The 72089-nt window shown below is 42.8% G+C and overlaps 1 long non-coding RNA gene and 1 pseudogene across 2 annotated transcripts; both read left to right on the top strand.

The window, feature by feature from the left end:
• The first annotated feature begins 15037 nt into the window (after positions 1-15037).
• On the top strand, positions 15038-17497 carry LOC147635686 (F-box/kelch-repeat protein At5g60570 pseudogene; annotated as a pseudogene). Its single transcript, XR_015266695.1, has one exon. The product of XR_015266695.1 is annotated as an F-box/kelch-repeat protein At5g60570 pseudogene (transcript).
• LOC147635685 (uncharacterized) lies at positions 17170-51745 on the top strand. Its single transcript, XR_015266696.1, has 7 exons — positions 17170-17305; positions 48857-48893; positions 49011-49047; positions 49835-49871; positions 50248-51198; positions 51290-51419; positions 51527-51745. It is a non-coding gene; the product is annotated as an uncharacterized LOC147635685 (long non-coding RNA).
• The last annotated feature ends 20344 nt before the right edge of the window (positions 51746-72089 follow it).

The following is a 72089-nucleotide window of genomic DNA, read 5'->3' as shown; positions in this document are numbered from 1 at the left end:
TTGACTGGTGCACAGCCGTCGGGTTTTGGTGTGCGCCGATGGTCACCCGCCCATAGTTTCATTTAATTAAATTACTACAATTTGCATGTAAATAGCCAATCTTGGAGACCAAGTTACTTTTTGATATTAATAGCCCAAAGTGGAATGTATCAAGCTATTCTTGAGCACTTGGTTTTTGCTAATATATAAATATATGCATGAAGAAGCTCACTCATGCATGGGGGGAGATTGAACCCATTCTTTTGTCTCATGCATATTTTGTATTTTATGCTCTTATTGTTTATTTGCCAAGTTTATGCTATGGTGATGGAGGTTAATTCATAGCATTGATCATGAGTCAACCATGAGAACAACAACTTCTCTTTTGACCAAGAGGGTAATTCTCAACATTAAGGTATTTATGATAATCCAGGTATCTCTTGAAAATCAAAGTATATTACACTTGAAATAAAGATGATTGATATTGATGAAGAATAAGACTATCACAATGACTACTCCGATCTTAGAGCTTGGCATCAAGGAATTATCACCTTGGCTATCTTCTTCCATAAATCTGCAACTCTTTTAACGACCTCCACAACAAGTTATTACTTGGATTTATTTCTGTGTTAAGGAGTTATTTTCTACATCGGATACATTTATTAAGCAATATTCTCGAGCTTTTGGAGATTTTCGGATCTATAATTATTAGTTGACTTTTCACATCAATAAACATTATTCTTTCCACTTACTCTTCAACATACGAGCTTTTGACTTTTTACGAATTGTAAGTGAAAGCTAAGTAGTAACTACACTTTCTAAATTTTATAAATTGATATTATATTATAAATTGAAACTAACTTGTAGATTAGTATATGCAAAATCTCTGATGATTTACAAGTTAAGTATTCACCTTGTGTAATTTGATTACTTGCATAAAATAAAATTGTTACTTGTCGATTCGTTTTCTTCTAACTGATATTTTGCAGTCCAACCCAAGTAAGTTTCTCCAGTTTTCATAGTTTTAATCATCAAAGCAATTTAAAACGTCACATATGCTTGTGATATTTGTATCCTTTTAATGATGTATTTTGTAGCAAATCTATGTGACACTTACAAATAATTTGCCACCCTCTGTAACTTAGTAAATAATTCCTCCACCAATATTTCTATGTAAGTTTTATCTTTCAAATAGTGATTCGAGCACCTTCCAAAACATCAATGCACCAATCGAATATATGTAAGCTTTTCAACTCAAGGTTAGTATTTCCTATCTTTATATCCATAATCAATTTATCTTTTATTCTTATGATGTTAATTTTCTCATGAATTATGTTTAACAACTTTATATTCCCAATCCATGGGAATCCTAGCAATTCAAATCTCTTTGGAGTGTTAAAATTATTTTTGATAGATAATTTCAATAACACCACAACGATGGAGGTATATATATATTCACTTCCTTTTGTAAAACTTTTCATAACCATTTCTATAATACTTTTTCAACCTAAAAACCTAATTAGCAAACCATAGATTCAACATTAAGATTAGTTCAAATTCAGTAACTTAAATAATTTTTTAAGACAAAGAAAATTTGTTACAGGACCATGGTACATGGAGATTAGATTATTCCACAAATTAAATAATAAAAGGAATAAACCATAACATCATAGCATAAATCAAGAGCATGAAAATCAAAGAACACAAAATTGGGTGCAATCTCCCCCCCAACGTTTGTGGCTCCACTCCCACATGCCGTATTTAAATCATATTAATAAATCTAGCCCTTGGAGCCATAAATAGCATAGCTTTTCCAAAAATGGGCTTTTTACAAAATTAAACCTTAGTCCAATGCTTTTAAAGCATCTCATCAAAAATAAACCTTGCCCAACATATGTACAATGGGCCAAACCATACAAAATTAAAGATTTAGTACATATGTGCTTGGCTAGATAATCTCGTCCAATGTCCACCTTGGTTATCCCAAACTCATGATCTATACTCAACATAGTCCACAATGTTAGATCACAATTTCTTTGGAATCACTCACAAAAATTAATTCTAACAAATGGAAATCATTCACTACCATGCTTTACACATGAACCTGCATCACACATAATTAATTGGATTCATTCCCATGAAAAAATATTCTGAAAAATCTTCTCTCGTGATAGCCCTCCCATTTGAGGAGACAACCGTCCTTGGTTGTAACTATTAGCACACATGAGTGATCAAACACATTAATTGTTCCCACATTGGTGGATTCACTCACAATGTCATTATGTATTTAAGTGGATTCACTCCCACATATTCTAACACGCATCACACGTGTCTTAGAGTTGATCGAATTCACTCACAATCAGATTCATGTGATGAAAAACAGGTAGAGGGAGAGGAGACACACACACAGGAGCAAACCCTAATGTATATTGCAAACCCTAACCATAGAGAGAAGCCATCTCCCTTCTCACACAATGCATAAAGCTATAATCCATAATACACAACTCACACTATGTGTTGTGTCCACACTCTACTAACCCTAGCTAATGTCCACACACTATGACCAGCTGGACGCGGTCATTTATGTCTCACACATATTCCTCCCTAACATGCCAGCACATAGTGCAGCTGGCACACACTGACACCGAGCTTGAATCTCAACAGCCCCTCTCAAGCTCATGATGTACTGCCATAGATGAAGATGTAGATGAGCTTGGGCTATCAAAGCTCTCAACACTCCCCCTCAAGCTCATCCCACGTACTCCCAGCATAGTACGGAAGCATAGCACGGAAGTACTCAAACTTCTCCCTGCTAAGTGGCTTTAGATATCAGCCACCTGCTCTTCAGTCTTCATATATTGTAGATCCACTGTACCTTCCAACACTTTCTCTCTGACAAAGTGATAATGGACCTCTATGTGTTTGGTCCGCGCATGAAAAACTGGATTCTTGGCCAACTGTATGCTGCTCATGTTCTCACAATGAGTGACAACCTTGCCATCAATAGGCTCACCCAAATCAACCAAGAGATTCTTTAACCATATTCCTTCACATGTAGCAATGGCTACACCCCTGTATTCAGCCTCTGTACTAGATAAAGCAACAGTAGGTTGCTTCTTGCTACTCCAACTCGCCACGGCACTTCCAAGTGTAAAGGCATAACCACTAGTAGACCTCCTGTCATATGAGCTACCTACCCAATCTGCGTGTGTAGCCATGTATATCCAAGCCTTTACTATGATCATAAAGAAGACCATAATGTGCAGTGGTCTTTACATATCGCATAATGCGTCTCACTGCATCCAAATGAGGTTTTCTGGGGCTCTGCATAAATTGGCTTACTAGCCCCACAGCATAACTCAAATCCAGGCGTGTGATAGTCATGTAAATGAGACTTCCATCTTTCTATACATAGATGGATCATCCAACTCTTCACCAAAATCAGCCCGTAGCTTTACATTCTGCACCAAAGGTGTACTCATTGGCTTACACCCTGTCATCCCATATTTTGCCAACATATCCAATGCATATTGGCATTGCACTAACCATGTACCTGCATGATCTTTGATCACTTCAATTGTAAGAAAGTATCTCAATTCACCCAAGTCTTTCATGTCAAACTGCCCACTCAATGCCTTCTTGACATGCATAACCATCTATAGCATGATCACCTGTGACAATCAAGTCATCCACATAGATGACAAGTTAGACAATCCCATGATCTGTTTTCTTCACATAGAGTGAAGAATCTGCTGTAGAAACCTGAAATCCAAGAGAGATAAGATATCGGCTCATCTTATCACTCCAAGCACGAGGTGCTTGCTTCAAACCATATAATGCTTTCTTTAATCTGCATACATGAGTGGGATATCTTGGGTGTACATATCCTTCTGGCTGTGCCATATACACTTCTTCTTGTAGATCACCATTTAGAAATGCATTTTTCACATCCATTTGATGCATTTCCCAACCATTTGCTGTAGCCATAGCCCAATGACTGCTCTCACTGTTCTCATCTTTGCAACTGGACTAAATGTTTCATCATAGTCCAAGCCTTGGGTTTGTGCATAACCCTTAGCTACCAATCTCGCTTTATGTCGCTCAATGGAACCATCTGACTTGCATTTCACTTTGTAAACCCATTTGCAACCAATAACATTTTTGTCCTGTGGTAATGCAACCAAATCCCATGTTTGATTATGAACCAATGCGTCCATCTCAACATCCATTGCCTTCTCCCATACATGCTTTCCAATAGCTTCTGTATAGCATGTAGGTTCCACATGCTTCACCAAAGAAGTCATATATGCGTAATGCATAGCAAAATCATGATATGTCAACCTGTCAACTGGATACCTGACCCTTTGGGATCTCCGTAATGCATGCGGATCACTCTGAATACCTATCACTCTAGCATGTGGTGGCACATATCTATCCTGCCTAGCACCACCAGGGTGTGCGTAAAACGGGTATGCCAAGTTCCTCATCCAAACTCTATGAACTTGACGACTCATAACCTGTAATTCCAATTCCTTCGACTTTCTTTTTCCCTTTATCCACAGCACTACTCCCTGTGCTCACACTCTCATGCCTCAAGCATCCTGACCATGGACATACAGTGCTACTCTCTGACTCTGCTGGCCCAGACATAGAAATAGAACTTGCTTGTGGGGCAAGTTCACATGCACATCAGCAAGAGAATCAATGACACCCTCCTCATCCTTTGCTTTGTACCAACTAGCAAGTTCATCAAACACCACATCTCGTGAGATAACCACTTGCCTAGTTTGTGGATTGTAACATTTGTATGCCTTACGATCCTATGCATAACCAACAAATACACACTTTTCTGCCTTAGGATCCAACTTCCTCCTTCTCTCATCAGGCACATGTACATAAGCTATGCAACCAAACACTTTGAGGTATCCAATGTCTGGCCTAAAACCTGTAAGCCGCATCTCTGGTGTACTTCCATGTATGGCTGCTGTGGGTGTCTTATTAAGTATATACACTGCGCTAGCACACACTTCTACCCAATAATAATCTGGCATGCTCTTTTCATTGAGCATCGCCCTGGCCACTTCACAAATGACTCTATTCTTCCTCTCAGCAACACCATTTTGCTGAGGGGTATACCTGCAAGTTAATTGCCTTCTTATGCCATGTTTTCTCAAGAAATGCTCAAAAGCATGTGAGGTGTATTCACCACCTCCATCTGTCCTCAAACATTTTATCCAAGAGCCATATTGCTTCTCTGCAAAAGCTTTAAAGTCCATGAACTTTCCCAACGCTTCACTTTTCTCTCTGAGAAAGTAAATCCAAGTCATTCTGCTGAAATCATCAAAATGAATGTCACATAATATAAGCTGTCTTTAATGGATGGGTTTTGTGCAGGACCCCATACATCACTATGAACTATCTCAAGTGGCTTACTACTCATGTTGCCTTCTCTAGGAAGCTGTAACCTCGCTTGCTTTCCAAACTGACAGGCATCACAAACATGCATATTCCCATCATACTTGAATCTAAGCAGCCCACTAACAATGCCTCTTGCCTGCATGTTCTTTAACCTTTGTATATTCACATGAAGCCATAATCCATAATACACAACTCACACACTGTGTTGTGTCCACACTCTACTAACCCTAGCTAATGTCCACACACTATGACCAGCTGGACGCGGTCATTTATGTCTCACACATGTTCCTACCTAACATGCCAGCACGTAGTGCAGCTGGCACACACTGACATCGAGCTTGAATCTCAACAATTCACAGAACCTTTACACGCGTCACACGTGTCTTAGAGTTAATCGGACTCACTCAGAATCAAACTCCTACATTGGATTCGCTCGTAATGTTTTTATATGCATCACACGTATTCACAAAGTATACCACACGTTTCACATGCATCACAGCTCGTTGGATTCACTCACAACCAACTAGGGTCACCCTCATCAAGAATTAATTCAGAAGAGTTGATTGGATTCACTCACAATCAAACTCACACATTTCTTACATGCGTCACACATGTCACAATTGGTTAGATTCACTCACAACCAATTCAACCACACTTGGGTCACCCAAGATATTCTTTTCACTTATTGGATCACCCAATAATAAATTAATTATCGTAACATTCCCTCTTGTTTGGGTTGCAACTAACCTTATTTGCAGATTTAATTAGCAAGTAAAGAGAGTCATAATATAATATCCGTCCCAAATAGAGTCCCTCTCAACACTAGATTGTGATAAGTTATCCGTCACAAATAAATATCACTTAGATGATCCGTTATGGACATCAAAATAGTATCTTTCACATACACCAATAAGAGTATCTTTCACAGACACTAGCAGAATATCTCTCACACACCTAGATAACTTTATTTGAAATAGAAAAAAAGAATAATTTGAAGAAAGTGTATTAAATGAGGTGTTAAAGTTTAAAGGTTGAATGTGAAATAACAATAAGTTACATACATTCTTTGGTGATCAATCGAAAAACGTATATGCATCATTGTTAGTTCATTGAAGTCTTGATAGTGAATAGTCTAATATGTATTTTCTTCTACGTATAGAAAGTACATATTAATCATTGCACTATCTTGACCATTATATTTTAATTTACCTATAGTTTTTTAATTAATAATAATAATAATAATAAAATTAAACAATGCATAAGTGTGAGTTTTAGGCTTACCTATCTAGTGGTAGAAATCATGGTTGGGAGTACTCTCTTGTTTAGGTTGATCGCCTTTGTGTTCATCTTCAATCACGTTCACGATCGCAAATCGATTCTTTTTCTTTTCTGGACACTCATATGCATAATGCCCTTCTTTGTCCCACCTATAGCATGTAATCATACGAGATTTTTGATCTCCATTATTGGTCCTCTTTGCAATTTCAGTTTTCTTCCCATTCTCTTGTGGACCATTGTGTTTCTCTGCTTTATCTTTGTGCTGAAGCTTCTCAAACTATGTAGATCGAGAAGACTGAGGAATATGAGAATCTATCACTGTAGTATCCCTCGGAAATCCATTTTTCTTCTCGCAGTATGTTGCTAGAGAGATGTCATTGCTAAGAGAACGAGGAGGATGAAATATGTTGACTTCTACTCTAGTAACTGGCTTGAGACCTGCTATGAACTTTCTCCTTTGCTCTTTTTCATGCACTTTCTCTATAGCTTAAAGTTCCAATAAAGTTTGCCAAAATCTGTCAATATAGGCTGATATGTTCTCCTTTTCGAGCTGTCTAAAAATATCCCATCGCTGTCTGGCTTTACTCTTATATGACAGAGGTAAGAAATCCTTCTTGATCAGCTTCTAGAAGTCTTTCCATCACTTTGGTTTGCGTTTGCTCTATCTAATAACATTCCACCAAAGAGCTGCACTGCCAACCAAATAATTAGTAGCACATTTAACCTTATCCTTTTTAGAAAATTTTTCTCTAGAAAAATAATCATCAAGTTGGCTCAACCATGTAAGTATGACGTGTGCATCCTTTTTGCCATCATAATCCTGAAAAGTAAAAGCCTTTCTGCTGATCTTGTGTCCCTTTCGAGACTCTTGAGCTTTGAGAGTAGCTTGCATGGTCCTTTGAATAGGGTCCTCCTAAGAATCCAAATAATCATATTTCCCTTTGCCTCTTCTCACTCAACAACTGAGCTTGCAGTGCATTTACTTGATCTTGGATAGCGGGTGATTGTGGATAGATTGCCATTGCAAAAGAAACAAATAAAATATTATGAAAATGTAGAAATAAAATAGAAAAGGTGGCAAATTTATCTCACTCCCATGTATTTCGAAAGGAGGGTTGTCGAAGTACTCGATGTCGATGGTGTCCCACGAAGAATAAAAATAATAATCCAATAACGCATTGATGTCGGCAATCAACCCAAATAATAAGTCGTTGAAGAAGTCTTTCAATGATTATAAAATTTGTTGAAGAAGAGATCCCCTTGTCCACTTGCTTTTGCTTTTGAAAACTTACCTTTCTTTCTTTCATTCGTCAAGGTAAAAGGGCTTTAGGATTGTATGAGTATAAGCTTCTTCTTTTTTTGAATAAATAAATAAAAAGAAAATCTTATGAAAAGTAAAACATAGCCAATAATAATAATAATAATAATAATAATAATAAACTTGTGGAAGTTTTGAACTTTAAAGCTTACAAAAGATAAGCTTCTATATACATACATACATATATATATATATATATATATATATATATATATATATAAATCTTATATTATATTAAGCTTGTCCAAAAAGGCTTATGAAAGCTTTATATAATAAGAAAGCTTCTCTAAACACTAGCTACCCCTTACAGGTTGAACGCGCACCGCACATCTGCAGAAACCAAACAAGACCAAAAAAAACCAAAGAATTTGGCTCCTGTGCGTAGCGCAATTCATTTTTTTTAAAGATTAAAAAAAAGTGGGAAGCTAGCTATTGATGTCACCCAGGGGAATGGAGAGGATATATATATATATATATATATATATATTATATTATATGTATATATATATAATGGAGATTTGAAAAGAAGAATCCAAATTTTAAAAAAAAATCTTACTCTCCCTCTCTTGAAACGTGCGCAGAGCACTTTCTTCTCACATGAGGATAATTGGAATATTTGATTTGTAGTATTAATAGGAGCCCTCTATTATAGAAATTCTATGTGAGATGAGCTTAGCAATTCTAAGAATAGGACCTTGATCTCATTAATATGCTGATTTCATCTGTATGATTGGATTAGGGAGAGGTTGAGCATCCATGAAAACCACTTTTTGATGAAGAGGGTAGTTTCTGCAATTCTACTTGTGGTTTTCCACCTTCTTTCCTTGCCCTTGATCTTTAATCACATCCAAGGGTGCACAAAATTCACATAAACATGCCTTCTTTTGCCCAAAGGTTTTCCACACCTTCTCTTCTTTATCTCTTGGATTTTTGAATTAATTTTGTCTTTGTCCAAAGTCCTTGTACCCTTACTGCACATTCTTCTCTTCCCTTGCAAGTATTTTGAATTTGTTGAAAATCCTTAAAATTTTCTCCAAGCTAATAACCTTTGAGTAAAAATCAATTTCTTGATTTTTTTCTTCAACTCTCCATGACCCAAATTCAATACTTGAATTTGTCGTGCTCTGATACCACTGTTACAGGACCATGGTACATGGAGATTAGATTATTCTACAAATTAAATAATAAAAGGAATAAACCATAACATCATAGCATAAATCAAGAGCATGAAAATCAAAGAACACAAAAGACGTTTGTGGCTCCACTCCCACATGCGGTATTTAAATCATATTAATAAATTTAGCCCTTGGAGCCATAAATAGCATAGCTTTTCCAAAATTGGGCTTTTTACAAAATTGAACCTTAGTCCAATGCTTTTAAAGCATCTCATCAAAAATAAACCTTGCCCAACATATGTACAATGGGCCAAACCATACAAAATTAAAGATTTAGCACACATGTGCTTGTTTAGATAATCTCGTCCAATGTCCACCTTGGTTATCCCGAACTCATGATCTTTACTCAACATAGTCCACAATGTTAGATCACAATTTCTTTGGAATCACTCACAAAAATAAACTCTAACAAATGGAAATCATTCACTACCATGATTCACACATGAACCATGCATCACATATAATTAATTGGATTCATTCGCATGATAAAATATTCTGAAAAATCTCACTCTCGTGATAAAATTATGCCCCTACCTATTCCCAAAGGTCCATGGTGGTGGGAAGACATTTCAATGGACTTTATTACTAGTTTGCCGACTACGTCCTCTCATAATGACATGATATGGATCATAGTTGATAGATTTAGCAAGCAAGCATACTTTGTACCTTGCAAGAAGACCATGTCTGCCCCTCAAGATACTAAGCTATTCATTAAGACTATCTTTCCTCATCATGGCTTTCCCAAAGTCATTCTCTCTCATTGAGATGACCGCTTTTGCAATCATTTTTGGGTTGTTCTATTCAAGAACTTAGGTTCTAAAATGGACTTTACATCCACTTTCCATCCAAAAAGCAATGGTCGGACTGAAGCTACCAACATCACTATTAAGGATCTTCTTAGATTCTACACTATTGACCAATCCTCTAATTGGGATCAATATTTGCCTCTACTTCAATTTGCTTACAACAATACCCCCATTTGGCTACTAGTTGAGCTCCCTTTGAAATTGTCTATGGCAAGAAACTTCCCATTCCTATCTCTACTATAACTAGTGATGTTCCAGCTACTACTGACACTTTAGCTCATGACCATGCTACTATTCTAGCTGAAGTCACTGAATCTATTAAGCGAGCACAATTGAAATACACCGCTCAAGCCAACAAGGAATGACAACCAATGAAATTGAAAGAAAATGATCTAGTTTGGCTTCGCATAGAGAAAGACGCTTAAAGAATATTGACATGCATCCTAAGATCAAGTTGGCTCCTAGATTTTATGGACCGTTCACAATTATCCAACAAATTAATGAAAATGCATTCCGCTTGGGCATTCCCACTCATTGGAAGATACATAACTTATTCCACATTAGTTTATTGAGACCCTTTAAAGGCACCACTCCTGTTAACCCTATTATTAATGACCCTCCTCTCCTCAGGATGACTCTGAAGTTCTAGTATCTAAAAGTATTATTGACCACCATGACCAAACAATCATCCGTATTGGCACTGTGTATCATCGTTACTTGGTGAAGTATAAGAATCATTCTATTGAGGAATCACAGTGGATTCCTGAAACATCACTTACCCCACACTACCGACACTTGATTCTAGCATATCACTCACATTCACATTGATTCTTTTATGGACACTGATTCGCCGATTGAGGTAGTGTCATAGTTCTTTCATATGTTTTGGTGCCGATTCGCTGACTAAGTCAGCACATTCATTTAGTGTCGATTCGCCAATTGAGGCAGCACATTAGTTTAGTGCCGATTCGCCGACTAAGATAGCACGTTGATTTAGTGCCGATTCGCAGACTATGGTAGCACATTGATTTAATGCCGATTAGCTGACTGAGGCATCATTATAGCATGAGGTTAGCCACCCTTGCTTTTGTTTATTTCACACAACTGAGGACAGTTGCTTTTTAACACCGTGGTATGTTATGGAAATGTGAATTGTGAAATTATTTGATATTTTATATGGTATTTATGGTAAGCTCATTTACCACACAGTCGTGATTGGCTACGCGTGTAAGAGCATGGAGCAGTGGTCGCATCGTGATGGGCGAATAAGCGATATTTAATGTGTCGTGTTTTTGGTGAGCAAATCAGTGCACGAAGTAGCGTGGGTGCGATGGATTTTTGTTCGGTGCGCGGTCGTCGGGTTTTGGTGTGTGCCAACCCGCCATAGTTTCATTTAATTAAATTGCTACAATTTGAATGTTAATAACCAAGCTTGGAGACCAAAGTTACTTTTTGATATTAATAGCCCAAAGTGGAACGTATCAAGCTATTCTTGAGCACTTGCTTTTTGCTAATATATAAATACATGCATGAAGAAGTGTGCTCACTCATGCATGGGGGGATATTGAACCCATTCTTTTGTTGTGAATATTTTGCTTTTATGCTCTCCTTGTTTATTTGCCAAGTTAATGCTATGGTGATGGAGGTTAATTCACAGCATGTGGATGAAGAACCTTTATTGATGGATGATACAAAAAGTAACAAGAAGTACAAGCTTGTGAGTCTTGGTATTCTGGTCTCTATTGACCATGAGAGAAACACTAGCTTGAATATGCAAAGGATGACTTTGTGCTCACATGGCTATGAATTTAGTGATTCCCATGGATCGGTGGAGATAATCCACTCTCACAATTTTATGAAGAGATACAAGGTGGGTCGTTTGGAAAAAGATGTGGTCTATGTGTTTAATCAACCGGGGATTCAAAAAGCTTAAAGATAGTGGTTCTTAAAAATAAGAAACTAGAGAGGCATAAGCTAATGCATTTGGAAGCGAAAAATGAATGTGTGAATAACAGCCATGGGTGCTTCCATTGATGTACATTTTCAACCTATGATATGATGCCATGAATTCATGAGGACATGATCATTGTGAGGAGGTGAGGTCATTGGATGATAACTCATTTGTGGGTGACACATGTGATGATGCATCGGATGATCATGCATTGGGTGGCACTTGGAAAATTTGTGAGAATGAATTGTATGACCCATTCTTGAGTTCGGATTGGAAGATCGATTGCAATCCATTGTTTGAGCAATCTTTGATAAAGGATTGACTATGATCTTTATTGAGGATTGCGATCTTTATTAGGCTATTTCATTTGATGTATTGACTACTCATATGAGGTTCTTTCATATGAGGATTGTGATCTTTATGAAACTGTTTCATATGATATATTGTGATCTTTATGATGCTATTTCATATGATGTATTGTGACAACTCATATGGTATATATAACGCTATTTCATATGATGATTGTGATCTTTATGAGTCTGTTTCATATGATGTATTAATAACTCATATCGTATATATGCTTGTGCATGATGTTGATGATTGTGAGCAACCTACATGGGATGTGATACATGACACTATTGTTCGTGATGGTAGCTACCTACATGTGGATCACCTTGAGGATGTTGTTTTGGAGCACCATTTGGACAAATTTGTGGATCATGGACATAGGGATGATGTCTATGCCAATCATGAGGATATAGTCCCTAGCCATGATGATGTTGGTATGGATAGCTTTCATGTTCGTTGATGATGCCTTATACACACATGTTAGAGATGTTCTATGCATTAGTGATGTGTATGGTGATTCATCGAGCACTTGGGATGTTGATATATGTTATGTTCATTCCATACAAGATGAAAGTTCAAGTTAGAGACATCTAGGGAGAGTATCATGAGGAGAAGGATGTCTATGATGATGCGAATGATGGTAGCCTTAATGATGAGGATATTCACTATGAGGATGCATGCTCTATGTTTTGTGGTGGGGATTCTCATGTGTACATTACACATGCTGCTCAGGATGAGGATGTGAATTACATTGGCAACAGTGAGAGCATGTGGATTTTGAGGATGCATATGGATGCCGACATGTTTCTATGGTATATGGGGCCAGGGCATTCACTTTCAGATGTGTGACATGTCACTTGAGATGCTTGGTACACGACTATGTAGCATGCCATGGCAACATATTTACACCATAGTGTGGTATGGGCATTATTTAGGTTTCATATGTTATAGGAGCCTTTGGTATTTTAACCTTGAATGATGGACTTTTTTTGTCACATGTGATGTTAGATTTATGTTTTGGTTGGAAGGATGGGCTGATATGTTTTCCCTTCAACCCTTGTATATGTGGCATCCATATTGCATGAGATGTAAGTCAATGTGGTAATTCCTTTTGATCCAAGAGGGCATAGTTCTTGATGTTTTGTTCCCCTGGCCCACATGGGTTGTATTACTTGTATTATGAGGTTTGTTCCCTAGGCTTTCCATTTGATCCAGGAGGCCATAGTTCTTGATGTTTTATTCCCTCGCCCACATGGGTTGTATTACTTGTATTACTTTGTTTTGAGGATGAAACCATTTGGGTGGGGATGGTTTGTAATGTAGGGGCCATGGACATGTGTAAATAATGGGCCAAGGGCTTAATGGACGTGGGCCTAAGTGTGGGCATGGGCATGGGCACTAATAGGTGCGTGTGAAAAAGGGATGAGGTATATGAGTGAATTGTAAAGCCCTAAATAGAATGAATCCAATACTAATCAAGAATTATAGTTTTCATGCTTATTGCTCATGAAGGTTTGGCTATGGTGGTACTCCCATTAAGTGCAAACATGTGGTATTCCATGCAATGAGTACAATCCTTTATCTCTCCTTTATCTTTTGTTGCACATTACCTTGTGTTTTGGTAGAAATGGTTACAACACTGAAGTAGTTAGACATGAATGGTGGTACTCCCATTGAGTGTAAACATGAATGGTGGTACTCCCATTGAGTGTAAACATGTATTACTCCATACCATGAGTACAATCCTTTTTCTCTCCTTTATCGTCTCTTGCACATTACCTTGTCTTTTGGTAGAAATGGTTACAAGACTGAAGTAGTTAGACATGAACGGTGAACTATCAACAACCAATCAATGGTTACAAGACTGAAGTAGCTAGACATGAATGGTGAACTATTAACCAACCAATGATCATGGCCATTCGTTAATGATGGCCGTTTGTTAAAGACAACAGTCCATGTCACCTTGTTGGTGCTAATATTGCTCCTTAAAGATAATTACAGCTTGTCCCTCTCTCTTATCAAAGAATCCTAGAGGGGAGCAAACCAACCAATCCACCAAAGGTAACATATATGTGTAATGGGCTTCAAAATGGTGCTTCTTACATGTACAAGTGCTTACAAGTTTGGGAGAAGTTTTGTGATGGGCAAGCAATGGGCCACCACCGGCTAGATTGTTTGTCTAAGTAAGAGAGCAAATGGTGAACATGGGAATTCAATTTCATAATTTTATTGACTCGACTAAGGTCGTCCACTTTCTAAAAATTTCATCACCTAAGGTCGTCCACTCTCGCCATTAATTAATTGATGGAAAACAAAATTTGGCGCCCATATTAGACAAATCTTAATAAACATTTTTCAAGATTTGTAATAAATAGCTAGAACAAACACACACACACATATACATACATACATATGCACATTCATATACACACATGCATACATATGTAAGCTCATATACACATATATATACACACATATGCATACATATGTACACATACATAAGTAAGTTCATATACACATATATATACATATACATACATAGAATATGTACACCTTTAAAAATATCCTTGTTTTAGGTGGGCATTGAAAAATAAGTACAATTTTTAAATTAAATTTGTCTCGTTTTAATTAACTTATGGCCCATGGATTCTCACGCCTACTCCCATTGTCTTGGAGTTACGTTCTCCAAGATTTTTTTATTCAAGATGGAAATAGAAATTGAATCAATTTTTCAAATAATGGAAATCTAGTGACTTTAGATAGTGCTCTTTTTTCTGATGTAGGCATGAGAGCAGGTATGCTACACTTCCGTGCCTGTTTTACTCTCTCCTTCTCAACAGCCATCTCTGAAGTTCGAGTTGTGTCGCATCTCAACAACCGTCCTGTTGCTTCTCAGCAGCTTACAGATCCCAACCTTTTCAGGGAATGCATCTGAGATGCCCAGAATCCTGTTTTTATGTGCAATTCTAGAAATTAAAGTTTCTGCACAGAGAGCTGAAACTCAGAAACCCTAACTCCGCGGACAAGTCCATCTCTGAATCCCTAGCCAGCTGCAACTGAGAAGCGCTAAAATTAATGCCGATAGATGTAGAAAGTTTACCTTATGATCTGAAGCTAGCTTCAGCTTTGTTGATAGGTGCAAAAACCCTAGCTTTGACAGGAAGATCATTTCAGAAACCCTGACTTTTGCAGAGTCTTCGGAGATACGTGCAAGAATCCTAGCTTTGATAGGAGAATCTGCTCAGAATAAGTTTTGCCGAATCGGGTGTATGTTGCTGTCCTTCTCTACAGTGACTAGAGTTTCCTGTAAGAGATTTTGGAGCATGCGGGACGGCCAGGGTTGCCTGCTTCCTGTGCTGCGGTCCCACGGTCTTCTGGAAGAAGACCAATCTTTAATGGTCCAATGGTTGCTGCTCCAGATCTGCAGGGCAGAGGTTGCTCATGGTGTAAAATCAAGCAACCGTGCCAAAGAGAGGAGGAAAAAGCTGCGGCGAAAGCCTAAGGCCAGGAAGCTTGTCACCAAAGCATTGAATGTCAGCGTGGTCCTACAGGAGGGTGCAGGCGTTATCGCTTCCCTTCAGGAGGATGAAGGCACGGCAGGTGAGATTGTGGCGATACAGGAGGGTGGAGTCACAGCGGGTGGAACGGTGGCCGTTCGGCGCAGCGCAGTTGAAATCTCTGCCCTACCTGAGCGCAGCTCTATTCAAGATCAGGAAAGCGCTGGAAAAACTGATGAAGTCCCCAGTGATGAAGAGGCTGCAGACACATCTTACCTGCCAGGCCTTGATGATTCGGTGGCCCTCAGATGTCTCGCTTTCTTACCTCGGACTCAGCACTGGAAACTGGCCATGCTTTCTCGCAGGCATCGAGACCTTGTCCGTGACGCCTTGTTTCTGAAGCTTTGTCATCAGGATCGCATTGTTGAGCAGCGGATCTGCATCTACACAAGTGGCAATAATGGGTGGACTGCCTTTGATCCCAAGCAGAACACATGGAGAAATTTGCCCCATGCAAACGTAGACCCTAATTTTGATCTCTCAGACAAAGAATCTCTGTCTGCGGGCACTCACTTACTGTGGCTTGGCCGGGAAGTTTTTGATTTTGCTTGCTACAAGTATGATTTGGTGTCAAACAGCTGGGAAAGAGGCCCTCCCATGGTAAATTCTCGTTGCCTCTTTGCCTCTGCTAGTTGTGGCGAGTTTGCCTTTGTTGCTGGGGGCTTCAGTGTAGGTGGGATGCAGTTCAATGTTCTGAACTCTGCAGAGAGATATAATTCATTGAAGGGCATATGGGAAGCCTTACCTCACATGTCCACCCCTAGGCACAAGTGCTCTGGATTTTTCATGGACGGGAAGTTCTATGTCATTGGAGGGAAAACCAGGAACCATGAGCCACTCACTAGTGGAGAGGAGTATGATCCTGAGAAGAATGTTTGGAGAACCATAGAGAATATGTATTCTGCTCCAGCTTCGACACCCTCATTTGAGCCTTCCCCCCCTCTGGTGGCAGTTGCAGGCAATCAGCTCTATGCCATTGAGAGCTCCAGCAATCTTCTCAAAGTTTATGAGAAGCACAGGAACACATGGACGGTTCTAGGCCCTGTGCCAGTTAGGGCTGATTTCTGCAATGGGTGGGGTTTGGCATTCAAAGCTTTGGGTGATCAGCTCTTTGTGATCGGTGGACACAGGACATTAACTCAGGAGCACGAAGGTGTTGCTGTATTTTCTTGGCGGCCTCAGCCTGGTGCTTCGGCTCCAGAATGGCAGCTTGTCAACTCAAGAGTTACTGGAACTGGGAACTTTCTGTTCAACTGTGCTGTTATGGCTTGCTGATATGCAACCTTGACCCTTTGCATATGTTGTCAAAGGGCTTAGACAGAGTTTGCCTCTCCGTCCATGTTGTTTGTCTACGATGGATACTGTCACACTTTTCATTGGGGTTCCCGAAGATGTGAAGGTGGCTCCTTTATCTGAGGGCATCCTCCTTTGACATGGATGGGAGCCCTATTTGTTGTTGCCCAAAGGCCATACAGGTCTGTGTTTGGAACATCCCCTGTTGTCACATAAAATGTTTAGTTGAATATCTTGCGAACTCCACCAAATGCTCCAGTTCATTTTCCTGAAGGTAGTGACTTATCTAGATAGGTTTTTATGCAAGATAATTTCTAGCATCGTGTGGTCTTTTCTTGGCTAGATTTTTACCATAAATTATTGTCATTTTGACCGTTCTGGGTAATTCTGTCATTATTTTTCAAGGTGATTATTTGAATAGGCTTGGATTAAATTAAAGGTGTACAGTCACGCCATTTGGTTTTTAAGTTTTTGTCTAGAACACAAGTTCAATGAATGGTAGGTGATTATTTGTAAGGAAGTAGCTGAAGCCGGACTTCTTGTGAGAGCGTGTACCTTGACTTCCGGCAGTGAATGTGCTAGAAGGAAAGTGACTCTTAAAGAGCTTGTATGGGATAGTATGTTTTGTTTATAGTGATGAAGTGCTTCATTTGGCTTGGTAAGTCTGGTGCTCTAACTATGGTTTGAACAGATTCTCCATAAGAGAGATTTCTTAAAGAAAATTTTGATTCACGTTCCCTTGATTATTGTAATAGTTTTTGCCTATCTGATGGATAAGGATGTGACATCTGGTTTTTTGTATGTATGGTCTTGTCTTGAACTGACACTTGCTAAAGTAGTGCCAGAAAGTGTCATGGAAGAAATGTAATTGTCAAACTTAATATAAAATCGGACAATTAGACCACACGATAATTGATTACATGCACACATGACAAGTCGAAGTCCCCCCTCGCAGCCCCTACCCCACCCATGCAGAAAACCCCGTATCAGAGTGTATGCTTTATTTGATATGAGAATGATGGTACAAACTGCAAATATATGATTCCCTTACTGTGATCTTGTGTGTTCTTCGGTTGGTTTCAGTCAAAAGTGGTCGCCTGAGTTCGGTCTGGTGAAGGAGGCTGCATTTTGCTTTACTGTTCCAGGCTGCATTTTGCTTTTTATAGGCCTCTGTACCCCATTGTTTCTGGTCTGCTACCTTCTGTTTGATCTCGTGTCCTCGGCAGTGCCTGCTGCTGGTCTTCACCTCATTTTGGCACCCTGCTGGCTTTGCACAACTCCTCATTGGCGTGCAATTAGTCTATACTGTGCAAACCTTGACAAAATATCAAGGTCACTCAATGATCCTGTCCCATTGACGGTCTTTCTACCCTGTTCTGCATGTGGCTACCCTGTACGTGTCCTCATGAAGCCATGAGGTGAACACATCTGAGGATTGATGCATGTTAAAAAATAAATAAAAAATTTTAAGACAAGGAAGGGTACTGCAATGACATGCCAACACTTTCCACTATGGGAGTGGGTAGTTTCGAACCATGAACTTCCTTTCAGGAGGCAAGGGCGCTACCACTGTGATAAACCTGAATACTGTTTTTTCATGTGTGATGTGGGGCCATGAATCAAGAATCATCCTCTAATGCTTCGTTCCCCTGCTTCTACTAAAACCTTATAATTTTCACCTCCTACGTCTTTTGGAGGCTGTTTCACAGTTAGGGAAAAAACAGGGGAAACACCATGACAAAAAGAAAGATGTAAAATAAGAGAGGGGGCTGTACCATGGGGCTCATGCGTTTGTCAAGGTTATATGATGGTTTTATACCATGGGACCCAAGGTTGGTTTTATGAGTCATATGATGGTTGTGTACCATGGGACTCATATTACAGTTTCACACTTGGGACTCAGCCTTGGGTTATTTTTGCCTATATGGTTAGTGTAACTAGGGCCCAAGGCTAAGTACCAGCAATGAGAATGGGAGATTGTCTGGTGCGATGTGTACGTGTGCATATGCATGGTTTGATGTGTGTGTGTGTGCACTGAGTTTAATGTAAGCTGATTTGACAATGCTTGCTTGGCATGTACATATGTGCCTGAGGAACCAGGAATGCCCGGAACTAATCAACCATAGGGATGTGGTGTGAAACTGTTTGCATACATGCTTTTGGCTTGGTTGGAGGCAAAACTCCTTTGTAAATTAATGGTGTTTTTAAATGGTCAAAGAGTCTACATTTATAAGGTTTATTTGCACATTTATTAATATCCAAGGGGGCACCTTATTCTAAAAGGCCGCCCAAAACATTAATGAATGCATGTGGGGTCTGGACCTTAGTACATTAAGTTTTAACGTCTTTATAAGCCAATTTTAGAAGACTCATGTCCTTTTGGGGCTAATACTTGCTCATATCTCTTATTCACGTTTTTCTATGCATGAGAATATGTTGCCCTAATTATTTGGAAGAAGGCAACATGTTTAGCTTGTTTTGGGCTCGCTTAGCCTTTTTTCGCATCTGCAGTAGTCAACCGCATCTCTGCACTTCGCCGTACCTGCTATACCTCTAATTGTACAATCCGTACCGCACTGCCCATTAGCCCACACTTGTCCGTACCAATCTGCAACATGCCCGTACAGCTCTGCCGTACCATAATGTGCCCGTTGTGTACCTGCTAGACAACACCTTTGCTCTACTTTGAAGACATCTGAAGCTGTGAAACTTCTTGGACAACTGAAGATATGCAGACACAACAGAATCTGCTTGACTTGAGGACTCACGGCCACAGTTTGGTAAAGGTTAGTAAGTGTATGCATAGCTCTTTTTTGGAACTCTTGGGTAGAAACCGTTTGTAGAGTCCTTGGTTAGGAGCTTAAGGATCTTGAAAGGACCAGATGTACGAGAGATCAGAGCAAAACCACAACATGAAATATGTGAGTGAATATATATATATATAATAGTGAGTGCAAATATGTACAAGAGCCCTCTGATATGAGGTGACTCAGAGAAGAAAGACCAGTGTAGAAGCAGAGATGATGTTGGAGCTGAAGCACGATCGGTGAAGCTAAGTAGAGAGTGGGCTGCCGTCCCGATGTTATGATGTAGCAGAGAGTGGGCTGCTGTCCCGATGGTGAGATCTGAGGCAAAAACGCTGATATGCACTATGTATAGCAGAGGGGGCTGCTGTCCCATGGACTGTAAAAGGTAGATGATATGCTGATGTAAGCACTGATGTGAGCGCTAATGTAAGGCTGAAGATAAACGTTGATGTAAGCGCTGATGACAAGCTGATGTAAACGCTGATGTCAGCCCAGATGTAAGCACTGATATAAGCCTGATGTCACCATTTGGTCCATCTCCATTTCTGGAGCCACTTCTATGGGACTAACACTCCATAGAGCGGCCAGATTTGTGCCATGTTCACATGGGTCCAGGCCAGTGTCCCATGTGAAAGGGCCAGTCTTTTGGTGTCACATGGACGGGAGCCAGATTAGTGCCACCCGTGTGTGACCAGTGCTGTGTCACATGGATAGGAACCAGTTTCGTGCCACCCGTGTGTCACTTGCTTCGTGCTGTATGAACGAGATCCTGTTGGTGCCACTCGTGTATGGCCAGGATGGTGTCTTATCTATGGGACTGTCACTCCATAGGAAGACTAGGACATATTTTTATATTTATGTCGCGTCAGCTTTGTGCCCGACAGCAACTTTTTGTACAAGTTTCATGAAAGGGAGATTTCGTCCATTACATGTGCGCATGCATTTATGCCTGCATGTATAAATTTGTTTTTGCATGACTTGTTTGCGTGTGTTTGCCTGTTATGTCGTGCCAGTACACTGGTCGAGGACGCCCCCAGTGTACCGTGGAGTGCTGTTGTGAACAGGTGGTAAGTATTACCATTTTTTCCTTTTTTAAAATGTAAAATTTATAAGTTATGGCCAACTTTAATATTTATAAGCCCATGTGTTTACACACATTTAAATTAGGGGCTGGACATTATCACATTAGGGTGCCCATGAGCATTTTAAATACCCTTTTAATATTGTGTACCCTTTTAAAAACTTTGGGATAAGCTTTTGCAAGAAAAATTTAGTAATTCTTCACACGTGGGAGAGGTTGGTTGCTTTTCTCTTCATCGCCTGTTATTCTCCCCCATGCTCTCCATCGCCTGTCTCTCGAAAGGCTGAATTTCTGCATTTCTCTTCATCGCTTGCTTCCCATGGATTGTACTTGCTGCTGAAAACCCAAACGTACTGAAAATCTGATTGTACTTGCTGCCACGTGGACTGTACCTGATTTGTACTTACTGGATTGTACCTGATTTGTACCTACCGGACTGAACCTGATTGTACCTGTTGGATTGTAGTCTGTACCTGCATGTACTTGCTGCTGAATTCCACATGTGTGCTGAATTTGGACTGTACTTGCTGAAACTTGATTGTACTTGCTGTTGAATTTCACACGTGCTGAATTTGGATTGTACTGGTTGAATTTCACACGTGCTGAATTTGGATTGTACTGGTTGAATTTGGACTGTAATTGCTGAATAGTACTTGCTGCACCAGATTGTACTTGTTGTACGAGGAAGTTCTTCCTGGTGTGGTAAGTATTTTTCCCTATGTGGTGGTGCTAATCGCGTCCTCAAAGCCTCTGAGAGCCAGTGAAGGTTAGACTCACCAGGGAATTTGGGAGCAAAGCTCATTGGGGAGAACCAGGCCATGTTTCCTCCGCGGTGTACTCTTGGCTTGCGTTAGTACGGGCGTGCCTGTTAGTGCACGGTCCCGGAAGACCAGTGAAAGAAAGGTGTGCACCCAATGAAGGTGGGAATGAGCCCGTGATTTGAGGCTACTCTGACTAACACATCTTCATCGACTTGAACCAGTTTGTTTGAGTTGTTTTCACTCCCTGGTGGAGAAATGTGGTCTATCAAGCCCGTGACACTTGTACTTATAAATACTCTAAGAAATACAAAATGTATTGAGGGGGGGGCCGGCTCTTTCTGGCCCCAGCGGTGGTGTCATATGTATTTTGGTATTTCTAGTATTTATGTTGCTGATGTTGTTTCCATTGTTAACTTCAATTAAGTTAAGTGTTCTAAATATGTGTATATTATCTTCCGATCTGTAGGCCTCCTGTAGGGAGCGGTCACATTAGTATCAGAGCTCGGTCGTCTCTCTTTTTCAAGAGGAGATACGGAGTTTTGAGATCGGAAGCAAGTACGAACACTTGACTCAATGGAAAGCCAGGGCAACGCATTGGAAGTGCCGAATTCGAGGGGCCAATCAAGTGCTTCACGGGATTCCGATGCATTGCATGGAAGGCATAAGCCTCTGGAGAGAGTCTGTGACAATGCATTGATAGGACAGCCATCACGTGGTAAAGAGCCCATGCATGAGGAAGAGCCCAATGCATTGAGGGCTAAGTTGGAGCACGTGAAGAGGCTCTAAAAAGAGCAAGAGCTGAAATTCTTGCATGAAGATCCCCATGTACAAAGTGTCATAGAAGCGAAGAAAGTTGATGCTATGGTGGACATGACTTTTGAGTCTATGGCTCGAGAAGTGGACAAGAAGCCAAGGGAGTTGGCACTCTCTTATCTTATCTGAAAGGGTGACCTTAAAGAAGGAGAGGATGGACAGAAAGAAGGAGAGGATGGACAGCTTATGTTCAAGAATCCACCCCGTTTGAAGCATGGAGACCTAGCCTCTCAAAGGTTGAGATCATATTTGCATAAAGAAGAAGTATCGGTCACTTCTCGCCATGCATCTACTCCTCATGGCACAGGAGGAAACATATTCATGCATGCCGAAGGCCATATGGATTCCAGTATGTACATCATGGGAACAATGGTCGGCATGCAAGCTAAAAGACCTTACCTATTGAGTTGTCTCGTGGCGAGACAAGGCATCTTTCAATGAGGTCACATGCAGTGGGGCCACAAGAACCAAAGACCCATGTCACTTTGCTTAGTGAAACACCTAAGATTGCCCATGAAGCTCATGCAGAGAGAGCTGTCCCGTTGGACAAGGGCAAGAGAAAGAGGCAAGAACTTGAGCCTCATGCCAAAAAGTTCAAGGAGTTCAAGGTAGGGGACAAGTCAGTGAAGTTTAATGCCTATCATGGGGAGTTTGATGTCTCTAAGGTGCTTGCTTTTGTGGCTCAGTTTGATATTGCATTTAGTGAAGAGGACTTCACGGAGAAGTCCAAGATCCGTCTTGCAAGCATGTTTTTGAAGGGGACAGCTGCCCATTGGTGGATCACTGAAAAGACAACCAAAGACCCCATATGCACTTGGAAAGAGTTCAAGGATAGATTTTATGCCCAATTTTTGCCTCCAAATGCAGAGCATACACTTACCCAAAAGTGGGATAGACTTGACCAAAAGGATAATGAGAGTGTGCAACAGTATGTGAGCAAATTTTGGAAAGTTTTACTCGAGGTTACTCTTTTCATGCAACTTTCCGAAGAAGAGAAGAAAAGAAAGTTTCATTCCGGGTTGCAACCAGCCTACCGTTCGGGCATCGAATTGCACCCAAAACACACTTTACAGCAGCTTAATAGTGTTTGCTCTTGCTACGGAGCAATTGGTGCTCAAAATCAAGCAAGATCAAGGTGGTTCCAAGGGCAAAGAGAAGGCTGTCCCAAACCTGCAAAAAGGTGGACAGCCACCTAAAAAGAGCTTTCGAGAAGCCCATAAGGGAGGTAAAGCTGAAAATACCTCATCCAAGGATAATGGGTCAAAGAAGAACAAATTTGGCTTTACTCCCGAGCAAAGGGAGCAATATGCAAAGAAGAGGAAATGCTTTTCTTGTGGAAGTAAAGAGCATATGTTTAGGCAATGTCCCAACTGCAAACAAAAGCATGAGGACAAGCAACCCAAGGTAAATGTGCATGCCGTTACCGATGTGCAGGGAAACACGAAGCATGATGGTAAAGAGAGGATGGTATGTAAAGCATGGGGCCAAATCAAAGATCAGCTGCTTTATTTATGTTTGATGATTGTGCAATAGATAACTGTATCTCTACCGAGATGGCAGCCACCTTGGGCATTGAGGTTGAGGATATGGGGTCTCAAATTGAAGCAAAAGCTGCCTTTGTTGGTAAAGATGTCATGTGCATGAATATGCCATGGACATTCTCATAGATTATCTAGAAGAGGCGGTCAGAAAAAGAGATTAAAGACTAGGACATGGAGCAGTGTGTGAAGTGGGGACTTGGAGATGACCTGAAGATGCTGTCGGCTGTGTACAGGAGTTGTTGGCTGAACCAAAGAAGGACACAGGAGCTGTCGGCGGCTGAGGCGGCTGCAGGCGCATCTTCATGTTGGGATTTAGTATCCAGTCGGCCAGCCGACTGCTCGTCGGCCAGTTCCCCAAGGAATCCAAAGGCCTATAAATAGGCAAAGAGGCTACTCATTGTAATCATTCATTCCTTTATGGAGTGGATCCTTAGGGTCCAAGTAGGGACCAGATTTTGGGTGTTTATCACCTTTTGTATGAGAGAAAGGTTTGGTTCAGCCAAGCTCCTTACTTTTTTGTTCTCCCGTGCTTCTTGTACAAAAGAAAGATGGGTCATTCCGCATGTGTGTGGATTATAGAGCTCTAAATAAGCTCACCATCAAGAACAGATTTTCAATCCCGCGCATTGATGACATTTTGGATAAGCTTGATGGCTCGGTTTGTTTTAGCCGTATTGATTTGAAGAGTGGTTATCACCAGATATGAGTGGTGCCAAAGGATGTCCACAAAACTGCATTCAGGACAATTTTTGGATTGTATGAGTTTTTGGTGATGCCTTTTGGTCTCACCAATGCCTCAACCACATTCAATCGTATGATGAATAGGATATTCTGACCCCATCGAAAATTCACAGGTGTATTCTTTGATGACATGTAACATGCGGAAGCTCTGGGGGTCTTCTTTCAGCCCTAAACACTCTTGGAAACATGCTGATGCAAAACGCAGATATGAAGAGAGAGTAGAGAGAGAGAGAGATATGCTGGAAATTCAATATATTCATATAGTACAAAAAGGTACTCCTAATCTACAGCCCTTGGCTGCCTTCATAAAAGGTGGGAAAACACCCAAAAACTGTCCTATTTCTGGACCCATTCCCTAGAGGAATGAATGATCTAACCAATGAGCAAACATGCCTATTTATAGGCTGGATATGACCAACAAATCTGGCCGACTGCTGGTCGGCCAGCTCTATGGACTTCAATAATTCAATTGTTGCAGCCGACTGGGTATAACACATGTATAATCTGGCCGACAGCACCCTTAGTCCGCCAATCAATCAAATCCCTGCAAAAATAGCAGCACATGCTCCAAAATCCCTGGTTCTAATGCTTTTTTCTGGCTGCCTCTTCTGGATTAGCCCTGAGAATTGTCCATGGCATTTTTCATGCACATGACACGACATCTTGGTTTTCTCCACCAAGAATGAGTAAGAGCATAGGACTCATTTGGCTATAGTGTTTGAAGAGTTGCGGAAGCATAAACTCTTCATTAATGCCAAGAAAAGTGAGTTCTTTCTCTCAGAGAGACACTATTTGGGCCACATTGTATCCAAGGATGGTGTAAGAATGGATCCTGCCAAGATTGAAACCATTCGGAATTGGCCAGAGTTGCAAAATGTACATGAGGTACATAGCTTTCTGGGGTTATGTTTATATTACAGGCGCTTTATAAGGCATTTTTTTATGATTGCTATGCCTTTACATGATCTCACGAAGAAGAAAGCCACTTTTAAATGGACCTCAAAGGAGCAAGATGCCTTTTTGCAACTCAAGAATGCTATTATATGTGGACCCGTCTTGATTGTTCCCGACTTGCAAAAGCCATTCACGGTGGAATGTGATGCATGTGGGAATTGTATAGGGGCTGTCCTAAATCAAGATGGTCATGCAGTTGCATATGAGAACCGTCGATTACATGATGCCGAGCTTCATATGGACATCTATGAAAAAGAGCTCTTGGCTGTAATTCATACCTTAAAGATATGGAAACATTATCTTCTTGGGGTTGAATTTGTAGTCAAGACAGATCATCAAAGCTTGAGATATTTTCTATCTCAAACAAAGCTTTTGGAGAAGCCAAACTTTCTTTCCATGTTTCATTTTCAGATTGTACATACACTAGGAAAGAAGAATGTAGTGGCAGATGCATTGTCCAGGAGGCCTTATGTGGCTGCAGTTTTAGTGGCCTCTCATGGGGACTTATCTGCCATGCGAGATTTGTATCATTTGGATGCTGATTTTTGCCATATATGGACTGATTTGATGGTTGGTCACTCACATGCCTCTTATGTGATCAAAGAGGGTTATCTTATGAAGGATAACTGCTTATGTGTAGTGAAGGATATGCGTCCAAAGGTTATGGAGGAATGTCACGCTCCACCTTATGCTGGTCATAGAGGTATTATGCCTACTACACTTCATTGGGGATAGAGATCCTAGAACTACGAGCCTCTTTTGGAGGGCTTTATTTGATAACATGGGCACTAAGCTTGAGTTTTCATCAGCTTATCACCCCCAAATGGATGGCCAAAGTGAAGCTGCAAATTCAGCCGTGTTGGATTTGTTGAAGTGTTATGTGGTAGATCAAAAGACTGCGTGGGAGAAGTGTCTTCCACTTGTAGAGTTTTCTTACAACAACACAGTTCATGCCTCCATGGGAAAGGTCCTGTTTGAGATTATTTATGGCAGAGTGGTCTTGCCATCCATCCTTCGTACTAAGGATGGGATTTTTGCAGCTGATGAGTATGTGCGTGACTTGGATGTAGCCTTTGCTCAGGTGCGGACAGCCATTGCAAGGTCACAAGACAAGCATAAGAGGGTTGCTGACAAGCATAGAAGGGACATGCAAGTCAAGGAAGGTGATTGGGTATTGTTGAAATTTGAGAAAGCTAGGCTTCGAAAGAGGCCAGGACGAGAGGGATCATATCCAAACCTTTCTACTCGATATTATGGATTCTTCAAAGTGGTTGACAAGATCAATGAAGTGTCCTTCAGGCTTGCTTTACCTAGCCATTGGAAGATTCACAATGTCTTTCATGTGAGTCTTTTGTGGAAGTATGTGGGGCCAGATCCAGAGGAGCCTGTCACAGAAGATCCGCCAGAAGTTGATGAGCTTGAGGAGATCCTTCAGCCAGAGCAGATTGTATTTCACAAGGAGAGAAAGATACCACATGGGAAGCTTTCTAGGAGATACCTTGTGAAATTTAAAAATTATTTGCCAATTGATGCAAAGTGGTTAGACGAGGATTATTTTGTTGACTACCTTAGCTTTTGCAGGCATATCTTGAGGCTTTTCAGTTGAGGACAACTGTTTAGAAGCCGGGGGGATGTCACCATTTGGTCCATCTCCATTTCTTGAGCTACTTCTATGGGACTGTCACTCCATAGAGCGGCCAGATTTGTGCCATGTTCACATGGGGCCAGGCCAATGTTCCATGTGAAAGGGCCAGTCTTTTGGTGTCACATGGACGGAGCCAGATTAGTGCCACCCGTGTGTGACCAGTGTTGCGTCACATGGACGGAAACCAGTTTCGTGCCACCCGTGTGTGACTTGCTTCGTGCTGTATGGATGGGAGCCTGTTGGTGCCACCCGTGTATGGCCAGGATGGTGTCTTACCTATGGGATTGTCACTCCATAGAAAGACCAGGATATATTTTTATATTTCTGTCACGCCAGTTTTGTGCCCGACAGGAACTTCTTGTACAAGTTTTATGAAAGGGAGATTTCGTCCATTACATGTGCACATGCATTTATGCTTGCATGCATAAATTTGTTTTTGCATGACTTGTTTGCATGTGTTTGCCTGTTATGTTGTGCCAGTACACTGGTCGGGGACGCCCCCAGTGTACCGTGGAGTGCTGTTTGCTGACTCGTTGGTGTGGTGTGTGAACAGGTGGTAAGTATTACCATTTTTTCCTTTTTTAAAATGTAAAATTTATAAGTTATGGCCAACTTTAATATTTATAAGCCCATGTGTTCACACACATTTAAATTAGGGGCTGGACATTATCACATTAGGGTGCCCATGAGCATTTTAAATACCCTTTTAATATTGTGTACCCTTTTAAAACTTTGGGATAAGCTTTTGCATGAAAAAAATAGTAATTCTTTACACGTGGGGGGAGGTTGGCTGATTTTCTCTTCATTGCCTGCCTCTGAGAAGGCTGAATTTCTGCATTTCTCTTCATCGCCTGGTTCCCATGGATTGTACCTGCTGTTGAAAACCCACACGTGTGCTGAAAGTCTGATTGTACTTGCTGCCACGTGGGCTGTACCTGATTTGTACCTGTTGGACTGTATCTGATTTGTACCTGTTGGACTGAACCTGATTGTACTTGCTGGACTGTACCTGCATGTACCTGTTGTTGAATTGCACACGTGTGCTGAATCTGGACTGTACCTGCTGAAACTTGATTGTACTTGCTGTTGAATCTCACACGTGTGTTGAATTTGGATTGTATTCAGTCTTGTACATATTTTGCTCCCTCACTTATGAGACTAACATTGTCTCTTGCTTGGGACTGTTTTGATTCAGTATATTCAGCATAATTTGCTCCATATCTCTCTCTCTCTCTCTTGCACTCTCTGTTTAGCACATTCTAGTGCCACTCTACTTCCGCTCTGGGCACTCTTTCATGGTATCATCGCTCCCGGTTCAGCAACCTTTCTGCTGCCCCAGATTCAGCCTTGTTTTCAGCACCTACTCTTCTGCGTTTTCTTCCAGATTCATAGCTTTTGCTGCTGCGTTTTCTGGACAGCACCCTGCTGGTCACTTTTCCTTCAGATTGGCTTCACCAATTCAGCCATCTTGCTCTTGTTGATCAGCGTTTCATTGCCCACTTGGAGATTGGACTGCAGGCGGCCTGTTTTCTAAAGGACAGCACTTGTTCACTGCTGTGTTTTCCTCTCCAGTGGCCCTTTCCCTGTGTAGAGGGGGCTTGTGGTGTTGCAGGCTTTGGTGGCACTCTTGGTACCTGTGAAGCACACTTCTTCTTCAGAGATTGTGCGTTTTCTTGAGGAGAGCCCAAGCTACTGTCTTTGTTGTTGCCTTTCCCTCTTGCATGTTGGGGTAAAGGCATTATGCCCACCCTTATAGTGTGTACAAGCCCATAAGTTATAGTACATAGTACACTTAGTACTTTTAATGTACTAAGTGCACTATGTGTACTAGTGCAATATACATGTGTGATAGGGGAGTCACACACTCAATCTTGATGAGTTGACTTATCCCCACAACTCTCTCTCTCTCTCTCTCCCTTGTTTCTCTGTGTATGTCTCACACACATGAACTCTAACCCTAACTCTTCCATTCAACTGGTATCAGAGCTATGGTCATTCCCTCCCTCTTGATAGCATCTCAGGCTGCATTTCAGGCTGTGGAGCAGGTGCTTACAGATAGCATCTTCGGCCAGCATAGAACAGTGAAGCTAGACGGCTGGCTTTCAAGCGTTGGGTGGCGCACCAGGAAGGGGGCGAACCTTCAACAAGAACGCCTTTACGCACTCTTCACAGCCACGCGTCGGCGCCTGGCCACAATAGAGCGTTGCAGGCAGCAACGCGCTGGGCGTTAGACGGCGTAAAACCACCGGGCGGATAAGCGCATGCGTGGTGCAGGCTGGCGAGCCTTAGCCACAAGGCGGCGTCAACAAACGAACACGTGTCCCCGCGAAGGCGATCTTGAGCGACTGGTGGCGTTGGGCGTTCAACTGGCTACTAGGCGGATAGGCGAAGGCAGCAGCAGGCGTAATCACTATCGCTGGACGTAGGCAGCAGAGGTCGCACTGTACTTGGTACTTTGCTGCCCAGCAGCTGGGCGTAGGCAGCCAGCAGCGTGGGCTGCTCAGCTGTTGCCCAGCAGCAGCCACGTTGCCCAACCAGGCAGCGCAGAGGACTGCCCAGCCATCCGTACAACTGTAGCAGCAACAGCATCATCGTGCAGCACCAAATTCATCAACCCTTTTTTCTGCAACAAAAAAAAATCAGAAATTACAAGGTATTTTGCTTCAATTTTTCTTGGGATTTGCAATTGAGCAGGTACAATCATCAATTGAGCAGGTACAGGTGCCAAATTGCTCAATTTTTGAGCAAAATTGGCAAAATTGGGTGACATTGGTCACAATCAGGATCAATTTGCAGGAAATTGGACGTCGAAATTTGGGGCTTTTGATGTATTTGTGCAATTAAGCATTCATACATGCTGTATGATGTGAGAAATCGCACATTCGGGCAAAATTGCAGTGCAAATCAAGGGGCTTTTGTGCCGATTAAGTTGATTGTATTTTGGTATTTCCAGTATTTATGTTGCTGATGTTGTTTCCATTGTTAACTTCAATTAAGTTAAGTGTTCTAAATATGTGTATATTGTCTTCCGATCTGTAGGCCTCCTATAGGGAGCGGTCACACTTGATGTGAAACGCTCATGTAAGCCTGATGATTGGCAGATGTAAGCTTGATGTAAGGCGGCCTGTACCAACAGATGTAAACGCTGATGATGGCAGAAGTAAAACGTTGATGACAGCAGATGTACAACGCTGATGATAGCAGAGAGGGCTGTTGTCCCACGGTGGCCTGTAGCAGAGAGTGGGCTGTTGTCCCGGGTAGTGGCCATATGACAAATGCGGAGGTGCTATCCTGTCAGGCGGAGATGGTGGTGTAGAGCCCGACAAAAGCAGCAGCAGTAGAGAGTGGTACCAGATATGAGCAATGAAGTGGTACACCCATGATGAATGATAGGCAAGGCTATATATACTAAGGGGGGGTGCTGGTCGGTCAGCCTAAAAGGTGTAGGTCAGCAGCCAAGACAAAAACCCCAAAATAAAACATACAAATACCCAAAAAAATCCCTTTTTAGGGCTAGGAAAAATACTGTTTTCTCACACCCCCTCTCAGGCCAAAAAGGGGACCATGAGAGAAGATGATGGATGCCAGGGTCCCACAATGGTAGAAGGAATGTATCCCCCCCTGGAAACAAAATCTGATGAAGTCAGAGAGGGCAATCGTGATGGCAAAGGTGGTGTAGATGAGTGGATGTACATTGGTTGATCGTCTCCCAAAGTAAGATCTTGAACGGGACTCTTCATTGAGTACGAGAGATCAGAGCAAAACCACACAGCATGAAATACGTGAGTGAATATATATATAATAGTGAGTGCAAATATGTACAAAAGAGCCCTCTAATATGAAGTGACTCTGAGAAGAAAGACTAGTGCAGAAGTAGAGATGATGTCGGTTGTTTACTACAAAGGAATCCCAATCTATGTGCATCAACCTCTTCGTATGGAGGAGCCAGGAAATCAAACTGCGAGCTTCTCTTATTGCTCGACTTAAAATCCGTTTGTGGATGGCCTGACAGTAGTTTCAGGTGGATGGCCTGACTTAAAATCCGTTTGTGGATGGCCTGACAGTAGTTTCTCAGCATTATTCAGGTGAGTCAATGCATTTATTTTGTGAAAAAGGATGACATGTCATGGTCTATATGATTTATTGATTTTTTTAATTGAAAACCAATGTTCTTTTGTTTTGTGCAAAAAATTCACTACATGAGTAAAATGTCAATCGGGCTAACTGTAACTGCAGGGTGGAGTTGGTCCCTCACGATCTCTCTGCCCGCTAACCCCTGTATACGATGAGACAATATTCATGGGTGAAGAGTGTGAAAGGTGCGACGAGACCTTGTGGTCACCTGCGGAGAGGCGAGAATAGGAATTCCTCAGGACAAAAGATCTTGTGTGTTAGAGAATGGGTGAACTATTCCCCCCCACTCGTGGGAGCAATCCTCTCTCGTAGGGGAGGAGGGAATATGCTGTGAGCTATACCCCACTTGTGAGGAGTCTGCATCAGGATCAGTGAGAGAGGCATAAGGGGATGCTCCACATCTTTTTTTTGAGGGGGGCAGGGGGGGGGTGCGGGGGGGGGGTGGTGGTTCTGGGGCATCTGCTGTCCCTAACCATCACCAACACTGGGCTGTTGGGGTGTGAGAGCAGCCGGAGGCGGGGTGGAAGATGAAGACATCTGACGTCCACCCCATCTCCTGACGCGCCTCTTGCTTCTAGGGCAGTCCCTCGCAATGTGGCCCTGTTGTTGAGGCATTGGTCCAGTTTCCCAGTAATCTCCATCCTCTAGCTGAAATGTGAACCATCTGGTCTCTACAACATAATGTGGTCATCTGAAATGGATGGATCAGAGACAAGGACAAAAACTGTGGACACCCCATCAGCGCTTGCAGGCAGATGGAGGTAGTCCTGGGTGTTGCATGCGCGGAAGCCTTCTTCTGTGATCCAGCCCTAAGCTTGATTATGGAACACCTGTAGATGCTTCATGAAATGATTAGACAGAGAAGAGAGAGATGGCTGTTGGTATTCAGTGCATTACTATGTTACAAGAAGATGTACGACTTTGCAACTTCACGAGGCCTTTGGCCTGCTGAAAAGATGGCTGATGCACTTCTACTAACTAAATGATTACTTAATCCCAAAGGAGGGAAGAGATGATTATCTGCAATGATGTCTGATGCTTATATAGGCCCGTGGGGGGCTGGTCAGCCACTGTTGCTGTTGTTGGCCTGTATAAATATCCACGACTGCATATATGCATGCGTTTGTCTTCACACGTGTGGAAAATCCTGTCGAGTGCTTCCTGTATTGCTGCCGACTCTAAATGATTGTCATATGGTGCCTATGTTAATCCTAAATGCTGCCTAAACCAGGAAATCTGCTGAATATGCTGAGATTATGCCATGGCATGGGTGTGCACGTGACATGTCCTTTTGCTAGACTTGATGACGGTTGGATACTTTGTCATCCTTCCTTCCTCCCTGGACTATTGACTTTGACTTACTCCTTTGACTGCGAGACTTTGACACTTTGACTGAACACCATCCACTTCTAAACTCCACTTCAAGTCTTGATGAAGAACTGAGCATGTGTTCCACTGCTGTCCCCATGCCTTCTATCCCTTTCCCTTAACACAGTGGCGGGTCACCTACCGGAACTCATCATGCTTGTTGCTAGGCCTTTGGAACTGATTTGAGATCTAATTGATGTACTGGTTTTGAGTATATACTCCTAGAGAATACTTTCCTCTAGCTTTGCCTGTTGTAGACCACTCCATCTGCTACCTTGGCTGCATTCTCCTAATGGAACAACTGTAAGAGTTGCCCAAGGGCCTATATAAGCATCAGACATCATTGTAAATAATCATCTCTTCCCTCCTTTGGGATTAGGTCATCATTTAGTTAGTAGAAGTGCGTTAGCCACCTTTTGGGCAGGCCAAAGGCCTCATGAAGTTGTGTACTTAATACCAACAGCCATCTCTCTCTCTCTTCTTTGTCTAATCATTTCATTAAGCATCAACAGGTGTTCCGTAATCAGGGTTAGGGCTAGATCACAAAAGAAGGCTTCCGTGCATGCAACGCTGGTATCAGAATGTAGCATGCAATAGTTGATCGTCGTAACGTGCAACAAAGCCTTCTTTATACCCGTGAGTTTATGCAATTCCACTTCACTTTGAGAGAGAAGATAGAGTGGAATTGCATAAACTCACGGAAGATGTGCAGAAAATAGAGAGAGAGAGAGAGGGAGAAGAGGACACAGTATTGGGTCCCGAATACCCTTTGTAGGACCCCCATCATGAATGGTGTATTTGCTTTATTAGAATGATGTAAATCTGAAATAAAGACTGGTTCTTGACTTGCACTTCTTCACCTTGGCTGTGCACTTCCCCTTGGCTGTTTGGCACTTGGAACGTAGCAACCTTTGTGCATTATGAGATGCTTCTACTGGATTCAGGTCTGGGTATTTATACCCCTAACTGCTGTTGGTCAGCTGACTCAACAGGGGTCGGCATGTTGCTAATTGTCCCACGACCTGGTCAAATCTGAATTTAAATGCTAATAAAACAGTGTTTTCACTCTGCTGTCCAGGCTGGCCACCTTGCACATGTTCTGGGCTGCTGGGCAGTCCTGCGCAGTCTGTATGGGCACCCCCATACATGGCCGCCTGGCTGGGCAAGGCCCTAGAGCCTGTTGGCTGCCTGCCCAGGCCCCTTGGGCTGGCCGAAAGCCTGCCCAGCCCATTCTAGGGCTGGTGGGTAAAGCCTGGGGCCCTCCTGGCCCCTTGGGGTGGCTCAAAAGCGTGCCCCATGCCCACTGCAAGAGATTACTCTCTTTTTTGGGGTAGCCCTAAGGGCTGGCCCCTTTCTACATGCAACCTACATGCTTCTAGACAGATGCCTAGCATCTGGTTGCAAACCAAATACATAGGACACATGACTTCATTCGAAAGGGAGACTCATAGAACGGACTGGCACTGCTTCATGTGTAGGACGATGCACACCTGACCTCGGACGCGTAGAGTGGAACCCTGGCTAACTCGTCCCGGACTAGGCTCACACGTGACTAGTTTCCACACCACGTCTTGCACCTTCTTGTTCAGATATGTCTACGTGGCATCCAAGTGCGGGATGCACGTGACATCCACTTCTGCTTAACTTGATAGAAGCTGTGTAGCGTCCAAATAGTTCGTCAATAAAGTTGGATAGTCGTCGAAGAATTCTTTGTCAAGCCATACCGCTTCGTGAGTCCCTCGGTCTTGAAACTTTGTGAGGAATTGTCTTTGTCTTCGGCTTGAGCCATGCTTGAAGTGGTGCAAAAGGATTTGTTCCGGAATCATCACTTGAGCTTCATCCACTATATCTAGTTCCACTTTGTCTTTCACTTTTGAAGAGATCGGACTTGCATATGGTTTTAGCCGACTGACATGGAACACTGTTAGCACATTCATCCCCAGTTTCTTCTCATCTTTGGAGTCCCCTTTTGGTCCATTTTCATGGCCCTTGGTTGTAGGCTGGCCACCCTATTTTTATATATTCTTTTGGCATTTTTCCCAGGTTGGGTGCTTTATGCCTAGTCGGCTAGCTTCCTCGTGTCTAGTTGGCCAGCACTAGGTGTCCATTCGGCGAGCCCTATTTACCTATAAATAGGTGGGCTTGTCTCTTTCAGTTTTCATGGTCTAGTCTTTCTTATGCTTCCGCTCTGTGCACTTGTTCATGGTATCATCGCTCCTGGTTCAACATTCATCTGCTACTCCAGTCAGCGTTACTTTGCTGCCCCAGATCTGCCTCACTTCAACTCTGTGTTTTTTCTTCTCAGATCTGTTGCTGGTCGGTTGGCTTCTTCCGGCGCTTCTCCACTGGAGATTCAAGTCTTCCTTCACCGGTTTGATCTTTGGGAACCCCCTTCTCACCTGTCGGCTGCTCCTTTTTAGGGCTGCAACATCTGTTTTGCTGCGTTTTCTTCCCTACAAGTGGTTCTTGCAGTTGTAGTGTTTTGAGTTGAGGATTGGTGGCTTCTGGTACTTGTGGTGGACACTTCTTCTGAGATTGTGCATTTTTCTTCTGAGATTGTGCATTTTTCTTCTGAGATTGAGCCCAAGCTTTTGTGATGGCTGCCCCGACTAATGTTCTCTGAGTTGCAAAGTTGGATGGCTCCAACTACACTTTGTGGAAGGTGAAGGTGAAATTAGCTTTGCGTGGCGTGGATCTCTGGGATTGGCTTGTTACACTTGCCAATGCCACCCCTCCCACCCTTGCTTCCGTTGGTGTGACTCAGGCATAGATTGATATTTGGTAGACCAATGATCGTCATGTTTTCTCTTTTTTGATGTTGAATTGTCAAGATTTTGTTCTCTCTCATGTGCATACAGCAGACGCTACACATGAAGTTTGGAAGGCATTTAGAGATCTTTACGAGATTAAGTCTTCGGGACGGATTTTGGCTTTGGAAAAGCAGCTTATGAACTTGTCAGCTTCTGCCTTTCCATCTTTTTTTGCTTTCATCTTGAAGATGAAAGATCTCCGGGACGAGCTTGTTGTGTGTGGCAAGGATATCTCTATAGAGGATATGGCTATTCAGCTTCTCTCCAAGCTTCCAGAGAGGTTTGATGCTTATTTTCAAACTCTTGTTTCTTCTCCTTGTCCTGTTTCAGTTACATGGGAGGAAGTTATCCCCTCCATTATGTAGATTGAGTCTCGCTTTGAGGAGTGCACTGGCACCTCTGGTGGTTCTGATGTAGCTTTGGCTGCACAAGATAAAGGGAAGAATCAATAGAAGAAAGGGAAAGGGAGTTTCTGACAAGAACTCCAAGGATAACGACAAGGATAAAGACAGACAAAAATAGATCTTCTAAAAACAAGGACATTGAGTGTCATTATTGTGACAAGAAGGGTCATAAATTGTCCCAATGTCACAGAAGCTTGATGAAGAAGCAAAGAACTCTTCCTCTACAACGATGTCTCAGACCAAGAAGGATGATGGTATTCTTCTATTAGTAGGTACTCATCGTGTACTTGTTCTTGTGACTTCTCAGTCGCGGTCGTGGATTGTGGATATAGCGGTGCTATTGCTCACATGACACCCCATCGAGATTGGTTCAAGGACTTCACTGCCAGGACAGGTGAGATCACTTGGGGTGATTCTTCTTCTGTGCCATGGCACCATCCCCATCTTCCACTCCTTCGAGGACAAGAGTTACTTCTCTGACGTTCTGTACATTCCAGATTTGGCATTTAACCTTTTGTTAGTGAGTGCTCTTACAGCTCAGGGTGCGGAGGTGATCTTCTCTCGTTATGAGATTACCATTCGTGAGATAAGGAGACTGGTAGCATCTTGGCTCAGGGAGTCCAAGATAGTGGTTTGTACAAGTTGACCGCTTTGCTTTCTTCTGGTTCTTCTTTAGCTCTTTGGCATGCTCGGTTTGGCCATTTGTGTTAGAATTTGTGCAGCTCAGCGTTTTGGGGATCTACCATTTATTTGGTATTTTATCTATTTTCTCCTATTTATTTTGTCTAGGGTCAATTGGCCAGCCCTAGAGGCAGTCGGTCAGGTCCCTACTGCACTATATAAGGAATTCCCAATTATTCACTTAATCATCCATTTCCCTTGCACATAGTTCAACACTCAGCTGGCCATTGCCATTGTAAAGCTTTACTGCTGTTATAAAAGGTGATCTTGTCCAAACTCTCTCAATCTCCTTTGCACTCTCTCATATGTTTACTGTTTATGCTTCCGCCTGTGCTATCTCCTTCATGGTATCATTTGCTTAGGTCCAGGCTGCTCCAAACTTTGCAAATCTGCCCACCTTTCCCTCCTTTGCTGTGCGTTTTTCTCCATCTCTCTCTCTCGGTTGCAGATCTGTGACAAGAAGTGGCTGCGTTTCCCAACTGTGCTGCGTTTTTAGGTCCAGCCAGCTTGCTGTTTGCTGCTGGCCAGTTTTGGTGGCTGCGTTTTCTCCTACAGAGGCAAGCCGGACTGGTTTTTTGGCTGCATTTTCTTCTACAGAGGCAAGCGTTGGAGTTTTGGCTGCAAATTCTGCTCTGGCATTAGATTTGGTGAGTTCTCTTGCATGTAGAGTTGCCAGACAAGTGGTTGTACATTTCCTTCTTCCTCCACGAGTCTCCGCCCTTTTGGTAGGAGGTTCCCAATGGTTTCTTGGACTGTTTTGCTGCTGTCCAGCCTCCTCCTCTCTCAGGTTTGAGAGGGGGCTGATTGTTCCTGGTACCTCGCTTCGTTGGAAAGCACTTGAGAGCTGAGATTTGTTCTTTGTTGCTGTGGATATGGCTCCTCCTTGTATGAACAAGGATGACAAGTTGAAAGGACCCAACTACGCTCATTGGAAGCTTCAGATGCGGATTTGGTTCATCTACAAGGGTTTGTGGGACATTGTTCAGGGCACTGAAAGGAAGCCCGAGCGTCCTCAAAACTCTAGGCGGTGGACTCAAGATAAGGAGGATGAATTTGTTGTTGAATTACAAGACTGGGAGAATCGGGACTCGAAGGCGCATTTTGTGCTTGTGCAGACCATCACAAAAGAGGTCTCACCGGTAGTGCAAACTCTCACCAGTGCTCATCAAGTATGGTCAAGATTGGAGGATCTCTTTGCTCGAGATTCATCGATGAGGGCAGTTACCTTACACGGGCAGCTCTACAGTTTGTTATTCCCTGAAAACGATTCCATGCAATCTTTTCTCATGAAGGCCAAGGTTATCCATGACTAGTTACTGGCTATGGGTGCTGCTTTGTCCTCTTCTCAGCTGGCTGCTCTTATCCTCACCAAGCTTCCTCCGGACTATGATGTGATTTCTCGGTCTTTGCGGTGCCAGGTCACTGTCACGTGTATCCTGCACTTGGATGCCACGTAGACATATTTGTAAAGAAGGTGGAGGACCTCGGGTGGAAAACTGGTCCCATGTAAGCCCGCCCAGTCCGGGACGAGTCAGCCAGGGTTCCACTCCAGTCGTCCGAGGTCAGGTGTGCATTGTCCTGCACATGAAAGAATGCCAGTCCGCACTGTGAGTCTCCCTCTGGAATGATGTTAGTGGTTTTGTATATGTGGTATGATACTCGATGCCAAACCTCTGTGTAGACACGTAAGTTTGCATGTAGAATAGGGGTCAGCCCATAGGGCTGTCAGAATATGCAGCGGAAATGATATCCAAACTTGGGTAGACAAGAGCAAGTAGACTGCAGAAAATAATCAGCACAAGAAACACTGAGAGATGTGTGTAAACTCTTCTCTATACACAAGATCCCGGAGAAAACTGAATGAGAAAGTGGAGGAGGATGGGGGGGAATATATACAAGCCCATGAGGGCAGTCGGCCAGCTCTGGAAGAGGCCCACGACTCATGAAATGTCCACGACTGCTGAAAAACAGCAGTCGGCCAGCATCTGGTCCCCACATCTGCTCAGATCAGGTCGGCCAGCACACAGATAGCCCACGACTGCTCCAGATGCAGTCGGCCAGCCTCAGTGTGGTCCTGGCATCACCTGGCAGCCCTCCAGCCACTAGGAAAAAAATGGGAAAAATAGGGAAAAAATACGGGGAGTGTGGAAAAATGATATACGGGCGGGCACACCCACAACAGAGGCCCTGGTGTATACAAATAGACAGGAGATGACTTCTAACACCCCCTCTCAGCTCCTGGCTGTGTAACCAACCCCAGGGAGCTGGAGTGCCGCCTGAGCGTAGCCTGAGGTAGAGACTTCGTGAAGAGGTCCGCCGCATTGTCCTCCGTCGAACAATAAAGTAGCAAGATGTCACCAGCCAAGATCTTCTCACGAACAAAGTGATACTGTATCTCTATATGCTTGGTCCGGGCATGGAAAACCGGGTTCCGAGCAATAGCTATACAACTCTGGTTATCACACTGGATGACTGTGGGCTCCCTCTGTGGAAACCCCATCTCGCCAAGCAGCCTCCGCAGCCATACAACCTCACAAGCAGCACCACAAGCAGCCCGATACTCTGCCTCTGTCGAAGAAAGGGCAATAGTCGGCTGCTTCTTGCTGCTCCAAGAAACCGCTCCTGAGCCGAGGGTAAAAGTGTATCCTGAAGTAGATCTCCTCGTGTCTGGATCTCCTCCCCAATCTGAGTCACTCCAACCTTGGAGCTTGACTCCATTCCCTCCTGTGTAAAAGAGTCCCAGATCCTTCGTACTCTGCAGATACCGCAAGATCCGCAATCCTGCGTCCCAATGAGTCTTCAATGGCGTCTGCATAAAAGAGCTCAACAGCCCCACGGAGAAGCTCAAGTCCAATCTGGTGTTCAGCAACCAGATCAATGAACCAACCAGCTTCCGGTACTGCGAGGCATCAACTGGCTCACAAGGATCTGTAACGGTTAACTTTGTGTTCGGGTCCATCGGCGAAGTAATAGGCTTGCAGTTCTCCATCCCAAAGGCCTCAAGCAACTCATGAACATACCGCTGCTGAGAGACGAAAAACCCCCTCTGGGTCTGCCAGATCTCCAATCCCAAGAAGAAGTGGAGTAAGCCTAAGTCGGTCATCTCAAACTCCTTTGACAAGGCAGCCTTCGTCACTCCAATGTGCTCCACATGACCGCCGGTGAGAATGAGATCATCCACATAAAGGATGATGAGTGTGACCAAGCCGCGTTCCCGAAAGAGATACAGGTTTGGATCTGCAACCGATCTCTGGAATCCAGTCCGAATAAAGAAGGAATCAATCTTCTGATTCCAAGCCCGCGGAGCCTGCTTAAGACCATACAAGGCCTTACGTAACCTGTAAACCATCCCTTCCGATCCTGGAACAATGAAGCCTGGAGGCTGCTCAACGTACACCTCCTCCTGCAGGTCACCATTAAGGAACGCCGATTTTACATCCATCTGGTACACGGGCCACCTCTGAGAAGAAGCAAGGGCAAGAACGGTCCGAATCGTGGTCATCCGCGCTGTCGGTGCAAAGGTATCCTCGTAGTCGATGCCTGGCCGCTGAGCATAACCCTTAGCCACGAGCCTGGCTTTGTGTTTGTCCACCGACCCATCAGCCGCGTACTTGGTCTTAAAGACCCATTTGACACCAATGACTGACCGCTTCGACGGCCTCGGTACCAACTCCCAAGTGTTGTTCTTCTCGATGGCGTCAAGTTCCACCTGCATGGCTTCCCTCCAAGTATCCTGTGAAAGGGCTTCCTTTACGGAAGTGGGCTCTTTATCCCGCATGATACGAGACATAAGAGCATAGTTCACCTGAAGAAGCTCCGCCGTGTTGCTTTTATCTCGAACTCGATGTGATCTTCGAGGGCCGTCCTCTGTGGTCCACTCGGAGGGTACTTCCGTGACACCTGACTCCCGAAGGGTGTCCATCAACCACCTAGGTACTCGAACAGATCGTGGAGCCTCCTGTGGTCGCGGGGGCTCAACTCCAGCTTCGGGCTCAACCTCCTGTGATGACTGAGGTGGATCAACTGGAGTGATAGACTGGGAATCATCATCTGACTCTGGATCTCCAAGAAGTGGCGGCTCCTCGACAGTGGATGCTGGAACATGCTCGTCAAAGACCACATCCCGGCTGACAACAATCTCGTTCCTGTCTGGATCATACAACCTGTATCCCTTGGAAAGAGAGTTATACCCCACAAATACCAGCTTGCGGGACTTGGAGTCAAGCTTCCCCCTCTGCTTCTTCGGAATATGTACATACGCGTCACTCCCAAAGACACGGAAGTGCGAGACATCGGGTTTTCTGCCAAAATATGCCTCAAATGGAGTCATATGGGGTACAGAAGTCGTCGGAGAGCGGTTAATGGTATGGACAGCTGTCGCCACAGCCTCACCCCACAGTGGACGAGGAAGATCTCGATGCTCCAGCATGGTCCTCGCCATCTCCACCACTGTCCTGTTCTTACGTTCAACAACTCCATTCTCCGAAGGCGATCCGGTATTGGCCAATTCCCTCTTGATGCCATGATCTGCACAAAACCGAAAGAATACAGTCGAGGAGAATTCCCCTCCTTTGTCAGCCCTGAGAGTCTTGACCTGAAATCCAGACTCTTTCTCCACCATCACGTGCCAATCCTTGAACCGAGCAAAAGCCTGGTCCTTCTGTGAAAGAAAGTAGACCCACGTGAATCTGGTACAATCATCAACAAGCAGCATGAAGTAGAGAGATCCTCCCAAGGATGGTATCTGCTGTGGTCCACACAAGTCAGTGTGAATCAACTCCAAAGGTTTCGAAGCCCGCCTAGAAGCCTGCTTCGGAAAGGATTCCCTGTGCTGCTTACCACGTATGCAAGAACTGCAGCGTCCTTGCCTACTACCAACATCTGGCAAGCCAACCACCATCTGGTCCCGGAAGGCGCGCCGCAAAGCATCCACATTTAAGTGGCCAAAACGAAAGTGCCACAAATCTCCGACCTGAGAGCCTGTCAGTGAGGAGAGTGCAGAGAGTTTGTAGATACCGTTCTCCACACCGCCTTCCCAAACAACTTTGCCTGTCTCACGGTCCCTTAGAGCAACTGAATGCTCCTCAAATTCCACCCGAAAGCCAGTCTTGCATACCTCATGCACTGACAAAAGATGAAAGCCCAGAGCAGGGACATAAAGAACACGGGAAGCATGCTTGCCCCCCTTGCCGTCGGGAATGATCTCCATCCGGCCCTCACTATGAATCGGAATAGTGGAGTTATCACCAATAAAGATACGACCTGACTGCCGCTTCAGATCCAAGAAGAAGTCACGGGATGGAGTCATGTGCCTGGAAGCACCACTGTCGAGAATCCATTCCCGAGTATCCTTTGCGGTGAAGCCAACTGCCTCCTCGCTCGAAGACGATGAATCATCGGAGTCCACCATCTTCAAGTGCACAAATGCCGGAGTCTTCGCAGCTGAGGCTGAGGACTCAGCACTCTTCCCTGTCCGCTTAGGGCACTTCCTCCAGTAGTGGCCTTTCTCGCCACAATCATTACACGATCTTTCGGCCTTCAGCTTCTCTCGTTCTGGATCAGGCTTCTTCTCGGAAGACTTATCTGATGAAGCCTTCCCTTTGCCCTTGTTGGTATTACGGCCTTTCGACCGTTGGCCAGTTAAGGCCTCCGAACCTCCGCCGTGAGGAGGGTTCGTGAAACGTTCCTCCTGGTCCAAGACCATTGGCACAAGCTCCTCCCAAGTAATGGTGCTGAGCCTGCCACTCGTGATCAACGAGGAATAGAAAGCGGAATACTGACCAGGCAAGTGGGAAAGTAACGTAATGGCCATATCTTCGGACGATATCTCTTTCCCAGCTTGAAGGACTTCCTGCTGAAGGGCCTGCAGCTTGTTAATGTGTTCCCGCATCGTCGAAGACTTTGCAGGGTTCATAACCCGCATCTGCACTTCCAAGGATATCCGCTTCATGGGTGACACCCTGTTGTACAAAGAAGCCAAGTGCTCCCATATGCCTCTCGCCAGCGTCATGTGCTTCACATGGTTGATCACCTGTGGTGTGCAATTGAGGAATATAAATGACCGGACCCTGGCGTTGACACGGTCCCACATTTGTGCCTGTGCCTCTCGGTCCTTCCTCGCTGATAAAACCTCCCCTTCCTCAGCTTCCGGCCTTGGCACCCCTTTGATAATAAAATCAGCAAGATCATATGACTCCAGAACTGACTCCATCATGACCTTCCAGATGCCATAATTGGACCCGTCCAATTGCCGATCCACTGGGAACGTGGGAAGAGTCGGAATCTTCACGTGCTTCTCTGCCATCTCGAGTAAATCCGCCATCTCGGAGAGTAACCTGAAAGGGTGGGTGGGTGGGAAAAATCTGAAAATCAGAAAATATGCAAGTGGCTGTCCAGCCCTTCTGCCCGCCTTCCTCTTGCACCTTCACTTCCCGTTCAGCCCGAAACAGTCCACCGATCAGCAACCTGTTGCTCCCCCTCTTGCTCAGAAAAACGCCCAAGATCTGCTAGAGCCTAGGGCTCTGATACCATGTCAGAATATGCAGCGGAAATGATATCCAAACTTGGGTAGACAAGAGCAAGTAGACTGCAGAAAATAATCAGCACAAGAAACACTGAGAGATGTGTGTAAACTCTTCTCTATACACAAGATCCCGGAGAAAACTGAATGAGAAAGTGGAGGAGGATGGGGGGGAATATATACAAGCCCATGAGGGCAGTCGGCCAGCTCTGGAAGAGGCCCACGACTCATGAAATGTCCACGACTGCTGAAAAACAGCAGTCGGCCAGCATCTGGTCCCCACATCTGCTCAGATCAGGTCGGCCAGCACACAGATAGCCCACGACTGCTCCAGATGCAGTCGGCCAGCCTCAGTGTGGTCCTGGCATCACCTGGCAGCCCTCCAGCCACTAGGAAAAAAATGGGAAAAATAGGGAAAAAATACGGGGAGTGTGGAAAAATGATATACGGGCGGGCACACCCACAACAGAGGCCCTGGTGTATACAAATAGACAGGAGATGACTTCTAACAAGGGCTACCCCAGAGCCAAGCCTAAGACTCACGTAGTGGACATGGGGAGGTTTAGAACCACCCCAAGGGGCCAGGAGGGCCCCATGTTGTGCCCACTTGCCCTAGCTTGGGCTGGAAGGGATGTAGGCCAACCCTAGGGCCCCTAGACAGGCAGCCGACAGGGTATCCAGCCCTCATAGGGCTGTCGGTCAGGTGTGGGGCAGCACACACAGGCTGCCCAGCAGCCCATAACAGAATCGCATGCTCGCCCAGACAGCCGGGTGTGAATGCGCATGAATTTTCCAGCGTTTAATGCTATTTATGCAATCGTGGGGCTATTTTCAGTCAGCCGACTGAGGTAAAACCAGCCGACCAGCATATGTGAGGGGTATAAATACACAGGGCATAATTTAGTTCACTCATCTCATATTTCACCAAGTGCTGAAGCCAATCAAAGGGCTAGGACAACCAGCTAACGCAAAGGGGTGAAGGATTGAAGGTCAAGGGCAGAGGATTCTCCTCAGCTAAGACGGTTCAGGTTCAGTCTTTTATTTCAGTTTTGCATCATTCTAATAAAAGAAAATACACCATCCGTGGTGGGGGCCCTACAGAGGGTATTCGGGACCCAATAGTGTGTCCTCTTCTCCCTCCCTCTTCTCCGATACGGCACATATTATGAGATGGAGGTACCTCCATAGTGTACCTTCCAGTTCCAGTTTCATTTTCTAGGTGCCAGTAGTATCATCTTTATTTTTCATTTTCTGGGTTTTTTTATCCAGACATTGTATCAGATCCACCATGATGTAACTTTTGGTCTCATAGGTCATTATGGCCTTTTGAAGACGTTAATATAACATTTCATTTCATTTCATTTCTCTCTCTCTCTCTCTCTCTCTCTCTCTTTTTCTGCACATCTACATTGAGTTTTGTGCGTTAATTTCGTTGTGACAAGTGTGCTGATTTCTCAGCATTGAAGTTACCGATCTCCCCCGAAGCTTCCGCATGTTACAGTGGTATCAGAGCCTACTTCAAGTGTAAAGATTCAACAAGAAACCAGAAATTTTTTCTCGCTCGTGTGGTTGGTTTTCAGACTCTGGTGGACCACCCTTTTCGGAGTGACTCCTGTCCCTCGAAGGACATTTGGTTTTCAGCCTCCGGAAGCCTCCGGAAGTCTCTCACACACAGTGGATGGTCAGATTGCGCTCCGGAAAGGAGGTGCATTTTCTTGCTATGGCGAGCTTTGACGACGAGAGAGACCAAGAACCTTGGGACCAAAGTGCACCAGGCAGCCCAGCGAGGGCATCAGGCATGAGTGTTAAAGAGATGTTCCAACAGATGATGCGAGGAATCGCAGACTAGAGTACCAAGTTGGAAGAGCAAAAGGCGCAGATACTGGCTCTGGAAGAACGCACCCGTTCTCCAGCGCCGCGTTTTCCATCTCCTCCTCCATCTCCTTCTGTATCCTAGATTCCAGATCCTTTGCACAGGGACCCTCTCGAAGGGTGACGATTGCAGCTGAGTTCGATGTTTGAGTTTCAGATGCGTGCATTGGAGATCCGAAAACGCGAAGACGAAGCCATGCGACGCGTGGAACATGAGCGTTACCTTGCGGCTTTGGACGCACGATTGACACCAGCGGCTTCCTTAAATCATTTTCTTGAGAAAATGAATTCAGTAAGTATAATGGTAAACTTGACACTACAACTCTTTATTCATGGTTGCATCAATTTGAAGCTTACTTTGCCGCAGTTAGAAAGAACGATACTGACAGAGTGATCTTAGCCAGTTGGTACTTGGAGGGCGAGGCCATTCCTTGGTGGACCCGATGGGCTCATGCCCACACCAGATTAGGTATGGCAGCTTATGTTTGGGGCATGTTTGTCCGTGTCTTAAGCAGCAGTTTCTACCGCCCCATTACCTTGAGCGACTCGAAGACGAGTTTAGAGGAGCGCATCAGAACGTGCAACCAGTCCTTTAGTTTGCCAATAGACTTTCGACCTTATGTTTGCAATTAGGCTTATTTGATACGGACAAGAAAGGGCAACTTTTGTATGGCCTTGACACGCAAATCCAGTGGGAGGTACGTATGTTTAGGCCAGCCACCTTCGAAGATGCACTCTCGCTTGCGTAGAGTGCTGAAATGAAGCACAATGGTGGCAAGCCTAAGCACGGGAGTCTCTGGCTCCAAGAACTCGACGAGTGCGTCCAAACTTACTCCAGACCAGAAAGCGGAGGCAGGCAAGACTGGTGGCAAGTTGAGTGCTGAGGAGATTGCTCAGTACAAGGAGGGTAGGTGTTTCTTTTGTCATACAAAAGGACACACTTTGGAGTGTAGTCCTAAGAAGACTACCTCAGCCTCCACAGCTTCCGTGGTGAGTCCAGCTCCCACATAGACCCCAGTGGCTATCCCTAGTTCTTCAAATCCTAATGCTTCTCCTGTTTGCAGCAACTGTGCAGAGAGGTGGTCGAGTTGCCACTTCACGGTCAAGCACAAGGAATTAGACGGCGCTGGTAAGAGCTGGTCGAAGGCGTGGGCCCTGTTTGGGCACTAGGCGCACAGACTGCGCTCAGCACACAAGGACCAGCACACAAAGCAACTCGCGAGTGATATTGCCCGTCAATTCAATCCAGCGTGCAGTCCGGCAAATAGTCTACGCGCAGCTCCCCGCGTTTGCCTCACGGAAGGGAGACGATGGATTGAATTGGAACGGAGCCTTCGCTCGCCTGCCTCCCCTTCGCACTACGAGTGCTCGCGCCAGGGACACATAACGCCGCCTATGTTTCGCCTAGCGCTGTGCGCTTCGCTCGTGTTTGCCTTCTACACGCCTGAAGTCGACAGCTCTCTTCGCTTGATAGCTCTACGCTATCTTCTCCACCTTCGCCTGGGAGAACTGAGGGCAACAGTTAGGGTTTCACTTGTGTGGGAGACATACACAGAGAAACAAGGGAGAGAGAGAGAGTTGTGGGGATAAGTCAACTCATGAGGCATGAGTGTGTGACTCCCCTATCACACATGTATATTGCACTAGTACACATAGTGCACTTAGTACATTAAAAGTACTAAGTGTACTATGTACTATAACTTATGGGCTTGTACACACTATAAGGGTGGGCATAACGCCTTTACCCCAACAATGTGCAGGACAATGCACACCTGACCTCGGACGCGTAGAGTGGAACCCTGGCTGACTCGTCTCGGACTGGGCTCACATGGGACCAATTTCCACACGAGGTCGTGCACCATCTTGTTTAGATATGTCTACGTGGCATCCAAGTGTGGGATGCATGTGACAATATACTGAGATTATTCCATGGCACGGGTGTGCAAGTGACATTGGGAGGGCTGGGACCTCTAAAACTTGACCGAAAGTAGCACCTATGGAGCTCAACAAGCCTCTACTAAGTGGACGAGTATCCTGGAAATGCTCAGTTAGCTCAGTGGGGAGAGTTGCTAGAAGACAATCCTGTACCTGAGAGCGGGTAGGATGTGAGCCATATATCCGGCCATTAAGGGTTTGCTGTATTTTCTGTTTCATATCACGCTGAAGGACTTGGAGCTCGTCTTGGGAGAAGTTGATAGTTTGCCTGGTCAATGGGGGGAAGAGGGATTGGCTTTGGTGGAGGCCATAATGCCAATCAGAAGCACGGAATGGCCGACTTGAACACACTAAGATTTTTCCATACGGTGATGCAGGAAAGGAAGCGGGAGAGGGAGGGGCAGGAGGATGGGTTGAGAAGAGGGCAAGAGGGAGGGAGGAGGAAAGAGATAGAGGGAGGCAGGACATGCACAGGAGGGAGGCGGGCAACAAGGAGAAAGGAAGGGGGGGGATGCGCATTAGAGAGGGGAATGGATGGCGGGCAGGAGGGTTGGAGTGTGCCAAGAGTGAGCATAATGGAGGGGGGGCTGGAAGTGCAGGAGAGAGGGAGCAGCTGGGCTGGAGGGGGGCTTGGAAGCGTAGGAGAGTGGGCAGCAATGATTAGAGAAGAGGGAGGTGCAGAGGTGCGAAGGCAGGATGGCGGGCAGATCGGCAATATGGGGAGCTCTGTAAGTCACATTTAAATTCAGAAAGCAATGGAAAAGTCTCTTTGTTCGTACTTTTTTGTATGTGATGGTATTGGACATAGTAATGTGTTTGCGGATTTATTGACTAATGATAGTTTGGGTATTCTCAATCAATACAAGAATTGTTTCTTAGACACTCTTCTAGGTGGAGCCCTTTAGAAACATGCTCGCATGACGAATCTTGGACTTCTGAGAGAACTCTTCATTACTGAAGGCAATATAAAATTGGGCTATGAAAGCCATTGCCTTACTCGTATCATAATCACCATGATAAGTTTCAAACTTACAGTTTTATCACCTACCTTGAGTTCTTTAACCCTCTTGGCATGGTGACCCTCCTCATCTATATTTCTCTTCCCCACGGTTTCCATATTGATTTGCAAAATGGGAACGAATGCTTATTTTTGGAGAGGAATCCTCCCTTAAGTATTTGTGAAGGGTGGTAGTCGGTGATAGGTAATTTCATATCTCGGGGGATGTGCAAGATTTGGAAAGATTTTGAATTTGAATGAAAATTAGCTATCGTAAAAAAAAGTGTCGAAAGAGCGTGAGATTTTTTTCCGAATCTTATTTCCACTCTCTTTCCCACGTATTTTTTGACACTTTTTTCCACTCTGATTTCGATGCTTATATCGACGGCGCAAGTTTTTACAGTGAAATAGAACCTCTCTTTTTTTTGCGTTTTTTTTTCATGCACGTGTGTTTTGCTTGCTTCCTCACCAGGTATGCCTCCTTTTCCCTCACTCCTATCTCCTTCTTTGCCCTCCCTCCCCTCCCCTCCTGTCCCCTCTCCTCTCCTCTTGGTTGTTAAATTGGTGTGTGTGTGTTGAAGGATAAACCTCCTTGTGTATTCATGCTATTCACACTTTTAGGGTTTTGTATTACTAATTCTTTTCTCAACTTTTTGTTGTGTTTTGTAGGTCTTATAATCCTCTCTTTCAACTTCACCAAAAAGAGGTAAATTCTTTTCTCTCTTTCCTTTCTTTTCGATTTTGTATGTATGCATTAGGTTCTTAGGGCTTTTGTAATGTATGCATTACTAATCCTTTCCTCACTCTTTTGTTGGTTTTGTAGGTCTTCTAATCTTCTCTTTCAACATCACCAAAAAGAGGTAATGCTTTTCTCTCTTTCCTATCTTTTTATCCTCTCTTTCCTCTATTTTTATCTACCAAAAAGAGGGGTTTTGTTTTGTAGGTCCTCTATGCATAGAGCTCTAATCATAGAGCTTAATCTATACATTAAGCTCTATTCATATAGCTTAATGCATAGATTAAGCTCTATGCATAGAGATATATGCATAGATTAAGCTCTATGTATGCATTAAGCTCTATGTATAGAGCTTAATCTATGCATACATTAAGCTCTATGCATGCATTAAGCTCTATCTATGCATGAAGCTCTATCTATGCATGAATAGAGCTTAAAGCATAGAGCTTAATGCATAGAGCTTAATCTATGCATGTATTAAGCTGTATGCATAGAGCTCTATGCATGCATTAAGCTCTATGCATAGAGCTTAATCTATGCATGCATTAAGCTTTATGCATGCATGCTTAATGCATAGTGCTGGGGTACGGTTTAGTTTAGGATAGCGTGGCTTGCATAGTGCCTTATGCATAGGCCTCATGCAGAATGCTTTATGCATAAGCTTTATGCATAAGGCCTCATGCATGCTTTATGCATAAGCTTTAGCATAGCTTGCATAAGGCTTGCATAGCGGCATAGTTTGCATAAGGCTTGCATAGCGGCATAGTTTGCATAAGCTTTAGCATAGCTTGCATAAGGCTTGCATAGCGGCATAGTTTGCATAAGGCTTGCATAAGCTTTAGCATAGCTTGCATAAGCTTTTGTATGTATGCATTACTAATCCTTTCCTCACCCTTTTGTTGGTTTTGTAGGTTCTTTAATCCTCTCTTTCAACATCACTAAAAAGAGGTAAGTGCTTTTCTATCTTTTCTCTATTATTATTGCACCGTTGGGTGCTGGGGATTTGTTTTGTAGATTTGCGCATAAGCATTATGCATAATGCTCATTTACGCTTTATGCATAAGCCTCATGCATGCTTTATGCATAAGGCCTCATGCATAGTTTTATGCTTAAGGCCTTATGCATAGTGCTTTATGTATAAGCCTCATGTATAGATTTATGTGTAAGGCCTCATGCTTAAGGCCTTATGTATAAGGCCTTATGCATAGCTTTACGCATAGGCTTTATGCATAAGGTCTCATGCATAAATGAATGAATGTTGAGGGATAATCCATGTGTATGCTTTTATTAAAGTGTCCATGTGGACTTTGTTGTGTGTATGTAGAAACATGTCTCACACTTCAGATGAGACACCGGCTTACTCTCCATGTGGACTTTGTGTGTGTGTGTAGAAACATGTCTCGCACTCTAGATGAGACACCGGCTTACTCTCCATCCTTCTCTCCATATGCCATGCCGCTTGACTAATTTATGGGTTTTTTAGCACAAGCCATGTCCGAGCAAAGAGCGATAACACAACAATATTTTAGGAGAGGGGCGGACACTTCGGCTGCACCATCGGGGGCACACCACCACCGCTAACCCTAGTTCACCTGTAGAAACCCCACAAAGAGCCGCTAGAATCCCTCCCTCAGGTTGCTCGTCCACTCGCCGCAGAGGACAACGCTCGAGTAGTGGAGGTGGAGGCGGCTGTTGTCCAAGTGGGGGCACGGATGGGTCTACGTTTCCACGTGAGCATCCTTCTCCATCTAGCGCTAGAAGCACTCCATGCTCGCGATCATCGCGACGTTTCGACACAGCCCACACTAGTCGATGGAGAAAACTTTTACACCATTGTCAATGGCAATGTGGTTTTGGATAATGTCGGGCAAGAGATGAAGAGCCACATCCCGCGAGCTTTGCCACATTGTCTTTGCAAATGACTTTATGACTTTATGGCCAAAGTTGGATAAAGACAAGAAAGATAAGAGTCATAAATCAAATCAAGGATGAGTACAAGCCAGCCGACGGTAGTGATGTCGTTCCCATAAGGTGGATAAAGGACCACATGGTAGACGTCATGAAACATTGGTGGGGAGATGTGACTAGGAAAGTGAAGGCAGGGCGTGAGAAGCCTTGGTAAATGAGCACCGAGGATTGGAATGAGGAGAAGCAAAGGCATGCTTGAAATCCCCAACGCTACAAGCAACAAGAGGATGTGGCCAAAGCCCGAATGGAAAGCATAGGAAGCTCTCACCTTGGAAGCGGCGGTTGGGACGCATTCCATGTTTACTTTGTAAGTATCAACATTTATCTTGTATGTTTCATTTGATGTTATGTCTACTTTGTAAGTATTAACGCTTATCTTGTTGTTTTGGTACTTTTAGAATCAAGTGGTTGGTCGGCCGGCAACGGGAGAAGAGGAGGACATTGCTCACCCGCCATAACACATACTTTCTTTTGGAGAAGCTTGAGCGAGAAGGCACCAACCTCAATTGGGGGCGCATTGCAGATATGGTAAGTGCGGCAAGCCTTAACCTTATGATTTGTATACTTGCGTTCCCTTGTCATGTTAGATCGTTGTTTTGGTATACCAAAAAAAGCGTCTTGTATGGTTTTTGTAGAGACCAATGTTGAGAGATATAATCGTGGTGTTGTGTTGTGTGGGAAAGCACCCTAGAGGTGCAAGATATTGTGGTGAGATAGGAATGCCACATGTAATATTGTATGGTGTGTGAGTGTTGACCAAAAGAGTGGAAAAGGAGTTGCCACATGGATGATGATGTGTAAAGTGGGATAAGGCTAGAAAGCCTATATCATTGTATGGTTCACTTGAGATATGCAATAGAGTATTGTTGAGTGTGCAATCTCCCTCTCTCTCTCATGGAGGTTTTAGTGTGGTTTAATCCACCTTAATCTTATGCTTAATCTATATCCTTCACCATGATCAATCCCATTTCTAGATTGTTAACATAGTATCAGAGCGAAATGGGCTCTTGGTCATGGTGATTATTATGTATATTAGCTTGTTTATGTGTTTGTTTGATTAAGCATGTTATTATGGTTCATTTTTAAATTAAAAAAAATTATGCACACTCTATTATTATTCTCTATTCGCATTTGAGAGAGGAGTTCAAAGCTGCCTACTATGAAGCTGAAAATTAAGATTTCAGCATTATGAAGACTATGGAGTCTTCATCTAACATCAAAGAACTTGCCCAAGAGAGTTGCAAATGGGGTTTTGCAACATGGAGAGCTTGCTCATCATCAAGGAAGCTGAAAATGGAGATTTCAGCATTATGAAGGCTATGGAGTCTTCATCATCGTCAAGAAGAAGCTACCAAGAGAAGATATGCTGCTGATTATGCCTCAAGAAGGTTGGTTTTGTAAAGTTTTGTGTTTGAGCATGGAAGAATGCTTTATGAAGGGTTGCTATTATGTATGGGATTTGTGTATCCCATGAATCTTGTGTGGAGGTGCATGCTTGTCAAGATGATGGCAAGTGAGATGGTGAACTCAACGGAGTTCACATGTGTGTGCATCAAGAAGAGGATGCACTTGTGAATGTTTGCTCAATGAAGGAGAGCAAAGAAGGGGATGGAAACCTTGGCAGTTTCCACATGTTTATGCATCTATGGTTTCATTTGAGAGACCATGTGAAGAAGCACCCTTACAGTTTGTATGCAAGGAAGTAGCGTGCAAGTAGTGAAGCTTAGTTTAAAGCTTACAATGGCCATGTCAATGGCTATGGTGGAATCTTGGAAGGAGGTTCATTACAGAGGCAAAGATTTGTAACAATGAGAAGCTGCATGTGAAGCTCAATGGTGGAGAGCTCACAAAGATATTAGAAGAATACGGCATGAAAGACTGAAGATGCAGCACTGTAGTAGCAGACATTAGTAAGTGATGCAATAGCTCAGTTGGCATATAGCAAGTGGTAGAGCAGCATAGCAGCAATAATGTGTGGATCTACAGCAGGAGCAGCACATCAGCAATAACAACATGAAGAAGACGATGACCCGAGTAGCTCAATAGAGAGATCTGGCTGTGGCAATGAGGAGGCCACTCCAAGAAAAAGTCAAAGTGTCGAGCAGAGTGGAACTTGCAAGTTGTGCTAAGGAAGCGATAATGTTCGGAGGCAACAAGAGACGGAGGCTGGAGCAAGGAGTCGTGCGCAGGATAGAACTAATGCAATGCACTACAAGAAGAAAGCAGGCATCAACGGCAAGATTTGAAGGATGCTCAGTGCTATAGGCATTAGCACAAACACCAGAATCATTGAGGATGCATTTTCAGCGAACAACACAGCGAACAAGCCAAGCAGTCGTAAGATGGCACAGGTCTCCACACCGAGCTCGTGCATAAAGCACATCAGATGGCTTTGTGAACTGCAACAGCAGCAGGAAGATCGCCATAGCTTGGTGAGGCAAGGAAGGAGAAGAACCATTGGTTGTGGGTCCCAAAATTGGCACGTACTCTGATCGTGCTGCAAACAGCGCATTCAACGGCAGGCAGCACCAACTTCCTAACGCACAGCTGCTAAATAAATTTAAAAAATAATGAATTTTTTTCCTTTGTTGTTTGGTTCAATTTACCCTTAATGAGTAAGGGTTGCTTCACACCATTCCCTCATAAGCTTGAGTTCATAAGCTTGAGTTCACATGGTCTTTGAATACTTGTTGTAAAAACACAAGTAAAAGATGTAGTTCATACATGTTCACACACACATCGAGGGTCCCCTGCCCGGTTGCGACCAAGGGGTTTGTAATTTTATTTTTCACCCAAAAATGATGATGGACAATCGTCCCCACGAGCATGCGTGCTCCAAATGAATTTTTTTTTGTAATGATCCATGGTATGAGGGTAACCTACCCGAGCTCACCGAGAAGCTCAAAATGGTTGTCATGTGATGTGTGCAAGAGCGATGCATGTGTGAGGTGCATGCGCATGGGTTGGTTCCCACCCGAACTTCTACGTTCAAATCGGACTCAGTGATTCCGCTGTGAGTGAGTCGGCTCAAAATGGACTAGGTGTCTAAGATGGTAGACACGGGCACACATGTTTGGTTGATGGACACTCCAATGTATCATTGAGGGGGAGTGTTGAGAGGTAGCGATTGTGGTTGTGCGATGCTACATTGATATGGGTGATGGATGATGAGTGAGTTGTGGAACACCTCGATCAAGCGGGGGTGTTGAGAGATATAATCGTGGTGTTGTGTTGTGTGGGAAAGCACCCTAGAGGTGCAAGATATTGTGGTGAGATAGGAATGCCACATGTAATATTGTATGGTGTGTGAGTGTTGACCAAAAGAGTGGAAAAGGAGTTGCCACATGGATGATGATGTGTAAAGTGGGATAAGGCTAGAAAGCCTATATCATTGTATGGTTCACTTGAGATATGCAATAGAGTATTGTTGAGTGTGCAATCTCCCTCTCTCTCTCATGGAGTTTTTAGTGTGGTTTAATCCACCTTAATCTTATGCTTAATCTATGTCCTTCACCATGATCAATCCTATTTCTAGATTGTTAACAACCAATGCCTGATCCTGAGTGGTGAGGGCTCCGTATAGAGTGGCCTTGTGCATGTCTTTTTCCTTTTACATACACATTTTGGTCAGCTCACATCTTTGTTTGAGCTTGTATAGATTGTATGCAAATTTTGGCTTATCTCGTCAGAGCTTGATATGTAAATTTCAATTTTGGCTTATCTCGTCAGATCTTGATATGTAAATTTCACATCTTGTAATATAATTTGGCCATTGTTTGCACTTGTGTGAATTGTGTACCTACTTTGTAATGTCGAAAACGTTATGGCACTCTCTCTAACTTTTTTAATAAATTTGCTTTGTTCTTTACATAAGAGTACAGTTGCCTTTGGTACTCTATAAATTTGGCATAATGGTGCATCCAGCTATAGTCTAGACTACAGCTGGATGCACCATTATGCCAAAAAAAATTTAATACTTGCATGCGTTGAAATAAGCGTCGAAAGTTTCTTGCATCTGTCGAAAATAGCGTCGAAAGTTTCCTGTATCCATCGAAAATAGCGTCGAAAGTTTCCTACATCCGTCGAAAATAGCGTCTAAATGATAGTTGAAATAAGTGTTGAAATGCCAGTCGAAATATCAGTCAGAATCGAAGTCGAAATGTAAGTCAAAATAATCGTCAAAAAGAGTGTCAAAAAATGCGTAGAAAAATTACTTTTTTCGATGCTTGTTTCGGTGACTATTTCGACGTTTCCATTTTGACGCGTATTTCTACGTTTAGGGGATTTCAAGCCTAGTTCTAAAGCGTTGAAAAAAGCGTGGATAATGGTCCCGTCTCTTGTAGTGTAGGCCAACATTGTAGCCTGTGAGACGAACCTGGGCGGACCACTCTAGCAAATGATTAAGTGTGTAGGTCCCATGTATGTATGCTCGTAATAGCTCATCACTTGAGGGAGAGTGTTGAAATAGCATGTGATGGGGGGTAACACAAGAAACTTTTGGTGGTTCCTTAGTGAACTTCACGGTATATGGGGAATTCTCAAATATTTACTACTTATCCATTTGACAATTTCCTATATATAACTAAACCATGGTATTCCTCATTTACTCCTCCTGCCATATCTAGGAAATATGGGCGTTCATTGAGTATTTAAAAAACCTCAAACCTGTAAGTTTTTTATGAATAAAATGATCCCCTTTTTCTTTACGGACTTACGGGTATTGGTTTTCATTATAGATTGAAAAATCCCGTTTTGTAAATGTATTTTTATAAAGTTACCTTGAAATTTGGAATTGAAAAACCCCTTCATTTGAACTCACGTGCTATATTTATATATTTTTAGGTAAACCCTACAAGGGTAATTCAATTTCCTATACGTGGAGAATCGAACCGTAAATGATTAATTGGTCATTTGAGAAATATTTTACATGAAATCGTTTATATCCAATATTTATACATCAATATTATTACAAACTAAAATACTTAAATTATCTCTTTCTCTCTCTCTCTCTCACGAGTGCAGAGCCCTATACTCACGGCTCCACATACAGAGAGCCTTGGGAGCCATCACAGAGCAGGAGTCGAGGAGAGAGATGAGGAGACTTACTCGCCGCAAAAGGCGGGCCTTCGCAGAGATACAGGAGCTAGAGATCTTTCATTTCTTCATGAGTAGAGATAGCCCTGTCTCATGGCGGCACTTCAGAGAGCCCCGGACCCCGACACCTATTGCAGACCCACAGACATGGCACACATATGCAGAGGGCCTATACCATGCCCCACAGCAGCCACCTTTACCTCAGCCACAGGAGCCTCGACCTACCACAGCTAGCTTCTTTACCCACTCGATGGTACAGGAAGCTATCCGCCGCCTACAGCATGGACGGGCCGCCGACCATATGGGCCTGCAGGGTGAGCATCTCATATATGCAGTAGATTCTTTAGCTCCTTTTCTTGCACACCTGTTTAACAGGGCACTAGCAGAGGGTTTGCCTACGGAGTGGACGATGCACACCATTGTGCCGATTCACAAAACAGGGGATATGCTCGATCCGAGCAACTACAGGACGGTTATGGTTGGCCACGTGCTGGCCAAACTCTATGGTGCAGTGCTGGAGCAAGAGCTTAGCTTATATGCTGAGCGAGCAGGTTTACGCTCATCAGGGCAGGCAGGCTTCAGGAGAGCTTTCTCTACCACTGACCATGTATTCACTTTGAGATGTATGATTGATCAGGCCAGAGTGAGGAAGAGAAAGCTCTATTGTTGCTTTGTGGATTTCCGCAAGGCATTTGACACAGTACCACGAGAGAGGCTCTTTCAGCGCCTGCAGTCTCTTGGCATACCAGCAGATATGACATGGGGCATCTATGCATTATATGAGCAGGTTTTTGGGCGAGTCAGATGTCCAGGAGGTATGTCCGAGACTATTGCTAGCACCATTGGTGTGAAGCAGGGATGCCCACTTTCCCCCACGCTATTTGGGTTATACATTGATGAGGTGGCTGACTTCATTACACGGGGAGGCGGAGATGGAGTTGATTTAGCAGGTACCTCAGTACATATTATGCTCTATGCTGATGATATTGTATTAGTGTCTGAGTCTCCAGGTGGTCTACAGCAGCATCTACATGCACTCGATGATTTCTGCACACAGAGGGGTCTTACTGTGAACCTTGGGAAAACCAAGGTTATGGTCTTTCATACATCGAGACAGGGCAGGAGTCAGCTGACATTCACTCTCGCAGGATGCCAGGTGGAGGTGGTGACATTATACGTGTACCTAGGGGTTACCTTCTCTGCAGCAGCCACACGCTTCACCATGGGTTCAGCAGCCAGAGCTAGATTGACACGGGGATATGCAGCATTGGCTATGCTAGAGAGACAGTGCCACCAGGCGCATTTTCAGGAGCCCCGGACGAAGGGGTGGCTATTTGACACATTACTCACACCGGCATTGATGTATGGAGCAGCGGTATGGGCGCCAGGCCTTGCTACCCATTGGTGGACACAGATAGAGAGACCACAGGCCCTCATGATGGCACGGATGATACGCAGCAAACCGTCAGTACCTCATGACATTATCCGAGCAGAGTTTGCTACGCCTCCTATGATGGTAGAGGCCATATTTCAGACTATATGCCTGCTAGACAGATTTAGAGAGATGCCACAGGACAGATTGTCATACAGAGCTTTTGAGGCATCTAGACAGCTGGCTGAGACAGGAGACAGAGGATCATGGTATGCACAGGTCACACATTGGTTCTCACAGCATGGCCTAGACATGGATCATCTACCACCATTCCAGTATGACAGGGATGCACCACATATCCGTCTCTCTCATAGTGAGAGGAACAGAGTATTGAGACAGGATCTATGGCAGCTCTATACACGAGAGACATGGATATCGCCTACACAGCCTCTTCCACCGAAGATGCTATACTACAGAGATCACTTCATGAGTATCACTGATGATGGATTTATAGAGAGGCCTAGATACATGGAGGGCTTTTTACCACACGGCTCCCGAGTGGCTATTGGTCAACTCAGAGTTTCATCACACCGATTGGAGATTGAGGCTGGCAGAGCAGCACGGATCCCTCGAGAGGAGAGGGTATGCAGATTGTGCAGAGAGGAGGTGGAGAGTGAGGAGCATTATGTATGCAGATGCAGAGCATATACAGCCATCAGAGAGAGAGATCCCATTCTATTCAGAGAGCCACGTTCCCTATGCCAGATCTTTGAGGCAGCAGACCAGCGCATACTGGGGAGATACATTCTAGACATACAGCGACATAGAGAGACATTATTACAGGCTTAGACAGCTCCAGAGGGGGGGCGACAGACACAGATTACTGCATTTTTGCAGAGATCCATCCTCCTCCCAGCCCCTACACGGCAGGGAATTATTCTCCAGAGAGCAGAGACACTTAGAGCCCGCAGGAGACAGAGGACACCTGGCTTTCGGACACCACGCCTATACCAGAGAGAGATGACAGAGATCAGAGCTCAGTTTCACAGAGAGGGTGCGGAGCGACTGGCTCGCTTCAGAGCACACCCAGGCATGTTCTTCAGGGAGCTGTGGACACCCCCTTCACTGATGTATACCATTTTATACCCCCAGTATGGTACAGGATGGAGCTAGCTAGGTTGCATATCATGATTGTATACTCCATGCATATAGCTTTGCATTTCTCCTAGTAGTAGAGCTCCATCCCCTGCACACCCAGATTCAGTTTTTTTTTTGTTCAGTACTTTTTCATTTTGTTGGGATGACAGAGGATACCCCATACAGGTACTTTTTTATTTTTTTTTTGTTCAGTACTTTTTCATTTTTTTTTGTTCAGTACTTTTTCATTTTGTTGGGATGACAGAGGATACCCCATACAGGTACTCCGATTTGTCTCATAGGCCGAGTTCGGTCTTTTGGAAGACGTTAATAAAATCTTTCTTTCTTTCTTTCTTTCTCTCTCTCTCTCTCTCTCTCACACACACACACACACACACAACTGACTTTTTTTGTTACCTTTGATATTAAGGTTTTTTTAATCTTACTCAAAAAAAATATAATTCCTAATTGAAACTTTGCAACCTTGGCATGCAGATCCTAAAAAAATAAAAGCTCGTACTTTCAGTATGCATTCCTATGCAACTCACTTCTCTTTTTATATCCTCGCTCTATCCCATCTCCTCAAATTGGTTTTGGCCAATGGGTTTGTCATTGATGGTGATCTCAAAGAAAAATCAAGGATTCGAATCCCGCAATGATGAGAGTACGTATCAACATGCCATACACATGGTACAAATAATAGAAGTGAAAATAAAGCAAGTTGATGTTTCAAAGGACACAGCTAAAACCCCAGCTCTAAACCTAACCATAAACTCTAATGAAAATGCAAACAAATCTCAAGTCTCACATGTGCAAACAAAACTCATCTCACGTTCATATGTTGACTATGAAGCCCACAAGTCTAGGATAAATCTTCATTTGTTTTCTCCTAGACTTATGATTCCCTCATCCGTGCCTAGCTCGTTTCCTCTTTCTGATTTTATCCAAGGGATAAATGATTTGTCTAAGTGATCGACATAATGACTTTTTTCCTCTTATTGATCTGATCCAAGGGATAAATGATTCGTCTAAGTGATCGACAATATAACTTTTTTTATTGGACAATTCTTTTGTAGATGATTGGTCAATTACAATTTCTTGTGATCACTTTACTATGATTAGGTGATTCTATAAGCAGACGATTTGATCATTCTTTATTTGTGATTGATTGATTCTATGCGTAATCGACGAATCTTGTTTGCAATCAAACCATTACTTCTTGTGTGTGATCAACCGATCATTAATGTGTAATGAACGATGATTGAGCAATTATACAGAGATGATCAGTGATTCTCCTTGGTTGATCCTTCTTCACATAGAGATTTGACTCGTCTGGAAGTGATCCAATCCAGGTAATACACAATCTATGATTCTTCTCCACCAATGTTTTGACTATGTACAAAAACTATCTCTATTCATGCAAGTGATTTAATTGTGCATTAGCAATTTGTTGTGAATAATTCATCTCTGTAGACAAACAATTCAACTGTAGGATTGGGAAAATTTGATATGCACGATTTCAATGTGCAGCAAAGTGATTATAGGTCCATTTTTATATCAGAGGAGAAAGTTGATGATTCAAGCAACAGGTCTGCTAAAAAGGCTAGTAGGTACGTGGGGTATGTTGAAGCGCTTGATGATCATTTCTTTAATCGTTTCTCATATGTTTTTTGGGACTTCATGAAGTCATTGTGATTTGACAAGGTGATCCTATTGATTCTTTTCTTCCTTTAATTGCTAGGATTAATTGATCCTATTGCTAGGACTTCATGAAGTCACTATGATTTGACAAGGTGATCCTATTGATTCTTTTCTTCCTTTAATTACTAGGATTAAAGTCTTAAGACCTTACTAAAACTCTCATTGATTAAGCTTCCCATACTTTGTTTGATGATTGCCATTGATAGTAAGTAGGTACGTACACACGCAAATCACCTTTATCTAGTTCCTCCACACATGTGAGCTCAAGAGATCAACATTCTTAACCCAAGTGACACATAGCCAAATAACATTCTCAACCAAAATCCTGTGGAGTTAGTAACGCATAGCCAAATAACATTTTGAATGTAATTTAAATTACATTTGAAAGATTAGACTATTATAATAATCAAAAAATGGATAAGTAAATAAAGTGATGTGAAACAATCAACAATATGAAAGTGCACTGAGAACATGGGGTTCCACATGCTGAATGAGGCTCAAATTATAAAGGAGCAATGGTCTTTGTAATCTTGCATGATGGTGGTGTCAACACAATCACCAAGGATTGATGGGAGGCTTAACAAAGGGCCACCACTTATAGCCACAAGTCTTGTGGTCAAGCGTGTTGATGGGAAGAGTACAACAAAACTTTTGGGAATCCTTCATGATGCAAAGATTAAGACCTTAAGACTGAGATTCCACCCCACATTCATGGTAATGGATTTTTAGAGAAGAGGGTTATATACCATGATCATGGAAGAAGACTGTACATACAAGCTATGATTGGGACACCAATCACCTTTATATACACAAAGGAAACCAGTCTTTGAAAATAGCCCTAAAACAAGGAAGACTTATCCTCCAAACGTCAAGGCATTCTTGTTAACAACTCTGACACAACTGTCTCAGATAGCTTCTTTAGTCAATATCCACATAATGATATTTGCAAAGCATGTAACATCGAAGCTCACACCTCTTGGATTGATATACATAGAGCATGTAAGAAGATGTTGGATGATGAAGATGAGGACCTAGAGTATGATACCCTCCCATATTGTAATGACTATAAGGATTAGATTTGGCTACCATGGACACTCTAGAGTAGAAGCTGCTTGGGACAACATTTAGATGACTGGACCATGCCAAAAGCATATCATTGTTCATGCTAGAAGCATTTGAAATAGAACCAGTGATGGGACCTACTCTTCTTGAGCTTCCCCCACATGAATGCCACCTTGTTTAATATAGGGGCTAGTCACAACTTTTGTCATGGGAGACATGGACCTTATTATGCTTCTTGCCCTTTACATCATCCACAAATTTCCTTACCAAGATGAACATATCCCAATCCATCATCATTGGTTGTTTTGAAAAAAAAAACGTGCACTTGTAGGTTTTATGTGACCCCCTGAAGTATAATTAAAGAGAGCATCAAACTCGGGAGGTGTTGATGAATTACAATCCCCACATATTGTGTGATTAGTTGGTAGAAAATGATCCTAACCCAAATCTTACTCAGGAAAAAGATGACCTTATTACTCAAATGGACCAAAGTAAAAGTGACAAGGCTGCACAGATATGGCATCTTCAGGAGGATCAGAAGATGCTAAGGCAACGGCTCACTAAGCGAAGCCAGAAGAAGGTAGAGACCCTTACAAGCTCTTTGATTGAGGCAATGAATAAATCTATTTGCAGATAACACACCAACGCACTCGCTACAAGCTCTTCAGGAAGAGAGGGAGGAGTCTAAACAGCTTCTAATTTTCTCGACAAGGAGCATACATCCCATAATCTTATGTTGACCAAACATATCCCACTAGTTGCACCAGGCTCATGTGCTACAGAACTTCATGCCGATTGTGTTCGGCGGGTGGAAGAATATATTACTTCTTTTGTGGATATTATAAATCACACCTATGCCCAATTGCTGGGTTATTGGAATGATAATAATTTATTTCTTTTAAAGTATTCTACTGGTGATACTGAAGGATCTGCTATTGCTAGTGCTCCCTCGACGAACCCCTCCTGGAAGATCTCCTTCACCCGGATGTACTCTCGGAGGAGATTCTTCGTCCTGCCCCATCAAATGACTAGAGGGTTTGCATGTAGGGCCAGATGGCACAGTCACTTTTTGGATCATCACTGGCTCCGTGCTCTTGCATGCATCGATAGCATTTCACACTAGTGGTCTTTTCATTCTACCTATTCTATTGAAAACTTTGTGCATTACAAGGAGAAGTATCCTCAGGCAGCTCCTCTGGAGGAGTTTTATCGCACACTGAAAAATAAAAGGGACCTTGGTTACCCAGATGTTGATGAAGATGCATATGTTACAAAGATATGATGTGGGTTGTCTTTCTCTTTTACATATGCACATACCTGCTTGCACGTGAACAAATCCTCTCTTCATGTACACAGTTTTAAATATGCACACACATGCATATTCTTAAAGCACCCATTCGGGCTGCACACACTACACATGTACTCACACAACTACCCGCACATGCACAAACGCCCATCGTGTGAAATAACCCCCCTCGAGGTCTTAATTTTTCCCCTTATCCCCCTTAAATACTCCCTCCTCTAGATTAACCACCCATGGGGTCCTAATGCTTTCTATAAATACCCCCCCATTTCAAATAACCCTCCAAAGATTCTCAAATGTGAAATATGGGGTTTGGTTTTTGATAAATCTTGTAGAGAGGAGTTATAACAATTGATGCTTTTATTGGAGATCTATTTTTCAAATACATACTCTCTACTTCAACCCAAAAACCATCACTAAGCTTACTTCAATGCTTTTAGTGGAGTTCTATTTTGTAACATACTACTCTCTAGACTACTTCAACCCAAAAACCATCACTAAGCTTATTACTTGCTTTTAACATGCTCTGTGCACATGCATGCAAAGTATTTGTTTCTACTACACCATTTTAATGAGGAGGTTGGCGTTTTTTGTGTCAATTGATGGTCGATTCCATGCTCTTTGCAAAAATAATTGAAAATCCTTGATTTATACTAACCTCTTCTATATGATCTTAAATCCTTGATCTCCTTTCAACTTGTCTAAGCTCTTAAAAATACTCAAATGCTTGTGACTTGTGCTTTTCAACTTGTCTAAGCTCTTAAAAAAACTCAAAAGCTTGCGACTTGTGCTTGAAGAAATATAATCGTTACTTTCTTGAGTAATAATATACAAAACAATGCACCTAAATAATATCATTAGGTAATGGAGATTGAGTTGGTAATGGTCCCCAAATATCACTATAGAATATTATTCGTGTCAAGCACTCCTCTTGCTCTATATGTGTTATCACTACAATATAATGAGGGTTTAGCAGCGAAAATAGCAACACTTTTATAACTAGAAGGGTGCAGAGATGTCGGGCCTATATCGCTAAACACGCTGCTATTTTCGCTCTGCAAGGGTTCGTCAGCGAAACTAGCAGCGTTGTTTCGCTGAGCAGCAAAATAGCGTTGTTGAGCAACGAACGTACTACATAATAAAAAAAAGCTGGGGCAAACTGGGGAGCCTGCACAGGACTCCCCAGTAGCGCTATTTTGTTGAGCAGCGAAATAGCACTATTGAGCAGTGAACGTACTACGTAATAAAAAAAGCTGGGGAAAACTGGGGAGTCTGCACTGGACTCCCTAGTCTGCCCCCAGCTCTTTTTTTTCTAATGTAGACACAATAAAACTAACATAACTTCACATTATCATGGACAAGTGTAATGTAAAACTTATAAATACCAAAATGAAAAGACATTTGCAAACCATGGTTTTAGGAACGTCAAAATTCAATTACAATACCTAGCAGAATTACATAAGTGTATGTTTCCAAAAAACTCATATACAAGATAAAGCGTAATAAAAACCTATGGACCTAGGGGCTATCTAGATCTCATGTTGTGCGATTAGTATTGTTCCTTGTGGCTCGAGACTCTTCTCTTGTCACATTTCCTGTAGGATCCCTGTTCCCACCGAGCAACGGATTCGGGGTACTGGCAGCGGAAGTAGCGCTCCTCGCGCGGGACAGGGGTCCCACACTCGGGGCCTCACCCACGGATATCCGGATAAGAGACTAATCCGTCGGTTGTTCCAAAACCAAACCCGGAAAAACTTTCTTAACCGGAAGCACGGGCGATTCCACCAGGATAACTTTTTACTCTAACGTAGTCAAGATCATTTCTGATCGAGATGATCCAATTACATCTATAAGATACTTAGTCAGTTCAAGGAAGAAACTTGCACTTGGATCATTGGGATCAACGCTTTTTTCCCCATTCAAGAGGCACAGCCGTTGATTCCTATCCATAGAACAGTTACTGTCCGGGATTTTTTTTTTTTCTATCGTAAAAACAAAAGTTTGAGTCTCGATTTACGGATCCATCAGTCCAGCCTAACCCCATCCAATCCCATGGGTTAGCCAACCGCCCAACCACTGTAGTGATGGGATCCAATTAAAAATTTGGTTAGGTTTTGTCCCGGGTACCAAGGAAAAGAGTTCCAAGGCCCCCTAGCCGGATGTTCATGCAAAATAAAACTAGTCACACCACTCACACACCCAATATGAAATTGCCCTTTTTCAATCAGATTCAACCAGTTTAAAACAATCCTTTAATAAAACCATAGTATCATTGAGCACCATCTTCCAATTTATCCAATTGATTCTTAATTTCCCATCATTCCTTCATCAGAGTATCTATGGCATCATTGGCAACTAGAACGCTCAGGAGCCGTTTCGATAGTTCCTAGCCCATAATACTTGGCAATATAATCACTTAACAAGATGGACTCTCGTTGAAGATCAGCAAGATCAACCAACAGATCCATATAAGGAGCCATGGACTCATCCATTGAAGACCAGCAAGGTCAATCAACCAGATCCATGCTCGATTTCAGAAAACAACTCCAACTCTGTTCCAATATCTTCCTCGACGCACGCGTGGGTATCCTAGGCAACCCAGAGCCCGAGCACCGTATGGTCAGCACCCTCTAGGATCCTTCGCAGGTAACCTAGCGCTTCACGCATAGGCCGCTTCCTTGGCCCCTCATCCACCGTACCGGAAGCTCACCATTTTAATCGCACCGAGGCTGGTCAAGACCTCGGCCGACCTTGCTACGCGAGACGTCCTTCATTGACTCCCCGTCAGCAGTTGCAACTTACCATCACGACTTTAATCACAAGACGGTCAAAATGCTCCCCCCAGCATTCTTGACATAAAACAATCATTTACAAACAGCATTTACAAACAGTATTTACAAACAGTTTACAACACAATTTCTATTTTAACTTTCATTTTTCCACATTATCCCTCATCAATCTACATTACTTATTCCATATTCCATTTATATGTATACTCATCCCATCACATCATTTCTATCTCCTCACTTCAGATTCCCTCACATCACATATCGTATATTCACATTCATACATCCACATCTATATGCGTACATTCACATCTACATGCATACGTCTACATCTCTATGCATACATCCACATCCACATTCACATTCACCTCCATACATCTACATCTACATGCCTACATCCACATCTCCATTCACATCTACATCTATACATCTACATCTACATGCATCCATCCACCTCCACATCCACATCTACATCTATACATCTACATCTACATGCATACATCCATATCTCCATTCCCATCTACATCTATACATCTACATCTACATGCATCCATCTACCTCCACATCCACATCTACATCTATACATCTACATCTACATGTATACATCCACATCCACATCTATACATCTACATCTACATGCATACATCCACATCTCCATTCACATCTACATCTATACATCTACATCTACATGCATCCATCCACCTCCACATCCACATCTACATCTATACATCTACATCTACATGTATCCATCCACATCTCCATTCACGTCTACATCTATACATCTACATCTACATGCATACATCCATATCTCCATTCCTGTCTACATCTATACATCTACATCTACATGCATCCATCTGCCTCCACATCCACATCTACATCTATACATCTACATCTACATGCAAACATCCACATCTCCATGCATAATAAAATTCTTTTAATTAATCTAGGATGATAGTTCCTAGGATATGGTAGGAAGTCCTCTTTTTGTGCTTTGAATGAATTTATTTTATGCGTGATTTCCATAAAAATTTTGCCATAGCTCCGCTACTATGACTGATAAATCTCAATTTTTTTTCTAAGGGATAAAGCTCATTATTAAAGAAATAATTAGAATGGTCCCTAATTGGATCATCAATCCATAATGGTCTCTAATTGGATCATTAAGAAACAATTAGAATGGTCTCTAATTGGATCATCAATCCATAATGGTCTCTAATTGGATCATTAAGAAAACAATTAGAATGGTCTCTAATTGGATCATCAATCCATAATGGTCTCTAATTGGATCATTAAGAAAACAATTAGAATGGTCTCTAATTGGATCATCAATCCATAATGGTCTCTAATTGGATCATTAAGAAAACAATTAGAATGGTCTCTAATTGGGTCATCAATCCATAATGGATTGAATCATCAATGTGCATAAACTAAAAGCATAGCAAAAAGCCATTAATTTGGCCTCAAGCATAGCTTAATCTTGGATTAAGGAAAAGCTTTATGAAAAGCTTCATTTGGATTGAGAATGGGTCATGAGTATGACCATTTCTTGAGTGAGAGAGAGAAATTATAAAAAACCATTAGAATTTAGATATAAGTGGAAATTAACTTCTATAGCATTTATTAAATTATGTAACTCTTCACTACTATTCACCAATTAACTTCAATAGCATTTAAAAAAAAACCATACCAATTAAACTTCTCAAGCTTGAGAGGGGTTGAGAAGAGAGAATCATTGAGAAATTATAGAAAGATCAAAATTCAATATACTTACCTTATAATTTGCTTGATTCTTTAGTCACGGTAGAGGCCCCCAACCAATCAATTGGTTTAGTATGTTGATGGAGCCACCAATGGGGATTGAAGAAAGAGAGAAGTATCAAAAACTAGTGAATTATTAAAGAATTCACAACTCTTGGCTTAGGTAGAGTAGAGTAACAATGCACAGACACTCTATATTTTGGCTTAGGTGGAGTAGAGTAACAAGCATAAGACTCTATCTAATTTGGCTTAGGTGGAGTAGAGTAACAAAGCATAAGAGACTATATTTTGGCTTAGGTGGAGTAGAGTAACAAAGCATAAGAGACTATATTTTGGCTTAGGTGGAGTAGAGTAACAATGCATAAGACATTATATTTTTTTCAACAAGGGGAGGCTTCTATTTATAGGAAAATTTGAGCTCCTAACCAAACAAACTGATTCTAGAATTTTCCAAGTCAGTTTGGTTGAATTTGGACTAGATTTGGACCTAGTTTGGTTACTTTTTGATTCGGTTTGGTTCCATTTTGATTTGGTTTGGTTCAAGAGAGATGAGAGATAAAAATATCACATTATTTTTGAGTTTAAAACTCATTCAAGCATGTGAAATATGCACCTCCTTTAAAGAATTCCCCTTCCTTACATATGTGTCAAAATTTTATTGCTCATAGTTTTTTACTAATAAACCTTGTACATTTTCAACTCTTCATCTTATGTGAAATATGCACCTCCTTTAAAGAACTCCTCTTCCTTACATATGTGTCATAGTTTTTTTACTAATAAGCCTTGTACATTTTCAACTCTTCATCTTATGTGAAATATGCACCTCCTTTAAAGAACTCCTCTTCCTTACATATGTGTCATAGTTTTTTTACTAATAAGCCTTGTACATTTTCAACTCTTCATCTTATGTGAAATATGCACCTCCTTTAAAGAACTCCCCTTCCTTACATATGTGTTTATTTACTAATAAACCTTGTACATTTTCAACTCTTCATCTTATGTGAAATATGCACCTCCTTTAAAGAACTCCCCTTCCTTACATATGTGTTTATTTACTAATAAACCTTGTACATTTTCAACTCTTCATCTTATGTGAGCATTTACTCATTTTTGGATATCTTCTTTTACAAATTGGATTTATCTCCTCCCTACACATGGATTGATGCTATTGGCCCATAGGAACCTTAATTGGACCATAATCTAAAAATTTCTGAAAATCTAGACCCTTAGACTAAGGTTCTTTATACTTATTTCCATTTAATTCCAATTGCACATTGGAAAATTCTTTTTGAATTTCTATTTCAGGGGAACTTATTTTAATAAGATGAGTTAATTTTCTATCCAAAAATATTCATAATCTGAATATTCTCTCTCTAGCATATTTTCTCTCTCTAGGTTAAAACAGCCACAAACAAGATCTCTTATATTTCAGAAAAGGAATTGATTACAGGGGAATATACTAGACATCAAAAAGGGGTTGGGGGAGGAATCTTACATTCTACCCCACTTAAAAAACGCGAGATGTCCTCATCTCGCAGCTTGGAATAATTTCGCAAGATGCACGAATATGAGACTTAGAGAAAAATTTTAATCACGATTAACCACCAAGAAAAGTCTTAAAGAGAGCAAGATTCAAAATAAGAACAAGATTTAAACTTTATTCATTCACGGGACTTATACAGTAAAGATAGAAGAACTCTTTACACTTCCATAAGCCCGTCCATCATATGGTCACAAAAGCAGTCCTCACAAGCTGCACAAGTATAGGGTAACTCATCTATGGGAATGATTCTGCTGGTTATTGCCGCACCTATCTCAGTGGTATGAGGTGATCTAACAAAAGGACCTCTGAGAGGCAAGCCAAAAACGGGATAAAGGCATATCTTCTCATGAGGAAGAAAACACGCCAGTAAGAAGACCCGCTCAGAAAACCCAAGATGCCTTGATCTCATGATGCAGTAGTATCGAGGACCCAAACCCAAAGCTTCAATAACCATGGCCAAGCGGACATTGTTACGAAAGTGCTGCTGACCCCAGGGTGTTACCCTAGTTATGTTTTGATAGGTCCGCCATTTGGTCTGCGCTACAGAAGTTCCTAGGTGAGGAAAAAGTGAGCGCTCATATTGTTCTATAAAGTCTTTCTTCACAGACTCTCTTGCGTCTTGAAGGTGAGAAATCATCATGGATAAAACTAGTTCTTGTTGCCAAGCCATGAAGGAGATTAAGAAATAAAGGAGATTGATGGGAGTAAGATTACTGTGAGCGACAAGTAAAAGTTACGACTTATATAAAGGAAGGAGCTAGCGTAACTTAGAAGCCAACGGTAACTTGCCACTGAAGTTTTACCGTCTTTCCATGATTTGGGGTTTGACACATTTTTCTATAGAAAGCATTAAGAATTTTGAGATGAGGAGATAAAAGAAGCTTGTAGGCTAAGTCACCTACTTTCATTGAATTCAGATATAAGGCTCACAATATCTGGGGGATAACTTCTTATACTTCCCAAGAGATAAAGAACTTCTTTTGGGCTGTACTCGAATGAAAACCAAAACCTTGGTATCCAAAACACCGATTCTCACTTCTAAACTCATTGTTCTAAATCCTTAAAACAGGTGTGACTCCTGAGAAGTATTCTAGGAAAAGGGTCTTCCTTTTTTAAACAGAATTTTTCTTTTATTTTAGAGAGGGAATAATTATAAGATCAGAAAGGAAGATTCTTACTCCAGTATACCTCGAAGGCTGGGGAGGAATCTTACATTCTACCCCACTTAAAAAAATGCGAGATGTCCTCATCTCGCCAAGTAGAGGACAACTCTTTTTCTTAAGATCCAATTTATTCTGGGGTTCCTTATATTCTGGTCAACCCAACAGAACACTGGGATAAATATCCCTTATATAGAACTCATTATTAAATAACAATTCATTCAGATCATATCATTCATATCTTTAACATGATAATGGTCCATTAGACCGAAAAGTTTCCTTCGAAACATTCCTCCACGGAAATTTCAGTCAAGCAAGTTCTCAATTTGACATCCCTTAACTTGATCTACCGGTCAAATATTAACAGTAGCAATCTAACAGCACACCCATTAACCTCATAGTGATTTGCTGAATTCATTATCATCATTCTAGTTATGAATATCATTACAGGGATTCGTCCCATTCCCCCTCATTGTGGTTTCATTATATTTCAACTAATTTTTTAAAAATCAACATTTTTCAATCAGCATTTTCAATCAGCATTTTCAATCAGAATCCAAATCAATTCATCCATTCTCAAACAGAATTAAAAATCATATCAATCACATGCAAAATCATCATCTGGATAGCATTAACGCTTATAATTTCAAGTCTTAGATTTACTCGTATATACTGTCAGTAAAGAGCTGCAGTATACTCTCGGTATATACGGGTAGTCACGGCCCTTGGAATTATAAGGTAAATACTATCATGTCTAGGCCTCAAGCAAGTCGGGGTTTCTATATAATTGTGGTACTTCCATCTGAAGACCCAATTACCAAATTACGAGTTTCAGTTTGAATATCAAATTGTATGAATTATCTCACACAATTATAATCTTTTTGTGTCTCTTGACAAATTTTTGATATATTTGTCTTCTCAGTTGATCTTTATTAACCAAATGCTCTGATACCAACTGTAGGATCCCTGTTCCCACCGAGCAACGGATTCGGGGTACTGGCAGCGGAAGTAGCGCTCCTCGCGCGGGACAGGGGTCCCACACTCGGGGCCTCACCCACGGATATCCGGATAAGAGACTAATCCGTCGGTTGTTCCAAAACCAAACCCGGAAAAACTTTCTTAACCGGAAGCACGGGCGATTCCACCAGGATAACTTTTTACTCTAACGTAGTCAAGATCATTTCTGATCGAGATGATCCAATTACATCTATAAGATACTTAGTCAGTTCAAGGAAGAAACTTGCACTTGGATCATTGGGATCAACGCTTTTTTCCCCATTCAAGAGGCACAGCCGTTGATTCCTATCCATAGAACAGTTACTGTCCGGGATTTTTTTTTTTCTATCGTAAAAACAAAAGTTTGAGTCTCGATTTACGGATCCATCAGTCCAGCCTAACCCCATCCAATCCCATGGGTTAGCCAACCGCCCAACCACTGTAGTGATGGGATCCAATTAAAAATTTGGTTAGGTTTTGTCCCGGGTACCAAGGAAAAGAGTTCCAAGGCCCCCTAGCCGGATGTTCATGCAAAATAAAACTAGTCACACCACTCACACACCCAATATGAAATTGCCCTTTTTCAATCAGATTCAACCAGTTTAAAACAATCCTTTAATAAAACCATAGTATCATTGAGCACCATCTTCCAATTTATCCAATTGATTCTTAATTTCCCATCATTCCTTCATCAGAGTATCTATGGCATCATTGGCAACTAGAACGCTCAGGAGCCGTTTCGATAGTTCCTAGCCCATAATACTTGGCAATATAATCACTTAACAAGATGGACTCTCGTTGAAGATCAGCAAGATCAACCAACAGATCCATATAAGGAGCCATGGACTCATCCATTGAAGACCAGCAAGGTCAATCAACCAGATCCATGCTCGATTTCAGAAAACAACTCCAACTCTGTTCCAATATCTTCCTCGACGCACGCGTGGGTATCCTAGGCAACCCAGAGCCCGAGCACCGTATGGTCAGCACCCTCTAGGATCCTTCGCAGGTAACCTAGCGCTTCACGCATAGGCCGCTTCCTTGGCCCCTCATCCACCGTACCGGAAGCTCACCATTTTAATCGCACCGAGGCTGGTCAAGACCTCGGCCGACCTTGCTACGCGAGACGTCCTTCATTGACTCCCCGTCAGCAGTTGCAACTTACCATCACGACTTTAATCACAAGACGGTCAAAATGCTCCCCCCAGCATTCTTGACATAAAACAATCATTTACAAACAGCATTTACAAACAGTATTTACAAACAGTTTACAACACAATTTCTAT

Source organism: Cibotium barometz, chromosome 9, assembly GCF_041138505.1.
Source record: "Cibotium barometz isolate CiBa-2024 chromosome 9, ASM4113850v1, whole genome shotgun sequence".
NCBI lineage: Eukaryota > Viridiplantae > Streptophyta > Polypodiopsida > Cyatheales > Cibotiaceae > Cibotium > Cibotium barometz.
The sequence above is the reverse complement of the archived record's forward strand: the minus strand, read 5'-3'. Positions and strand labels throughout refer to the sequence as shown.